At 37.3% G+C, this 72,089-nt stretch overlaps 1 protein-coding gene and 2 long non-coding RNA genes across 3 annotated transcripts in view; 1 reads left to right on the top strand and 2 right to left on the bottom strand.

Annotated features, from left to right (window-relative positions):
• Window positions 1–33,028: 33,028 nt before the first annotated feature.
• On the bottom strand, window positions 33,029–34,195 carry LOC113335264. The gene is made up of 3 exons (XR_003353239.1): window positions 34,119–34,195; window positions 33,942–33,994; window positions 33,029–33,075 (listed from the first exon to the last, which is right to left on the bottom strand). It is a non-coding gene; the product is annotated as an uncharacterized LOC113335264 (long non-coding RNA).
• Window positions 34,196–58,916: 24,721 nt separating this feature from the next.
• On the top strand, window positions 58,917–60,472 carry LOC113335323. The gene is made up of 2 exons (XR_003353270.1): window positions 58,917–60,032; window positions 60,127–60,472. It is a non-coding gene; the product is annotated as an uncharacterized LOC113335323 (long non-coding RNA).
• A 4,398-nt stretch (window positions 60,473–64,870) lies between these two features.
• LOC113335328 (cadmium/zinc-transporting ATPase HMA3-like) overlaps window positions 64,871–72,089 on the bottom strand; it is a 7,471-nt gene continuing 252 nt past the window's right edge. Inside the window, exons 2-10 of the mRNA XM_026581419.1 lie at window positions 71,503–71,719; window positions 70,751–71,008; window positions 68,850–68,947; window positions 68,515–68,770; window positions 67,968–68,105; window positions 67,511–67,838; window positions 67,163–67,365; window positions 66,869–67,062; window positions 64,871–66,746 (exon numbers count right to left, since the gene is read on the bottom strand). Coding sequence (XP_026437204.1) covers window positions 65,163–66,746; window positions 66,869–67,062; window positions 67,163–67,365; window positions 67,511–67,838; window positions 67,968–68,105; window positions 68,515–68,770; window positions 68,850–68,947; window positions 70,751–71,008; window positions 71,503–71,701 — 3,258 coding nt within the window. The 5' untranslated portion in view covers window positions 71,702–71,719 and the 3' untranslated portion in view covers window positions 64,871–65,162. The remainder of the gene's footprint in view (window positions 66,747–66,868; window positions 67,063–67,162; window positions 67,366–67,510; window positions 67,839–67,967; window positions 68,106–68,514; window positions 68,771–68,849; window positions 68,948–70,750; window positions 71,009–71,502; window positions 71,720–72,089) is intronic.

The following is a 72,089-nucleotide window of genomic DNA, read 5'->3' as shown; positions in this document are numbered from 1 at the left end:
TAGTTCTTCTTCTTGTATGATGAATCGCCATGAAGTCCTTGAGCTCAACTACACCTTCTAGCCTAGTCCGAGACTTAGCTATAATAGACTAGAAATCAAGACTTATAGTTTTGATCGCTAACATTGACAAACATGCTTGAGATAGAAACGCATGCGAGGTTGACCGAGCTATGCTCTAACAATCTCCCCCTTTGTCAATTTTAGTGACAAAACTATCAATACATATGGAATACAAAAAAGATAATGAAACTTAAACAACTCCTATTCCATAAGTCCAATTCTTCAACGTTCCTTGAAATGTTCGTTCTTTCCAAGTACTCCAATGATCCCAAAGGTTGTAAGTTTAGTATCACCGTTATCACAATGAGAGAACTCGAAATTCTCGATCAATGTTATACAGTGACATAGTACTATTATATTACATCAAAGTCCAATTGCATCACGACTTCAACAATAATACTATGGTGATATGTATCACTCCCCCTTAGTCAATACTCCATCTCGATCATGGAAACCACTCCCCCTTACACAATGATCCGAGAACCATATGTATTTGTAGTGTGACCTACAATATTTCTCCCCCTTTTTGTCAATAAAATTGGCAAAGGTACAAGAACGGGTTCATAATGAAATTTCCACGAGAAATATTTCATGACTAAAATAAAGACACATATCAACTTAATTTAGATGCAATCATATAGCCGAAGCTAATAGCATTCATCAAGGAGTTTAAAGATACAAGATAACCCCTAAAAAATTCCACAGCCGCACTCCCCACAAAGATATGACCATTAAGCACAAGTTCAAAAGAGCTCTCTCCCATTTGATGTCATTCCCAAAAAGGAACAACAAGAGCGACCTTAATTTCGAAAGAAACAAAGGATTTGAATGAATACCAAAAACCATGATTAGTGATTATGATATCCAAAACTCAACTAAATTAATCACAAGTATACCCATGATTAATTCAATTGAAAAGTGCTCAACATAAGTGAACTTATGGAGCTACGACTAAATTGGTCATATGGAGGTGACAACTTCACCGTTCAAATACTCGAATAAGGAAGACTTTATGGAATATTAGTATACTCAACATAAGGAAAACCTTACGGAATATTAGGATACTCGACATAAGGAAAACCTTACGGAATATATGACTACATTAACCAGTAGAACATGATAGTATAGCCGTTCATATACTCAACACAAGAACTTGTGGAATATATGAAAACTCAACTAGATTAATTACAAGAAAACCTATAATTAATCTAATTGGATTACGAATAACCAAACTAATCACCAAAGTAATCAATTTAATTATATTCGGGCTCAACATAAGAAGTTATGGAACCCTGATTAAGATTATCATAGAATATGACATCCTTAACCGTACATGTACTCAACATAAGTGATAAAGCTTACGGAGTAAAAACTAAATAACCAAACAAGTTGATTAATTTAGTTTCTAATGCTAGACAAATAACATCTTATGGAACAACCAACCATGCCAATAAAAATCGACTTAGTCGTATCATGCTCAACATAAGATACACAATGGAGCCTTCACGGTAATACAATAAATTGGATCAATTAAGGATCAATACCGTGGATAACATACAAGGATCTATTCTATCTTTTTATCATAACAATGACATAATAGACTTTATCCTTGTTCACGAAAGATTTTAACCTATCTTCCATCAAAGAATTGACATTATAGGCTTAACTTTTGTGTTTTTCAAAAGTATATTCATCCTTTAAACCGATATGTGAATATCGATCATGAACGACTTTACTTTTGACAAAATATGGGACCTTCAAGTTCACGGACGCAAACAATACATATCCCATAAAAATATTGCAATACATTAAACCATTAACAATATTGCAAACCATCATCCTCCAAATATTTTTAGAATTTAATACCAATAAATCTAAAAATAACAAAACAAGATGAAAACAAAGATAGCTATGTGTAGTCACAATCTTGGCTATCAACACTAGTTATTCTTCCATCTAAACCAAAAAGGAAGACTTCCTAGATATCTAACACAAATCTCAGTTTTCCTTGACGATTTCATACCTCTGAAATGGTCCATCAAAGTAGGAATCACGGATTTCCTGATTTAGATTCAAGCTAATATCTCTCAACCGTTAGATCGAAATCTTTAGCTTGTCATACACAATACCATACACGTTTACTGGGTTTGTGAAAACCATGCCCAAACAAGTACGCATATGTTGGTCCAATATAGTAACCAAAGGTTAACCATATGAGTGTTTCATACCAACCATTTTCTCCTTCACCATAACTAGTTCAAATGGCTCACATGAACTAGTTAAAGAGTCGTTCAATTTCTATGAGATCTTATGTAACTACACAAGACACAATTGAAACAAAGATGATTCGATTCGATTGAATCGGTTCATGAACATTGTAGCCATGGTTTGCATAAAGCATTCCTTGATAATTTAATATCTATGTTCAGAATTCATCTTTAGATTATAACCACTTAAGCTCACAAACAAGTTCGCGGACTTAAGTACAATCGGTTGAGTTTTCCAAACTCAGCAGAAATTCTCGGTCGAGAACTTCCGCCAGTTTGCTGACTGGGTTCGCGGACTGAGTTCGCGGACTTATCAGCAAACGAGTTATATTGGAAATCCCAGCAGAAATTCTCGGGATGAGAACTTCCGTCAGTTCGCGGACTGAGTTCACGAACCGGGTTCGCGGACTTGGCAAGCCAATTCCACAATCCTACCAATTTCTATTAATCAACAAAGTTGGACAACTTCGGTTCAAGGAATCCATGGTTATGTAATCTAAATTCTTATTCCAATCATTGAAACATTCTTAGAGGACCTTATATAGTTGTTACACTATTTCTCGTCAAAGCAATTTTCAAAGTGATTGAAATATTCATGACTTTCGTCACTAGGTAAAGAAAACTATTGTCGAAGCGAAACGCTTTACCAACACACATTTCGAGATATAGATAAGCGAGATATACTCAGCTAGAAATATCTAATGTGTATGATCATAGTCTATATATATATAGCATACGACTTTCGTCTCAAGAAGTAGGAGATAGAATAGATAGACTTTGGAGTGACAGATGAGTTCAAGTCTTCAGATACCTTTTTGTCGAGAAGTTCCACCGGTTTCTTGAGTAGTTCTTCTTCTTGTCTAATGAATCTCCATGAAGTCCTTGAGCTCAACTACACCTTCTAACCTAGTCCGAGACTTAGCTATAATAGACTAGAAATCAAGACTTATAGTTTTGATCACTAACATTGACAAACATGCTTAAGATAGCAACGCATGCGAGGTTGACCGAGCTATGCTCTAACAGGTAGATTACCTGCATCATTCTTTATAGGGAATGGAAGGTGTGGCTAGCACCGTGCCATAGATGTTTATGGTTTTTTTTTTTGTTTGTATGCAAAATGATATGAATAATGGAGATGCAATTGTTTTAATCGTAGAAAAAACGAGAACAATAAAGAAATAAAATAAATAAAAAGGAAGATAATAACGATAAACGATAAAAAGTAGTGTTGTAACAAAAGAGACCATTTTATTATGTTCAAAAAGAAGGTTTGATAAACCTTTTAGTACATTGAGCTGAGGTTCGGTGACCTGTTCAAGGAGTAGGGATCATGCCCTTTTGCAGGATTTTTGGACAATCCCATTAAGCATTGTAAGCTTTTAGGTATTTGATATTCCATGGGCGTTCGAGATCTTCGCCATTGGCTTTGAGCAATCTGTATGCTCCATCTCCTGCCTTGGCTAGGACTGTTAATGGGCCTTCCCATATGGGTGCAAATTTTCCTGACTCGCGCTGGTAGGGAGGAATTTCTCGCCAGACTTGATCGCCTTGGCTGAATTGTCTTCGGTGAACATGTTTGTTGTATTCCCGAGCTATCTTTTGGAGAGCGATCTCTCTATTCTCCTCTAGATCATCTAGTTTGGATAGTATCATGTCCGAGGTTAAGTTGTTCTCCCAAGCCTCCGTCTTGGTTGTTGGGATCATTGGTTATGTAGGTATGATTGCTTCTGTGTCGTATGTGAAGGCGAAGGGAGTCATCCCCGTTGCTTCTCTCGTTGTGGTCCTATAGGCCCACAAGACGTTATGTAGTTTCTCACACCAACTTGCACCATACCCGTCGAGTTTCTTTTTGAACATATTGTCTATGGTTTTGTTTGTTGCTTCCGCCTGGCCGTTGCTCTCGGGGTAGATGGGAGTGGATTTGTTTTTTCTAATTTTGAAACAACTAAAGAGAAGGTCGATGGTCTTCCCTTGGAGTTGGGACCCATTGTCTGATACAATGGCGACTGGGATACCAAAACGACATATGATATGTTCGAATAGGAATTTGAAGACGTCATGTGTCTGATATGTCACAGAGCCGAGGCTTCTACACATTTAGTGAAGTAATCTGTGTCTACGATTAGGTATTTCCCCTGCCCAGTACTGGCCCTTAGAGGTCCGACGATGTCGACCCCCCATTTGTCAAATGGCCAAGGACTTAATACAGATTTTAGATCCATTGAAGGTGCATGCCTTCTCTTGACAAACTTTTGGCATTCGATGCATTTTCTCGCCATTTGCTTTGAATCATCGTTCGATGCGAGGCCAAAAGTATCCTTGTAATCTGGCTTTGTGAGCAAGGGATCGCCCTCCACTATGGTTACCTGCGTAACCGTAGTGTATTTCTTTTAATATGATTTGACCTTCTTCAAATGAGAGGCATCGGAGGAGAGGTCCTAGGTAAGACTGTTTGTACATGATCCCTTCTCGAAGCTGGTAATTCCCAGATCTAGATATTATTTTGTATGCGATTAGTTGATCGCTTGGGAGGTGCCCATTGGCTAGATATCTGATGATTGGTGTTCTCCAATCATCCTCAGGTAAGATTTCCTCATAGGGTACTGATTCCACGGCGAGGATGTCCATGTTTCCTTCTATTGGAATAGAAGGGAGTACAACCCTTTGGATCCTGACAGTAGCAGCTTCAGGTTCCGACGTTATGGAAGCTATGAATGCTAAGGCATCAACATATCTGTTGTTGATTCTATTTAAATGTCGGAACGTGATGTTCGATATTTGCTCAATATAATGCTGGGTGAGTTGTAGGTATCGCTGCAGACATGGATCAGAGGCTTGATACATTCCCCCTATTTGTCGGATAATGAGTTGTGAATCACTTGTGAGTCTCACATTAGTGAAACCTAACTCTATTATTACACGTAGGGCGTGTACGACTGCTTCATACTCAGTTATATTATTTGTGGCGGGGAACTCATGTCTTAGGTTGTAGACAATTCGTCGGCCGGTCGGGGTTGTAAAAACCATTCTGATCCATGATCCCTCCGAGTTGCATGACCTGTCGACGAAAACTTCCCATCATGTTGGATGTTCTGAGCGAAGTATGTCGGGGAGATCTTCCAACTCATCTTCCATGCCAGGGATATCTTCCACTTCGTCGATGATATCTAACGGGAAGTCGGCTAAGAAGTCCGCGATCACCTGGGTTTTAATAGCCGTTTGGGCTTGGTATTTCACCCCAAATTGTTTAATTTGGGCTCCCCATTTAGAGATGCGGCCTTCTCTGTCTGCATGGTCGAGTACAGACTCTATTGGAGCTTTTGTGATTACTATCACAGTATGTGCATGGAAATAAGTACGTAACTTCTGTGTTGCGTAAACCAGAGATAGTACTAGTTTTTCTATTTTGGTATAGTTCTTCTCTGCAGATGTCAGAGTTTTGCTTATGAAATAGATCGACTGTTCTATTTATTTGTCTATGCGGGTGAACACTGCACTGATTGAGGTGTTGGTCGCCGATAAGTAGATATAGAGGTTTTCCCCTGGATCGGGCTTCTGGAGTATTGGCAAGGTTGCCAAATGTTGTTTTATTTTTTGGAAAGCTTCTTCGCATTCATCGCTCCAAGAAAAAAATTCACCTTTTTTTAAGGTATTGATGAAATCCCTGCGTTTGTCGGACGATCTAGCAATGAACCTTCCTAAGGCTGCTAGTCGACCACTTAGTCTTTGTACATCTTTGATCGTTGTCGGGGAGGGCATTTCTAATATGGCTCGCACTTTTTACGGGTCCACCTCAATGCCACGTTTGGTGACTAGGTAGCCCAAAATTTTTCCTGATGTCACCCCGAAGGTGCATTTTGTAGGATTTATTTTCATGTGGAATTTCCTCATCTGTTTGAAGATTTCCCTGAGATCACCTGCGTGGTCTCGTGGGAGCTTGATTTTGACTAGCATGTCGTCTACATAAACTTCCAAAGTTTTATGTATCGATCCGTCGAACATTTTCTCCACCATTCTTTGGTAAGTGGCTCCTGCATTTTTGAGCCCAAAAGGCATTTTGGTATAGGAGTATAAGTCTCGAGGGGTGAAGAAAACAGTGTGCTCTTGATCTTCCTCGGCGAGGGGATTTTTATTGTAGCCCGAGTATCCGTCCATAAGGGATAGCAATCCATGGCCGAAGGTTGCCTCTACGAGATGATCGATGTTAGGGAGTGGGAAGTTGTCTTTAGGACAGGCTTTGCTAAGATCGCTGAAATCGATGCAAATTCTCACTCCCCCATTTTTCTTAGGTATTGTTACCATGTTGGATATCCAGATAGGATACTGCATTTCTCGGATTACTCCTGACGCCTCCATTTTTTTTTAATTCTCTTTAGATATCTTCGTGGTATTATGGTGCCACTTTGCGCATCTTTTGTCGCACAGGCTTGTGTGTTGGATTGATTGTTAGGTGGTGGCAGCATACCTCTTTGTCAATTCCTGGCATGTCTTCCATGCGCCATGTAAAGATATCGGAGTATTCTTTCAGAACTTGTATTAATTGTTCTTCTTCTTCCTTATTAAGGGGCGTCCCAATTTTTATCATACCCGGGTTTTCGGGTGTTATGATATTGACTTCTTTAGTTGGATCTGCGGCCGAGAAGTTAGATTTGAGTTCCTCCATATCAGAAAGATTTTCTATGGGTTCCATGAGTGAGTCCACCGTGGCGTTCTCCTCGTCACCTAGTTTATCAGTTGAGCATCGGGCCTCATTTGTCCTTGCTATGTAACCGTCAATTTCCGCTTGGTTTTTGGCTTTCTTGGCCCTTTTCTTCTTTTCTCTGGTGAAGTTAATTTTATTTTCACCAGTTTGGACCTCCATTTTAAAGCAGCGTTTGGCTTCTCACAAGTCTCATTGGATCTCGGCGATCCCTCTAGGTGTAGGAAACCTTAGTTTTTGATGGTAAGTCGAGCCAACTCCTTTGATCCCATGGACCCAAGATCGCCCAATGATGGCTGTGTATGGTGAGATGACGTCTACTACACAGAGCGTGATTGTCGTGAGGATTTTTCCTACGAGAATTTCCAGAGTTATTTATCCTTTTGGGTGGGTAAACCCAAATATATTATATGTAGAAGGTATGAGGCAATCATCCCTAAGGCCCATCTTATTGAATGTTTCATAAAACAAGATTTCAACAGAGCTTCCTCTGTCGATCAAGATTTTGGGCATTGCCCATGGCAGTATTCTAGATCTTCCTTTCTCTTCCTCGTGTTCGGGAAGAGTAATGGCCATCGTGACCACCAAAGGGTCGTTGTGGCTTCGTCCTCCACCGGGTGCTTCTGAGGCAGAAAAGCTGATGGGCTGTTTCATCAACTCCTCTATCGGAGGTTCTCTTTCCATACTAAAAATTTCTTCTCCTTTGAAGTTTCTTTTGTGAATTCGTCCTGTTATGTTTCCTTCCGGCACGGGGACAGTGTGTGTGGAATGTGATATTGTGTTGCACCCTAAGTATTGTGCCTCACGAGGGATATCCACACGATTTATGGGTGCTCCTGTGGTGAATGGCATTGCTGGTTGGGAAATGTACTCTTTGAGTTTTCCCTCGTTGATCAGGTTTTGTACCATTTTCTTCAGTTCTCTACACGAGTCTGTCGTGTGGCTACGGAACTGGTGAAATTCACAGAAGTCCGTTTTGTTTTTGGTTTGTTCAGGTTGTTGTCCTCTGTTCCATGGGTAAATTATTTTATGCTTTCCATCGATCTTTTTGAGGATCTTGGATATGGAGGTGTTTAGCTTCGTGTATACTGGATCTACAAACTTCTCCTTCTTATGTTGTTCGGCTTGATCTCGCCCTTTCCATCCTCCAGTCCGATGTTTATCGAATTGGATCGATCCGCTGTGGGATCGCCCTGCCCCTTGGGTTGATGTCTGGGCATTCTGTGGTTCTACCACGTTTTCTCCTCTGCTAGCCCCTTTCGCCATTTTCTCATAGGTGTCGTCCTGGAGCTCCTCCAGAGCTACGTAATACTCTTGGATTTCTCTTAATTTTTCCCAAGTTCTTTGGCATGGTTTCATACATGCGGACAAAAATGGGATCAGTCTTTCTAAGACTGTTTTTGAACCCCAAGATCGCGTAGTCCTATGGGACTTTTCCGATCTCGGCGCATAATTTTCTCCACCCTGTCACCAAGGAACGGAGTGACTCATTAGGGACTCGAGACATATGGAAGAGTACGTCAATTTCCGGCCGAATTCAGCTATTATGAATGTATGTTTCTAAAAATAGCTCAGATAGGTGAGCAAATGATTTAACTGTGCCATTGGATAAGTTGTTGAACCACATCAGGGCTTCGTCTCTTAGACTGGCAGGAAAGAATTTACACAACACCACATCATAGTGGTCCCATGGGGTTAGCGTCATGCGTTAAGTCCTTAAGTGCTCGACTGCGTCTCCCGTTCCGGTAAACAGGTTACTAAATGTCGGCAAAATGCATTTCTTTGGAAATGGTAATCTCAACATATTTTCAGACAAGGGGGATTGTCCCGCTTCTTGCATGACTTCTTCCAATTTCTTACTTTCATGCTTGCCTGTGGATTCTCTGTACATGGCTTCGAGACGGTTAAGTCGAGCCTGTAAATGGTCATCATTTCGTCTAGTTTCAGCCTTATTTTTTTTCCCAGAGCTCTTTCGGGAGAGAGAGATGGTTCGTGTTGGCGATACCTTGATCGTCCTGAATCCTCGTCCGGTTGTTCTGCATAGGATACAATCTTGGAACGAATAGACTTCGAGTTTTCCCCTCGCTTGGGGCTCGAAGGAGTGAGGTTTGTGGCTTCGTGATTGATTTTTGCTTCGGCACGATTCTTGCCTCGTCTATGTCTGGGATCGACATCGGACGATCCTTCGGATGGTTCATCCTCAGGGTCAAGGATCCCCTTGCTTCCCTTGGGGAAGGGATCCTCTGTTGCCTCGTTAGAGGTGTCAGGGATATCTACTTGTTCGTCGTCTTGTAGATGCTCGAAGGGGTTTTCCTCATCCGGGATTTCTTCGATAGTGGGGAGTGACACCTTTTTATTTGCCTTGTGTTTTAGTCTACGGTTTCTCCGTGCTAGCCTTCGATTATGCCTTCTAGTTTCTTCATTTTCTCATCCCGAGCCTTTTGGGATTTCAAGATGGCTGCTATGGTGGCATCGCCGAGGTCAGAAGTGTTGCCTTTCTTGGCCTCTTCATTTAGTGCTTTCCTTGGCAAGTGATTCAACCCTCCTGGTTGAGTTAGATGGACATTATCATGCCTCTCGAAGGGGTTTCCCTCGCCTTTGGAGCTAGAATTGTCAGTTATCCCTTCCCGAAACTGTTCATCAGGTTGTCCCTCTCCTGGGATTCCACCGTTTAATATGGCCTCATCTGGCTCTATATCGTCGAGTCCTTCCATTCGGGCTCCACCATTTTCTCCTTGGATCACACGAGCGGATCGCCGTGTCACCGTTATCTTCCCTGCAATATGTGCAATAATACTAAATTTGTCTTTTCGTTAGAAAAGTGGGACCCTAACCTTGCAGGCCATGTGCAGCTATTAAGTCATAATTCAGACTGGACAATTTAGTATAGGAAGACTTTTGCAGTAAATTTTGGAAACATGCGAAAATGTCAAAACATTCCCTCTTTGCACGAGAAGCAATGATGAAGGAAAGATGTTTTATCAGTTCTCTTGTTTCAAGAAAAATACCTCCTTCAACACTCCATATCTCTTATTGGGAAAAAAACCAAATTAAAACGATTGAGCATATCTTCCATTCTAGGAAATATCACTCATCATCTTTTAACTTTGGATTTGAGACAAACTTTGAGTTTGATACATGATCATATACTCATCAATCCTTCCCCTTGACTTAGATTTAGATACTTAAGAAGGAGATCTTGGACAATCTTGAGTTTGATGATGAATCATCATGAAGATTTGTCATTTCAACTCTCATAAGGTGATATTTCTCTTATGTAGTTTACTGACTAGCTGCTCTTCCCAGCTCTTTCATGGAGGAGATCGTTTGAGCACCAAAGCGTTTTAAACTCCATTTTTACTCTGATCTGCAACTCTCCTGAGCTCTTTGAGGAAGGAATAAAAACTTCTAAAATAACAAAGGATCTTAAAAAGATATGTGAAAGAACGCAGATCTGTTGGTTTTGAGGTTCTTCTAGACTTCTCAGATCGTTAAAGATCATGTTTTAGTCCGAGCTCTACTCATTCAACTCAACAAAACTCTACTTGATTACTATGAAAAGACATCTCTCTCATGGATATTATGAAAACAATATAGATCTGTTGTTAGTGAGGTAGAATATATCTTCATACCTCCCTGTTTCTAGCGCCAAAATGTAGTTGCATCTTTTCTGATGACTACATCCAAGTGAAACTAAAGACTAAAAAGCTATCCAGATATGCAAGATTCATATAACAACAATATGTAAAGAACATAATATGTAAAGATTGACACAAGCATATAACATGGTTCGGCCTTATAGACCTACGTCCATGGATAAGAAGATGTTTTCTTATTGATCATAAGGTCTTACCCTTGAAAGTGTTACAGATCTCTTCTAGATTCCTCACTTTCTCTTTATCTAAATCTCTATCAGGATTCTCTGTAGATAGACCATCTAATCTTACATAACATGTTCATTCCCTTCTACATGGACTGGTATTTATAGACGAAATAAGCTCGTGGTGGTTTGTTCGTCCAAGCTTGGTGAGCTGTCATCCATCGCTCTCGTCACTTCGGATTGGCTCTATACTCTCCCTCGTGATGGCTTATTTGGTTCTCCCCCGAGTCGTCTCGCTCCTCTTCTCGCTCGTGCTGCTCTCCTGGGGGAAACCTCGTTCTTTATCACCTCTGTAGGATCAGAATCTCGCAGCAATAATGCCTCAGCGAAATTATTAACAACACAACACAGCAGCGTCGCAGAATAACTTCAGAAACGAAATAATAAACGACGTCAGCTAAATCATGAGAAAAATGTGATGGTCCTGCGAAAATTAGAGAGTTTGCGAGATTAACATTTATAAGGTTGCGAGAATGTCGCAAGCCATATCCGAAAATAAAGGACAGATTAGCTGTCATCCACTATGTATTTCCCTATAAATAGTCATTCAGTTGTAAAGGAAAATGGAGAGATCTTTTCTGATTGAGAAGCAAGTAAATAGGAGAGAGAAAATCTAGAGCAGTGGTTATTCTTGATTCCTTTATCTTTTCTTGTAAGATTGTTTAAAGATTCATCAATAAAATTAAGATTGTTAATCTAAAATGAGTTGAATGTTAATGAAATCTTGTGAGGGGTGTAGTGTAGGATTTCCTACAACTACATAATGGCGCTAGAAACAGAGAGGGATTGAAGATTGAAGATTATTCTAGAAGAAATTGAAGATTAATATTGAGATTTATGAAGATTCGGAGTGATTTATTAAAATTTTTACATAATCTCTTGCAATTCATTAATATTGAAGAAATGGATAGAAGAAGAAATACATCAGAACAACCAACTACTGTTAGAAGAAGCAAGAGAATTGCTGGAAGGGAAAGAAGTGAAATGGGAGAATCAACTAGAATGAGAAATAATGGAGAAAATCGAATTCAACCACCAGTTCAACAAACACTAATACAAGGAAGGAATACATATTATGTTAGGGTGAGTATACACACTTGGCAATCAAATTCAGCAGAAGAAGTAGAAGAAGAGCAGCAAACCAGAAACCATAGACAGGTAGAGAGAAATCAAGAAGCAGATGAAGGAATAATTCATGGAGATGAGGAAATTGGAGCGTTAAAAACGTTGAGACGAAGAATACATGAAGAAAGAAGAGCTGAGGAAAAAGAACATGCGAATCTAACAAGGCAAAATCACGAATTGAGGATGGAAAATATAAGACTACAGAGTAGAAGATCGAGAAGTATTACAAAATCATATTCAAGATAGACTAGAAGAGAGATGAGGCGAAACTCACCCACAATTAATGCCGGTAATAATATTCAAGAAGAAATATCAAATCCTAATGAAGAACATCGCGAAAATAGAGAAAGGACTGATGATCGTTACGTTCCACAAAATGAAACTTTTGATGATAGGCAATTTGATAGAAATCAATAGAATGGACAATGTTAGGGACAAAATAATCAGGATGGCGAAGGGAATCAAGAGGAAGGAATGAGAATTTTACATGAGAGAGAAACTCAAAGAAATCGACAAACGATTGAAGAAGAAATTGAAAGACATTATGCTGAACAAGCACGTTTAATTTGCGAACATGAAAGATTGAGAGAGGAAATGGAAGAACAAGAGCTTTAGGAAACAATTCGCCAGAACAATCACGACAATCGAGAAAGAAGACGAACACAAAACTGGAATAACGGTAATATCAATGAAGAGTATGATAGAGTACAGAGGATGGATGAAAGACGGCGAATGGAATTAATGAGAAATGAACAAAATCATGGAGGGGGAAATGAGAGAAGTCATAATATGCGAATTCAAGATAGAAATGAGGAAGAGAATCGCAGAAGAAGACGAGATGAAGATGATGAAGAAGAAATGCAAAATTTCGCGAGAGAAGGAAGATATGAACACAGAAGAAGGGAGGCGAAATTAAAAAGACCAATGGATCAAAATTCAGGTGTAAATAAACAAATCTTAAAAGAATTAGAAGAAATGAGAGGAATGCTAAATAATAGAGGAGAAGTAGGCAGAAGACAACTGGATGAAGCTATAGAAGAAGCTGCGAAAACTCCATTTACAAGGGAAGTATAACTAGAAGGAATATCACCGAAATGCAATTTTCCCACATTAACCAGCATCTTTGATGGAACAATTTGTGCAATTCAACACATTAAAGCCTACGTGAGGTGCATGTTTCAATGGGAAAATCGTGATGATCTATTATGCAAGTATTTCGCATCCAGCTTAACTGGGGAGGCGTTAAAATGGTTCGAAGGTATACCAAAGAATACAATAACATCCTTCAATCATTTGCATACTACATTCCTGGGGGCATATATAAGTAATAATTCTTCGCAACCTGGTATTGAAGACGTATTTGGATTAAAACAAAGGATTGGAGAAAGTTTGAAGCACCTAACTAAAAGATGGAGGACTATGTGTAGCAAAATGGCTGGCCGTGTAGATGAGAGATATCTTATCTTATCATTTATCAATTATATGTTTGAAACCAACCTATTGTATATCCAAATTTTCAGAGTCAAGAATACAATCACAATGACTGAATTGCGAGAACTTCAGGAAGAATATATTGCTCTAGAGGAAAGGCAAAATAAAATGGAATCATATCCGGTTGCGAACACCAATTCACAAACATCAAATGCAAGCTTATTACCCAAACTAATAAACACAATGGCGAGCACTTCGCAAGTACAACAAGAAAAGGTGACGGGCAACAATCAACAGAAACTGGTGTCTATGGGAAGCCGAGATCAAGAGGAGTATGAAAGAGAAAGAATTATCTACAATCGTGGTGGAAATAACAAAATTCAAAGACTCGATCATCCGCAAGAAACTTATGGAGGTCAAAGACCAAACTATAATAGAGGACAAGGAGGTAACAAGGTGGTACGGGAAGAAATCAAGATGCCACCTCTAAATGCAAGTGTGGAGAAAATATGGGAAGCTATAATTTTGATGGAGAATATACCAACACCATGGAACATGGGAACAGAACCACCTCCAAACCATAGAAGTCATGAGTTTTGTTCTTATCATCATTTTCATGGACATACTGCAAATGGTTGCATAAATGTAAAAAGAATTATTCTGAGAATGATAGATCAAGGAAAACTAAACCACTTTTTGGTAGGGCACCCACAATCTCAACCATTGCCACCACCACCAGAGCATCACAAAGTAAACATGATGAAAAAGAAGGAAACATTCTTCATAGAAGTTGGTGCAAAAGCAAAGAATCTATTTTGTCACTCTATCATACATTCATACAAGACAATTGAAGATTTTCATGACAATGTTTTGAGTAGAGTGTTCAAAAGAGATAATGATGGAAGAGAAATTATGAATATTGCGAAAATATCGCCACTAGAGGAATGGCAGAAACAGATTATTTCTTTTACCGCAGAAGAAATCCCCGAAGGTGAAGAGGTACATGATAATCCATTAGTAGTAAAATTAGAAATTAATCCAAAACCAAAAGAAGATGAGGATGATGAAGATGAAGATTCATGGGCAATTAATAGGATTCTAATCGATACTGGTAACTCTGTGAACATCTTATTTTATCATACTTATAAAACTATGGGAGGAAGAGATGATGATCTTATACCATCAACATATAAGATATATGGTTTTAATGGTACTGCCAACAAGCCTAAAGGGGAGGTTACTATGAGAATTCCATTGAAGGGAATATCTTCTGAAATCCTATTCTGTGTCGTTGATGTAGAATCACCATACAATGCATTAATTGGTCGACCTTGGCTACATGGTATTTGATAGGATCCGGAGATACCTATTTATATAGTAACCGCAATTGCAAGGTGTCTAACTAGTAGAACAATGGCAAGTACAGGTCGTTCCCACGAGGAGCGGTGGAAATACGTAATCAATATCTCTAATGGACTAACAAATAAAGATGTTTTTGGATTTTTTTGAAAGAATAAAGACAATGAGAAGAATAAACTCAAGTAACAAAACGAATCAAATGGGAGAGTTGGTAACCAGGGTTTAATGTATCCACCACTATTTCTATTCAAATACTGAAATGAAACATAATTCATGAATTATTTATTGTTCGTTCTATTGACATCACCTATTATATATATTAGAGTCGCAAATATCACTGGGACACCCTAAGCATGGCACATCAAAAGACTAAACCAAAGCATGCACCACCGAATTGCATTAGCGAGAAATTTATACGAAACTAAATACAGGTTCTCAAATAATACCTGGCTATTCTAAGCATACCCCGTCAAAGGATTTAACCCAAGCATGAAATATAAAATAAGTAGACAAATATATTTTCGATCCTAACAATTATGCACAAAGGTTATACGAAACCGGTGAAACAACAACTCATATTATCATTAAATCAATATATAAAATCATGGAATTATTTATTCAATTCAAAATGATCTATTGCTATATAATCCAATTAATCAAAAATGGCCTAATACCCATGTAGTTTCAACCATAAAAACCCTAGTTACAAAATAATTAGCCAGACATGGATTTCTCAAAAGCCATAAACAAATCTCAAATAATCTCTAGCTAATTGAAACAAAGAAGGAAGAAAAACTTCAAACCCTAATATCTCTGTTCGGCTTGTAGCGGCAGCTTCTTCTTGTTCTTCTCTTCTCTGCGGCTTGGTCGCCGACCTCCTCCAACCGGTCTCCCCCCTTTTCTTTCTGTTCGTTTATGTTCATATAGGTGCTGCTTCGAATCTCATAAGGCCTAGCCACCTTTGCAAGGCCCATCCCATCCACCGATACCCAACTCAAATCCGACCACAGCACCAACCTTTCTTTCTCGGACCATCTGAGCACCTACCTTCACCGGCAGTCGTAACTCTAGCTAGTTAGCAAGTATCTCCGTCTCTACTCGATTAAACATCACAGAATACAACCCATCTCGCCAACTTCTTCCTCAAAACTCTTGCCTTAGAAACCCGTCACTACTGCCTGCACTGGTTGGTACCGTTACTCCCTGCAATAACTCTTCGCTGCTGCAATTTATCTCCGAGTAGCAACGACAGCCAGTAATGCTCTCAATACTGCCACCAGTTGCAATCATCTCATTTCTATACTTCCGCCACAACCAACTCAATTTCAATCTGTGTAGCAGCTTCTTTCATTCGATCAATTATCCATAGAAATCACCTCATAGACTCGAGTACACCATTGCCACTGCCAGATACTGTCTGTCCACGAAACCCCATCGAACTCTAATTCCATCTGCTGTTGTTGCATAACCAAATCCCGAAACTCCGTTGTTGTTCTCAACGTTGCTTCCCTGACTGCAAAACAAACTGGTTAACTCCAACCTAGTTCTTTTACTTGAGCCAGAACCCTCTCCAGTCACAGCTCCTCCATTTATTTGCTCCATCGACTGCACATCACCAATTGTTGCACAAGCTCAACTTCAACCAACTCCTCATGCAATTTGTTTGCTGCCATCTTCCATTCACGGCTACAATTTTATATACACGACTGTCGATCCCACGGAAAACCAGCACAGACATCAGCCAGCTGGATCCATTTCGATCAAGTTCAGCCTTCTCCATTCTGTTCGGCTAAGTCTCGGCCACAGCTCCTTAAACTCGAGTTTCTCCCTGTCTAACCAAACTCAAACTCCATATATCTCAACGAATGCAACCGACAATACAGCTCCATACATCGTTTATACCAGATATGGTCCTTGTTTTTCTTTATACTGGCACACCCACTTCCATTTTCTGGCACTATAAGTTCAGCCCCTTCCCAGACTGACTACAAGCTGCAATTTCGATTCTTACCATCTTCTGTTTTCTGTCTCATTATCACGACTCAAAACTGCCCCACGTTACCAGCGTAACCAACCAACACACATCTCCATTCACTACCATTTACTACCAGGCTACAACACCGGATCATATTCGATTCATTTACCATCGTTGTTGCTGTTGTAAAATGACGAGATTCTAACTGATTTCTCGACTAGAAAAGTAAATCCAACACCACCAACAGCTTTCATGGAGTACCAGCTTCCATCGTCACTGACTGCCACCAGTTCAATCCACCATTCTCTGTTCCTTGCTGCAAAACCAACTCAACCACCAGCACCATTTTCACGCCAAACCCATTCAGCCAACAATCATAAATCCCAGACAATTTCCATTTAATAAACGTCTTGGATTCGACCAATTCCAACCTAGTTTCGCTGCTGTTTCATCATTTATACAAAATGCCATCGAGTTAGCCGATTGCAACCTGTTTTAGAACCTAGCTTTTCCACTGCCAGCTTCTTCTTCTCAAGAAATGAGATAAAAGACGCAGTATGCTTTCGACCCACCACCATCTATGGATAGAATAGAACCCATTTTTACCAGTCGAACAGTCTCCGACAATTACGTCTTCGCTTCCTTGTTCACGACCATAGTAGGAACAACTATCACTTCAATAAACTGCAGTATGTATACATTTCAGACCATGCCAGTCCTCATCTCTCACAACCAAATCCAGAGAGACCAATGAATAATAGAAAACGAACAGCTGCTTCAGTAACTTCAAGGCTGGAGACTGGAGACTTAATTAAGCCACGACTATTGGGCCTGGCTTGTTTGAAACATCGCAAGGCAATTTCAGAGTATGTGTGAGATGTCTTGAGTGGTAAAGCTTGAGTGATGCTGATATACAAAGATACCAGGCCATCACATTCAAGGCTCTTGCCGTGGATAACAGCATGAGTAACTATGATGGCAAATGCCATTTAAACTACAATTTAGGTCTTTATCCTTGGGATGATCGAATTTACGTGTACTTTCTACAAAAGCACCAAAATAGTATTGTTAGCCAAAATAACAAGTCCTAGCTCACATAAGTATGGGTACAAAATGTAGCACTTACGTGCTTATCAGGATTCTAGGTGTAGCTTCAACTTTCCACCAGTGCATCAAATTCCCTCACCCCAGCGGTGTAGGAATCATAAACGAAAATTGGGTTGAAGGAAAGAGGTGTTACGAAACTGACGTAGAATCCTGCGAAGGAAGAGCAAACAAAAAGGAAAATTGGCGACACAAAATCAAATAGACACAAATAAGTGAGAGGTTGATGGTGGATGCAATCGAAAGAAAAGAAGAAGAGATGTTGCGAAACTAATGCTAGATCAAAATAAAAAATGGTGAACATACCACTACCAAGGAAGCAGTAGCAGAAAATAACAAAGAAGCAGAGGATAGCAAAGGTAATGTATGAATGATTGATTTGTTGCGACACTCTCGCAATAAATAAAATTCTCAAAAATACATTTTACTGAATGACAAAATTGAGATTGCGGAATGCAAATACAATATGATGATGTGCAAGAATCTCGCAGAGATAATGATTTCTACAAAAGACAATCAGAGAACAATGACAAAAGAGAAAGGGGCGAACCTTTATGGCGTACACCTTAGTTCGCGAATACAATTTCGCAAGAGGCAAATGTAAGACCTAAAGTACGTCATATAAGGGGGTACCTGTTGCATGGCTCAGGGAAAGGCTACACCGCCTCCGGAACCTGAGTCATGGAGATTTGGGGTCAATAAAGCCCATCCGGGAGAGGCACCTTGGATTCTCAACTTAAGCATATGACTTAGGTTGGGCGACTAAGGTAATAAGGACTCTCCCAAGGAGTGCAGAATCTGATCAAGGCGCCGAGGTACACGGTTGAGTCAAGAGTGCTAGGGGCGTCTGGAGTGTACCTTGCCATTCTTTACAAGTCTTGGCTTATACTGCACTCGGCCCGAAGAAAACCCCACTTAGGGTGCAGTCTCGTAACCATAAACCCTATAGGTAAAAGGAATAAGAGGCTGCGAAAACAACTGGTTGTTGTTAAGACTGGATGGTAAGAGCTAACCTTGTATGGTAGAAGTACTCCTCCTTGAAGGGGAAACCAGGGGGGAGATAAGGGCGACACCCTCCATTAGGGAGCTTATAAGTTTCTTAAGACGCAAATGTCATAAGACTTTTTACTCGCAAGGGTATTAAGGCTTTTCATATTTGTGCAACAATCCTGAAGAGGAAATAATACTAAAGAAAAAGATAGGACGAGATCAATGGGTTTTCGCATGAAAGTGCGAAGACGTCCTGCGATTTCGTCGCAAGACGACAATATAATGGGGCTTTATTTTCGCAAGAATATTTAGGCATGTTATATTTTCGCAACATTCCTGAAAAGGCCATAATACAGAAGAAAAAAGTTAAGGCAAGATCAATGGGTTTTTGCATGAAAGTGCAAGGACGTCCTGCGATTTTGTCGCAATGACAAGAGGTGGCATAATAAGACCTTTAACTAGGAAGGCAAAATAATACCATACAAGGATGAGATTTTGAAAAGAATCAAAATTCACTTTGTACATGATTGCAAAATTATACATAAACAACTGCGAAGTTGAGGCACAAAATAAGAAAAATCTGCAAAATCTCTCATTTGGATAACAATAACAGAGGCAAGTATGGGAATAAATGAAATTAGAAAATGTTAGTTGTCTCCACATGATAGATTTACGCAAAAATTAAGAAATTAATGATTATATTGATTAACCATATTGCAAGGAAGAATTGTTTTAATGAATGCAGGTCAAAATGAAAGAAATTCATATATTAAGGAATATGGAGAACCAAAAGAATTCACAAATATACAGAAAGAAGGAATAAATGTACAAGTATTACAGAAGATTAAAGAAAGAAACAAAGACTACTTCTTAGTTCATCCTTCATCATCTTCGTCAGACTTGTTCCCTTCTTCGTCTGCATCAGAACTTTTATCTCCATCAGAACCTTCATCACCATCAGATTCTTCATCATCAGCTTCGCTATCAGAAATAGTCAGACTAGGAATGTTCTTTGGGATCTCCTCTAAGAGACAAGGATAATCAGAATGAGGAATATTATGGTCATCACAAACCATTTGAATAGTTTGATTGCGAAAATGCAGAGCGTCGTTCTTAAAGTTCGCAACAATGATCTTGATTTGATTCTTTAATCTAGAATACTTATCGTTGCGAGAAGAAAGATTCTTTGCGAGTTCCTATTTTTCAGCTTCAAGTTCCTCAATTCTTTCGCGATATCTACTTTCAGAATCTGTGAGCAAAAGGTAATCAATTAATAACTTGATGAAAATTCATAAGAAACAAAAGATTAGTGAAGAAGAACAGTTAATAACCTTCTCTGTCAGAAATCATATCTCTAATCAAGGCTATATCATCAACTCGGAGACTAACATTTAAACCTAAATCTTTTCTGGCATCGTCTAAGATTTTCGCAGCCCAAGCGAATTCATCCTCATTATTTATAAGGAGACTAGAACGAATTTGGTTTTCTCTTTCGCAGAGCTCTGTATTCTTGCGGTTAGCTTCATCTCAATCAAGTTGAACTTCAAGAAGGGTCTCTTGGAATTTCTCCAAGGCCTTAGCACCTTGATCAGAGATGCGATCCTTATCATCTATGAGACCGCTAATTTTGGTTCTTAGCTCATTGATTTTCTCTTTAGAATTAAGAAAGATACGCTTAAATCGGTTGGCTAAACCTAAACTAGATCTATGGTCAATCTCTAAGAGGCGAAATTTGGATCTCAGTTCATTCAGAGAAAGAGATGAAATTTTATCATTTGAGAAACTATTGAAAGATTTATTAAGACGCTCAAGAAGGGTATTACTATCCAAGGCATTAGGAAAAGAACGAAGAATGGTAGCTTCATCAGAAAGACCATAAATGTCTGCAAAAAGGATTAATCAAATAAGATAAAACAACAGGATAAATGAATGAAGGGAAAGGAGAAAAATAAACATACAATAGAGTTGATTATTAGCTTGCTGAAGACTAGAGATTTTATTCTTGTACGAAGAAGAATCAATTTCTATTTGTTTGTTCTTCTCGCGAAGATCTTTGACTTCAATGTCCAATTCCTCATTCTTTGCACGAAATTGAAAATTTTTCTTTTCAAGAATTTCGCGTCTCCTCTCCAGATCTGAGGCAACAGCGAAAGAAGCTTTTTCAGCCTGCGAGAGAATGTAAAAAGTATTAAAATAGAAAGAGATTTTGAGTTACAGTAATGAAGAAGTAAAAAGACGAAAGCATACCAGACTATTAAAAGAATGCAGGAAGTTGGGAGTAACCGATCTAGAAACTCCGCGAAGAGAATTATCACCATCCATTAAAGGAACATCGCAAATCGTAGCGAGAGATTTGCAGGTATTATCGAATTGATTATCTCCCATTCCTTGCCAAGAATCAGAAAAGATGCCAGAGAGCTTAGCCATAGAAAATTCAGATGGAGAATCTTCGTTTGCAGCAAGGTCATCATTATCCTTATCATCCTCATCACTCTCGGAGTTTTCATGAGAAAGAATATTTGAAGGAGAGGAAGAACGGATTTTTATCTTCTTTGAAGGAGGAGCAGTTGGTTTTTCGCTGCGAAGAGGAGCACCTTTGCCTTTATCACCAGTCTTCGCAACATTGGAAGGCTCTTCTATTTCAACAATAATCTTCACACACAGATAGAAATAAGAAATAGAGGCAACAATATAATGTTTAAATCATAAGAGAATATTTCTTACCTCATCTGTGTATGAGCGAAGTGATAACAAGGTACTAGCCTTCCCAGTCCTGTGATAGCTATTTTTCAGTTTCTGGATCTGTAGAATATTGCAAGAATCAGCGAACAAAAAAATAAAGACCAATAAAGAAATATGAAATGGGTGAAACTGGAAGAGACATACCTCTTTCTCCTTATCGGGCCAAGATAATACCCAAGGTTGATAAGAAGCGAGATTCTCAGGAAGAACATTTGACCAGCAATGTAAGGTCCTTTCAGCATCAAGGGAAAAACACACAATTTTTCATCTTTGGATTGGCGAGGAGTTGTGTTCTTACCAGAGTGCCAACCAATGTCCTGCATGAGTATATTAGCTTCATAAATATTATCTTTCCTTTTCAAGCGAATACCCCAGCGAGTATTCTCTTTCTTCATGGAAATCAATTCATAATTTTCAAAGAAACTCGCTACTGTGTATTTTTCAGCAATTATCTCCAACTCTGCGAATTTAAGATCCCCAAGTTCTTTGGAGTAAAGAGATCCTATACCAGCACCACGGTTAGCGAACTCCAGCATCAGACGGATGCAATCCCCACTCAATTGGAAGATAGCTTGCGAAAATCCTGAGTGAGCGAGAATTTCATAGAACAGAGGAATATTTGGGTCATAAAGAGGAATGGGGAGACCTGCGAGAATTTGACCTAGCGAAATTATGATTGATTGATCATCACAATGTTGATCAGAGAAAAGTTTGATAGAAAGAATTGACTTGGCACTTTCACCAGGAATGGTAGAAAGTGTGAAACCTTTCTCAGCAAGATCTTTTTGGACGTCTTTTAAGTTTTTCTCATGTTTGTGGCCACTTGGAGGCATATCTGAATATAGAGTATGGGAATGGATAAAAACTAAGAAGATTGAAAAAGGAAGAATTACAGTAGCAGAATTTACGGAAGAACAATAGAGTTGTAGAGATGAGAGAATAAAAAGAGAAGAGAAAGTAAAAAGAAAATGGAAAGAAGAGTAAGAATAATATATAAAGAAGATTTTTTTTACTCGAAGAAATAAACACCATTAATGCGAAAAGACGTGAGCGGTTGAAAAGCAGCGGTTACAGAAGACGTGTCAAGAAATAGATGAAAGAAAGAATACCTGTGATAAACACAGAATATGAAGAGATGAACAACCGCGGCATTTCTCACATCATTCTCTACTTCGCATAGAATATATGAGAAGAGGCAAGATGTAGGATCAGAATCTCGCAGCAATAATGCCTCAGCAAAATTATTAACAACACAACACAACAGCGTCGCAGAATAACTTCAGAAACGAAATAATAAACGACGTCAGCTAAATCATGAGAAAAATGTGATGGTCCTGCGAAAATTAAAGAGTTTGCGAGATTAACATTTATAAGGTTGCGAGAATGTCGCAAGCCATATCCGAAAATAAAGGACAGATTAGCTGTCATCCACTATGTATTTCCCTATAAATAGTCATTCAGTTGTAAAGGAAAAGAGAGAGATCTTTTCTGATTGAGAAGCAAGTAAATAGGAGAGAGAAAATCTAGAGCAGTGGTTATTCTTGATTCCTTTATCTTTTCTTGTAAGATTGTTTAAAGATTTATCAATAAAATTAAGATTGTTAATCTAAAATGAGTTGAATGTTAATGAAATCTTGTGAGGGGTGTAGTGTAGGATTTCCTGCAAATACAACCTCTAGGTAGTAGTATAGATCGTCCGAGTCTTTCGTCACGATGTAGATCTGCTCATGTGTCGTCTTTATCCTTCATCAAATGCGGTCCTCCTTTTTAGACTTGACCGTTTGAGCGGATAAGATTGTTATCTACACGTGTCACTCATGTGGCGTTTGTAGCAGATGCCTCGACTGAGACAAACTCTCCTTTTTGGAGGATGATTCGATGCTCCTATCTCATCATCCCCCTGTGTATTCACCTCTTGAGATGTTGACAAGTGGCCATCGGGTATTTTACCCATACATATTTGGTGGCCCACCATTTTATCCCAATAGCAGAAACTTTAGAAATGAAATGTTTACTTTCCTTTCAACCTTCCACTTTCAAAGTTAATTAGTAGTCAGTTCAGTAGCTTGTGTTAATTAATTAGTAGTGTATACTATGAATACTATTCGTATCCTAACCTTACTATATCAATACTGTGAATTAGTACTGGAATAGTGAGCTTGTTTAGTAATATCATTTCATAAAAGGTGGAGGAATGAGAGTGGAATAGTCGAGAGATACAAGTAGGGGTGATGCGGGAGGAAATATCTTCTAGTTCAACCAATATTGGGTGGAAAAAATATTGCACACAACTGAATAGCACACGTGAAAATATCCCTGTTACGACCCTGGTGTTACCAAGCGTGTGACTGGCACGCGTATAAAAATTTCCTAACGACTTAGCCTTGTTACGAATTTTTCAAAAATTAGTAAAGGCCGCAACTTGTTACGAATTTTTCGTAAACGACCATTTGTAACGGGAATTTTATAACGGTTGCAAAGCCGTTACGAATTGCTGTTACTAATCCGGGAATTTGGTGTAGTGATTGTTTGTGAATCACCTGAAACTGAATTTCCAGTACCGGCAGAGAAATTAGGTTGAATACCATATTGGTATTCAGTCACGACATTGGTTTGAATTTATTCGATGACGCTGGCAGTAGGCTTCTAAGATATAGAAAACCCTAGTATTTTGTTATCGGTACCAGCATTGGTTTTAGGTTAACTTTTATGCCGGTACCTTGTTAGGGCATGTGTTTGAATTTTATCGTTTGTGTCGGCAATGATGTTTTGGTACCCAGAAACTTCTATTTTTAATACCGGCATGCTCGAAAATTACTCGGAAATGCCGGCATTGGTTCCCGTCATGGGAAAACTTTAATTTACTATGCCTTTTCTTGATCTCGGCATGGTCGATATTTTGTTAACTGATTTCGGTACTGATAATTCTATGCAAATGTAGCGTATCTATACCGGCATTAGAACTGAAAGTTAGTTGTCTTATATTTATTTCGTGTTTCTTTCAATATAGGGCTAAAGCAAAGGAAACTAACAAAGGAAAAACTAAATATGCTGGCATTAAGAAAAGAAGGAAGGACGGTCTTGATATTCCTCAGTCTCTGCCTCCTAAAGGAAGAGACCAAGGTCGCAAGAAGCGTTTAGGGGATGATACAAGAGGTAAAGTTTGGCAGAGTGGTGGTGACCGTAGTACACTCGTAATCCGTGAACCTACCGGAACAGTTGAGGAGGAAGATGAGCATGATGAAGAGGAAAGTAAGGAGGAAGATAATGAGGTTGATCCAAGTCAAATAGCAACCCAAAGCCAAGTTGTAGTAGAACAAGGTGGGAAAGTCAACAACCGACCCAAGGAAAGGGCACATGAAAAGTAAAAGTTAAAGGTTCGCACCTTCCTCATAAGGATGACATGATACCTGACCTTGATTGTAGTAGGATTTTGGGTGAAGCTTCGGATAAAGAAATGTTATTTGGCTACAAGGACACGTGGGATCGTACTATCTATCAAACCCATGTAAGAATTTTTTATCTTTTGCATATGTATTGTTGTGTATTTATGTAAAGTCTCTTAATTGTATTGTATCTTAATTGCAGGATCATATAAGAAGGCTGTGCGTGCTTGCCGAAACCAAGCCGCGTCTCATTGGGATTTGCGTAAGGAATGTGAAGAGATCCAAATCCCGAACTCTAATTCCATCTGCTGTTGTTGCATAACCAAATCCCGAAACTCCGTTGTTGTTCTCAATGTTGCTTCCCTGACTGCAAAATAAACTGGTTAACTCCAACCTAGTTCTTTTACTTGAGACAGAACCCTCTCCAGTCACAGCTCCTCTATTTATTTGCTTCATCGACTGCACATCACCATTTGTTGCACAAGCTCAACTTCAACCAACTCCTCATGCAATTTTTTTGCTGCCATCTTCTATTCACGGCTACAAATGTATAAACACGACTGTCGATCCCACGGAAAACCATCACAGACATCAACCTTTATCACCAGTCTTCGCAACATTGGCAGGCTCTTCTATTTCAAAAATAATCTTCACACACATATAGAAATAAGAAATAAAGGCAACAATATACTGTTTAAAATCATAAAAGAATATTTCTTACCTCATCTGTGTATGAGCGAAGTGCTAACAAGGTACTAGCCTTCCCAGTCCTGTGATAGCTATTTTTCAGTTTCTGGATCTGTAGAATATTGCAAGAATCAGCGAACAAAAAAATAAAGACCAATAAAGAAATATGAAATGGGTGAAACTGGAAGAGACATACCTATTTCTCCTTCTCGGGCCAAGAGAATACCCAAGGTTGATAAGAAGCGAGATTCTCAGGAAGAACATTTGACCAGCAATGTAAGGTCCTTTCAGCATCAAGGGAAAAACACACAATTTATCATCTTTGGATTGGTGAGGAGTTGTGTTCTTACCAGAGTTCCAATCAATGTCCTGCATGAGTATTTTAGCTTCATCAATATTATCTTTCCTTTTCAAGCGAATACCCCAGCGAGTATTCTCTTTCTTCATGGAAATCAGTTCATAATTTTCAAAGAAACTCGCTAATGTGTATTTTTCAGCAATTATCTCCAACTCTGCGAATTTAGGATCCCCAAGTTCTTTGGAGTAAAGAGATCCTTTACCAGCACCACGGTTAGCGAACTCCAGCATCAGACGGATGCAATCCCCACTCAATTGGAAGATAGCTCGCGAAAATCCTGAGTGAGCGAGAATTTCATAGAACAGAGGAATATTTGGGTCATAAAGAGGAATGGGGAGACCTGCGAGAATTTGACCTAGCGAAATTATGATTGATTGATCATCACAATGTTGATCAGAGAAAAGTTTGATAGAAAGAATTGACTTGGCACTTTCACCAGGAATGGTAGAAAGTGTGAAACCTTTCTCAGCAAGATCTTTTTGGACGTCTTTTAAGTTTTTCTCATGTTTGTGGCCACTTGGAGGCATATCTGAATATAGAGTATGGGAATGGATAAAAAGTAAGAAGATTGAAGAAGGAAGAATTACAGTAGAAGAATTTACGGAAGAACAATAAAGTTGTAGAGAATAAAAAGAGAAGAGAAAGTAAAAAGAAAATGGAAAGAAGAGTAAGAAGAATATATAAATAAGATTTTTTTTACTCGAAGAAATAAACACCATTAATGCGAAAAGACGTGAGCGGTTGAAAAGCAGCGGTTACAGAAGACGTGTCAAGAAATAGATGAAATAAAGAATACGTGTGATAAATGCAGAATATGAAGAGATGAACAGCCGCGGCATTTCTCACATCATTCTCTACTTCGCATAGAAGATATGAGAAGAGGCAAGATGTAGGATCAGAATCTCGCAGCAATAATGTCTCATCAAAATTATTAACAACACAACACAGCAGCGTCGCAGAATAACTTCAGAAACGAAATAATAAACGACGTCAGCTAAATCATGAGAAAAATGTGATGGTCCTGCAAAACTTAGAGAGTTTGCGAGATTAACATTTATAAGGTTGCGAGAATGTCGCAAGCCATATCCGAAAATAAAGGACAGATTAGCTGTCATCCATTATGTATTTCCCTATAAATAGTCATTCAGTTGTAAAGGAAAAGGGAGAGATATTTTCTGATTGAGAAGGAAGTAAATAGGAGAGAGAAAATCTAGAGCAGTGGTTATTCTTGATTCCTTTATCTTTTCTTGTAAGATTGTTTAAAGAGTCATCAATAAAATTAAGATTGTTAATCTAAAATGAGTTGAATGTTAATGAAATCTTGTGAGGGGTGTAGTGTAGGATTTCCTGCAACTACAACCTCTAGGTAGTAGTATAGATCGTCCGAGTCTTTCGTCACGATGTAGATCTGCTCATGTGTCGTCTTTATCCTTCATTAAATGCGGTCCTCCTTTTTAGACTTGACCGTTTGAGCGGATAAGATTGTTATCTACACGTGTCACTCATGTGGCGTTTGTAGCAGATGCCTCGACTGAGACAAACTCTCCTTTTTGGAGGATGATTCGATGCTCCTATCTCATCATCCCCTGTGTATTCACCTCTTAAGATGTTGACACGTGGCCATCGTGTATTTTACCCATACATATTTGGTGGCCCACCATTTTATCCCACTAGCAGAAACTTTAGAAATGAAATTCTTACTTTGCTTTCAACCTTCCACTTTCAAAGTTAATTAGTAGTTAGTTCAGTAGCTTGTGTTAATTCATTAGTAGTGTATACTACGAATACTATTCGTATCCTAACCTTACTATATCAATATTGTGAAATAGTACTGGAATAGTGAGCTTGTTTAGTAATATCATTTCATAAAAGGTGGAGGAATGAGAGTGGAATAGTCGAGAGATACAAGTAGGGGTGATGCGGGAGGAAATATCTTCTAGTTCAACCAATATTTGGTGGAAAAAATATTGCACACAACTGAATAGCACACGTGAAAATATCCCTGTTACTACCCTGGAGTTACCAAGCGTGTGACTGGCACGCGTAAAAAAGTTTCGTGACGACTTAGCCTTGATACGAATTTTTCAAAAATTAGTAACGGCTGCAACCTATTACGAATTTTTCGTAACGACCATTTGTAACGGGAATTTTATAACGGCTGCAAAGCCGTTACGAATTGCTGTTACTAATCCGGAAATTTGGTGTAGTGATTGTTTGTGAATCAACTGAAACTGAATGTCCAGTACCGGCATAGAAATTAGGTTGAATACCATCAGTCACGACATTGGTTTGAATTTATTCGATGTCGCCGGCAGTAGGCTTCTAAGATATAGAAAACCCTAGGATTTCGTTATCGGTACCAGCATTGGTTTTAGGTTAACTTTTATGCCGGTACCTTGTTAGGGCATGTGTTTGAATCTTATCGTTTGTGTCGGCAATGATGTTTTGGTACCCAGAAACTTCTATTTTTAATACCGGCATGCTTGAAAATTACTCGGAAATGCCGGCATTGGTTCCCGGCATGGGAAACCTTTAATTTACTATGTCTTTTCTTGATCTCGGCATGGTCGATAATTTGTTAACTGATGTCGGTACTGATGATTTTATGCAAATGTAGCGTATCTATGCCGGCATTAAAACTGAAATTTAGTTGTCTTATATTTATTTCGTGTTTCTTTCAATATAGGGCTAAAGCAAAGGAAACTAACAAAGGAAAAACTAAATATGTTGGCATTAAGAAAAGAAGGAAGGACGGTCTTGATATTCCTCAGTCTATGCCTCTCGCAAGAAGCGTTTGGGGGATGATACAAGAGGTAAAGTTTGGCAGAGTGGTGGTGACCGTAGTACACTCGTAATCCGTGAACTTATCGGAACAGTTGAGGAGGAAGATGAGCATGATGAAGAGGAAAGTAAGGAGGAAGATAATGAGGTTGATCCAAGTCAATTAGCAACCCAAAGCCAAGTTGTAGTGGAAGAAGGTGGGAAAGTCAACAACCGACCTAAGGAAAGGGAACATGAAAAGTAAAAGTTAAAGGTTCACACCTTCCTCATAAGGATGACATGATACCTGAACTTGATTGTAGTAGGATTTGGGTGAAGCGTCGGATAAAGAAATGTTATTTGGCTACACGGACACGTGGGATCGTACTATCTATCAAACCCATGTAAGAATTTTTTATCTTTTGCATATGTATTGTTGTGTATTTATGTAAAGTCTCTTAATTGTATTGTATCTTAATTGCAGGATCATATAATAAGGCTGTGCGTGTTTGCCGAAACCAAGCCGCGTCTTATTGGGATTTGCGTAAGGAATGTGAAGAGATCCAAAACATAGGAAAGGATACCGGTCTATATTCTTTGGTTGATAATCAATTGCTTCACATAATTAATTATGTGAAGCAGATATTGTGACAGTCAATTGCTTCGTCGAAAGGTACCATGGTGAAACAGATACCATGCACTCCCCTTTTGGCGAGATGACCTTGATCACTGATGATGCTTAGAACATTTTAGGCTTGAATGTTATCGACAAATCAATTGCAGAAGGAGATCATTGTCCGGAGATAGAATGGTCGAAGTTGCACGATCTTACTTACAAGATGTTTGGTTGGGACTACAAAACTTCTGTGGAAAACTTCTATGTATCTAAGCATAGTAGGACAAAGATAATCAAGCTGACGCTGCTTAAGAAGAAGTTTGAAAACACGCAAAAAAGAAGTTTGAAGGTGAAAAAGCGGGGGTCTAACAACACCACCCAATATCTCTCTTAACAATCTGTATGTACAATCTCCGAAACACTCTAATAGAGAATCAACTTGACAGTCAGACTCAATCTAGAATATAGTGTCTCAAGGAGTTATTATCTCAATCTCTCAATTTGATTTCTACTCAAACTTAAATCAATAGTGAGTCTTTATCAAAGAGAGATAACTTGGACGGTATCAAAAACCAATATCCAAGTGTTAATCAATGAAATCAACAATCACAAGATTGGATCTCCAATTGATTAAACTTCAACACACAACCTGTATTATTTCAATTATATAAAATATAATGCGGAAAAGAAATAACACAGACACTAGAGATTTTGTTAACGAGGAAACCGCAAATGCAGAAAACCCCCGGGACCTAGTCCAGATTGAAAACAAACTGTATTAAGTCGCTACAGACACTAACCTACTACAAACTAACTTCGGACTGGCCTATAGTGGAACCCCTATCAATCTCCCACTGATACAAGGTACAGTTATGATCCTACGCCTTTGATCCCAGCAGGATGCTGCGCACTTGATTCCCTTAGATGATCTCACCCACAACTAAGAGTCACTAGTACAAACCTTCACATAGGCCACATTTTTTGGTTTACAGCCTAGCCACGTTTTGGGTTATTTACGTGGCTACTGGTCATCAACATAACTATAGCCACGTTTTGTGTTACCTTGTAGCCATAATGCACCATTTGGTCACGGGTTTAATCATAAACCCATGAACTGTAGCCACAGGGAATTGTTTAGCCATACTTTTCAGTCTATCCCATCACATGTAGCCATAGATGCGAATATGGCCACATTTAGAAATTATGTATGTGTCAAATGTGTAGGATGGCAATAGACAGAATTATCAACCCGTGAAGAAAAGATATTTATTTAGCCACTTTTTGTTTATGTGTCCATAGTACATGGTTTTTTAAACATTTACATTTTAGAAACGGACACATTTTAAAAAAACATGACAAAAGATTAACATATTGCTACACCAGTTCTTTTTCTGGGAGGATTATTATATGGCCACAATGATTTTGTCTATGTGACCATAGCCTTCAGTTCATTTGGCAACTTGACAGCCACAATAAAATGTTTACCACCTGGTTGGGGAGAACCTCAATAAAATGTTTGCATGACCTCTGCATTCACTAAAATACGTAATTAACAAGCTTAAATTTGATGAAAAAATGAAGAAGAAAAAGACAAGCTTATTACAGCACAATGAACCACTCTGGAACATATACAATTAAATTTATAAAAAATCTCTTAATACAACATTTCATTATTCCAGATGCAGATTTATACAACTGCAGTACCTGCCAGAGGGTGTCACCTTGGCTTGCGTATAAGTAAACCACGGCAGTCAGTTCGGAAGTAATCATTTCGGGATTCTTTACCCAAGTCTTGCCGATCTACAGCCGGCAAGATATTATTATTCCGAGAAAAAATTACTGTACTGAATTCCTCATCGTTGCCATCATCATATGCATCTCTGTGATTTTTGGGAGGTACCACAAAAACAATAGACTTTTTCTTATCTTTCTGGTCTTTGACATAAAATACTTGCCTAGCTTGCGAGACTAAAATAAAAGGATCATTTTTGTGTCCCAACATAGTAAGCTCAACAATGTTGTAGCCTAGAATATCTCTTTTGACCCCACGGTTATTATCAACCCAATTGCACTTGAATAGATGAATTTTTCTTTCGCAGTAATCTAACTCCCATATCTCTTGGAAGACACCATAATAAGACGCTTTACCATATGTTACGCCATCATATCTAGATATGTGCATGTCATTTGCCGCGACGCTAACCCCGCTATTCTGGTGAATTTTACCATCACGAGATCTTGTGCGGAATAGATATCCATTGATGCGATATAAAGTGTATTTTGTTACCTCGTAGTGCGGGCCGTGTGATATCCATCTTAAGTTCTCTGAGATATTTTCTCCATAGACTTCCAACTCTTTCTCAACCTGAAAGGGGAGAATACAGAAATTCAATTTGCTTGCGACTCTTAGATAAGCCTTCCCTGCATACTTTGTCGGTAATAGTTTTCGTCGAGACCATTTTATGAGTGTCAACTAGTGCAGTTTTTGTGAGCTCCAAGCCCCTCTCCCTTTTATTTTGTTGCTCATAGAGAATATCATTGGCCTACCCTCCTGCGAACACAATCGACCAATTAAAGAAGTTAAGACCAGACAATGTCTGAAGAAAAGCCTCTGAATTGGCCCATCTCTTTCTTGATTCTTATGTTACCGGATTTTATGTGTTATCAAACATACTGTTACCGATACAACAGTTTTAACTTAAAACTCTTATGTTTTTTAACAAGGAAATTCTCATTCAAAATATTAGAACAGACTACGTAACATTTTTACTAGTCAGTCGAGAGCCAATAAACTAAAAACAAGTGGCAAACAGATGTAGATCAAAGTAAAGAAAGAACCTCGTAGAAGTGGCAAACCGATGTAGATCAAAGTAAAGCAAGAACCTCGTAGGAGAGGCAAAAATAAGGGTTGACATACGACCTTATGAAGTCACTGGGGACTCTCCGCACAGGACTCCATCGCAAGAGCCAATTAACAAATCATAAACTACTCTTGAAACCTTTCTATTTGATTAGTCATCATATTCAGGCTTATATACCACACTATTGTCCGTGTATTCTGACCAAGAATCCACGCTATGTAAATATCTATGTTAATCACTTACAAATGTCAGGTGAATTGAGAAAATAGGAAGGGCAACATTGTATAACATGAGATGGCGGCCAAATGTAAGAGCCAAACATGATAATTGGTTAAGTACATTTCCATGTACGGACCTTATAATGGACATATCGGTCACACAATCCTTCAACACAAAGAAGGAAATCAAAACACAAACAAAATTTGGAGTACTGACATGTAATCAAAAATTGTGCGAAAGATACAATTAAGACTTGGTATCACTAATACTAAATAAAGGGGATTTTTATTAGAAGCATGAGTTGGTTGGTTATCATATCAATTGGTCCGCCATCTAATCTATAGTATATACAAATGTTTCTGGTGGCTTACAAATTCTATGAAGAGCTTATCATACAATCTCATAATTCTCTGTGCATGCCACAACAAAATACAGTTAGCGTAACTTGTACCTGCAGAATGGACATGTGAACAATATTCTTTCACCAGTTGACTAAAAAACGATCCGTCCTTCTCCATCAACTTGATTGGTTCATCGTACTCCATTATTTTACCTGTAGGATAATAAATAACACTTAAACTCTCCATTTTTAAGCACTATGAAATTCATTTTTCAGGGTCTGATTTTAGTCTTAGGATAAAACGGAACAATATTTAGTCTAACCCATTCATCTGCAAGTCATTGATTACCAGATACATCTGAACTATTCCACATTTTCCACAGACTACCAGATCGACCTCCATTCAACCTTTAGGTTACTGTCAAACCTAAGACAACGAGATCTATAAAAATCCCAAAGGAACACCCCCAAAGAAGCTTTGTAACAAAAAGTACTATAACCCCGAATACCCAATCCACATATCAATCTGATTATTAGTTATTAAGCTAGTAAATTTCTCGTATAGTCCACAATTCACGAATTCTGCACATTGAATCCGTAAATTTTCTGGTGGAAAACCAAAAGTTAGGTTCAAATTATGAACCAAACAACTCTAGATATTGTGAGGCAGTAGGACCTCTCTTAGCAAGATAGGTTCCAAATCTCTTTAAGGTGAGTAGAATCATGGACATTCATAGATTTATAAATTTCAAAATTTATCAGAAGATGATTTCAAAACATACCAACTATATAAATAGTACAAAATGCAAACTGTGTATATTTTTTGCTCTCAATTCCTAGAAAAAGGTTCAACCACATACTAATTCTGAATGCAATCATCTACTCAACTATAAACAAAAATGCAAAAAATTGTAGAAAATTAACATCAATCCCATTAAACTATTAATCAAAAAAGAGTTTGATAAGTGAGTTAAAAGAGACTGTTCCAAGAAATAGGAAATGTAGCTGAGACAAATTAATATCGAGCTTTAAATAATTTCACTTTTGAACTGGATCGGAGATCAGATTTCTCTACTTACACGCAGATTTCTTAGTTCAAACCAGAGCCCCATCTTTTTCACCACGATAACTACTGTTGAGAAAGCAAACCATCACATTCACAAGTGAGACATTATCTCAAACAGTTAAGAGGTATCAAAATGATGACAAAGATTAGCTCAAACGAGAGGGGAAAAGAAAGACAATAAGAAAATTACCACAAACTGGTGATTATTTCAGACTTCCAGTTGCTGATGGATACCCAAACGTCCAAATCCTTCAAAAGAACAAAAACTCACGCCTGCACCAAAATAAAAACCCAATTAGCAAATCAATTTATTTTCTTTCGATGAATACAAGACTCAAATAGTAAGGAATCATACGAAATTAGAAAAACAAAGATGTAATCCCCACCAAAGCTTCAAAAGATTGAATCTATATAAAACGTATTTCAAGTAAATAGATGAACATATCAAGCTTACTTACCAGATTAATAGATTTGTGCAGTTACAATCCGATGAACTCTAATTTCCTTAATTAGATCGAAAAATTGTAATTTGTAAATGATTTGAATATGAACCGTTTTACGGGTTATACAGATTACCGCATACTGATCACTAATCTGAGGTTAAAGATTTGACTGGGAAATCAAAATTCAGTCACCAACATGCCCTAAAGCTTTGATGTGGATTCTATGTTTATGAGGGGAATCCTTTTGTGGGTTTTTAATGGGAAGAAACTCGTTGTTGTTGACGATGATTTCTTTTTCTCGAACAAAAATCATTCAAACGAAGATTCGAAGATGGGGTTTCGGTTTAGGGTAGAGTTTGGTGAGAGAAAATTATCTTTTGGTGGTGAATGGTATGAACTATGAAATTCCGTTTGTGGGTTTTGTTACAGCTTTGAGTCGAAATAACGCGAAGTAGAAAAATTATAGGCAAAGATGCAGCTAGGGTTCCAGTGGAGGGAAAAGAATTCTAGACAAAATTTGGTTGAAATTTCGCGGGATTTTGGGCGCCAAAACTTAGTTATTCCCGCCAACAAAGATTGCAATTGTGAAACACCTTGACCAGTGCATACGGATCGATGACTTGGCATAGTTTGTTGTCGTTAGATTTGAAAGAGATGGGACGAGATATAAAAAGATATGAAGGGATTAGTGAAAAAGTTTTTGATGGGAATTTAGAGCGCCAATTTTATGTGAATATGTAATGTAAAATGAATCAAATTTGCTCTACCCGCTCCGTTTTAATTCTGATATAGGCATCGTAATGTAAATGCGTATGCTTTTGAAATAAAAAGGTAAAAATATACACAGGTCAATTATATTTGTGATCCATATTTTGTTGGAAAATGGGTTCAAATAGAGGATGAAATAAACACAAAGAAATTGTTGTACTCTAGACTTTCAAGGCTCGAATAGATTTCTTTTAGACGATTATTTCTACCCTCCCAATATCAATTGGAGATTGCAACAGGTATGCGAAATAATGCCTTCGGGATACAATGAAAGACCTACAAAAGAGAAATTGGATTCAAGGTTTGCACCCCTTGACCCAACCAAGAACACACGAGAGAGGTTTCTGATGATGCTTTAGAAAAAGAGGAAAACAAGTTGAATTGATTGTTTATAAAAATGGGAGAATACCTTCACTACTTATAGGGATATTCATGCCTATTGGAGATGCCTCTTCACTTCCAAAAGACACATAAGGTGTCTATTGGGAATGGTTGTGTCTTTTATGAACCATCACACCTATTAAAGGTGTCTCTTCATCTCCAACTAACATCCATTGTGTTTATCCATCACATAACACTTCCCCGTCATAGCGGCGAACCAAAACAGAAAACCATTTTAGTTTCTAAGATATTGAAAATATCCAACATATTTATGGATTGGTCAAGATAATAAAGTGGGGTTGGTATGCTACCAAATAAAATTGACGGGATTAAGTGAAGACTGTTGATGGATAGCAAGATAAGTCTATTAATAGATAACAGGAAAAGTCGAAGAGATCCAAGTGAAATTGAGCAAAGTCGAGTGACGTTGGGTGATATTGATAAATAACCAAAGAAATCGATGAAATACAGGTGAAGTCGGTGAAATTGAGTAAAGTTAATGGACATTCAGTGAAATAGAGGGATAGTCGAGGAAATGGAAGGAATCCCAATGAAAACGAGTAAGGTCAAGTGATATTGTATAAGCTTGATGGATAACAGGCAACATGAGCGTGGTCGATGGACATCCGGTGAAATTGGTGCATCACCGGAGAAACAAATGAAATACGAGTGTAATTCAATGAGGCGTTTCAAGAATTCGTTGAAATATACCGACTCAAAAAAACGTTTAATCCCATTGGATATGCTTAGATATTTATATAAGCAGACTGCATGACAAGATTATACGACTCTATGATCTTTTCAATCTCACTGGATGCGCATAGAGATTTACATAAGTCGATATCGGGAAAGACTTTTGCAACTCTATAATTTTTTCAAGGCAAGTATATAGCTTCAAATTTGTTGATTAGTTCCTTAAGATGCCCCACTAAAAAATTAATTATCATATAATCCGAAAAGAAATGAGAAAACCTAAATAAATATATATTTTTTGTTTTTCTCTTATTCCCTCAACTCGACATTACTTTTTTCCCATTTAAAATCATCAAACCAACCACGAAACTTAGATCGGGAAGAAATACAAGAAAAGTGAATTCACTTTATGATTTAGACCATCAAAGTGCACATACATATATATCCTCTCGAGGAGTTTAGCGACCCTTGAAGTCTTCTTAAGGATATATCGAGGTACAACCGCATACAAGACTTTATTCAGGATCTGAAAGTCGTTAAACATATATGATTCAGGTTGTAATACTATTACAACTCAGATTCATTGGTGGATTAAGTCCATCTAACTCAATTAGGGTTGTCAGTAAGTGCCATATTACCCGAAACCGCGCTCACACCAATTGATCTGGGTCCTAAAATTGGGCCCTTGAATCTTGATACATGATCAATACACCCAAGCTAAACCCGAAATCTCAATGTCCTATTGGTTAATGACTTTTTTAGTAAAATTCAAAGCATTTTGTCTAGTTCGATTTTGATTTTTTCTCATTTCATATTTTTTTGTTATGTTTAATCTTTATTTAAAACACTAATAAAAAGTAATAAAAATAATGTTGATTAAAGACCAAAAGAGAAAGTTATTTACCATCGTTTATGAAAAATTTGATAGCCTTCTTATACCCAATGGGTACATAGAACTGATGGGCACCTGAGATTTGTTGTATCATATTTCGGTCCACTAAATTATGATAATGTAATAACTAAATTTTGCCGTGTCTCGATTCCAAAGGACGAAGTTCCATTTTCATCAGTTTTACTCGAACTCGTTTGGAATCGATCAATATTTCAGGTGAAGTGTCGAGTCTTGATTATGTAACTAAATTTTGATCATGTAATAACTAAATTATGATTATGTAATAACTAAATTATGATTATGTAATAACTAAATTTTTCCGTGTCTCAATTCCAAAGGACGAAGTTCCATTTTCATCAGTTTTACTTGAACTCGTTCCGAATCGATCAATATTTCAGGTGAAGTGTCGAGTCTTGATTATGTAACTAAATTTTGATCATGTAATAACTAAATTTTGATTATGTAATAACTAAATTTTTCCGTGTCTCGATTCCAAAGGACGAAGTTCCATTTTCATCAGTTTTACTCGAACTCGTTCCGAATCGATCAATATTTCAGGTGAAGTGTCGAGTCTTTATTATGTAACTAAATTTTGATCATGTAATAAATAAATTTTGATTATGTAATAACTAAATTATGATTATGTAATAACTAAATTTTTCCGTGTCTCGATTCCAAAGGACGAAGTTCCATTTTCATCAGTTTTACTCGAACTCGTTCCGAATCGATCAATATTTCAGGTGAAGTGTCGAGTCTTTATTATGTAACTAAATTTTGATCATGTAATAACTAAATTTTGATTATGTAATAACTAAATTATGATTATGTAATAACTAAATTTTTCCGTGTCTCGATTCCAAAGGACGAAGTTCCATTTTCATCAGTTTTACTCGAACTCGTTCCGAATCGATCAATATTTCAGGTGAAGTGTCGATTCTTGATTATGTAACTAAATTTTGATCATGTAATAACTAAATTTTGATTATGTAATAACTAAATTATGATTATGTAATAACTAAATTTTGTCGTGTCTCGATTCCAAAGGACGAAGTTCCGTTTTCATCAGTTTTACTCGAACTCGTTCCGAATCGATCAATATTTCAGGTGAAGTTTCGAGTCTTGATTATGTAACTAAATTTTGATCATGTAATAACTAAATTTTGATTATGTAATAACTAAATTATGATTATGTAATAACTAAATTTTTCCGTGTCTCGATTCCAAAGGACGAAGTTCCGTTTTCATCAGTTTTACTCGAACTCGTTCCGAATCGATCAATATTTCAGGTGAAGTGTCGAGTCTTGATTATGTAACTAAATTTTGATCATGTTATAACTAAATTTTGATTATGTAATAACTAAATTATGATTATGTAATAACTAAATTTTGTCGTGTCTCGATTCCAAAGGACGAAGTTCCGTTTTCATCAGTTTTACTCGAACTCGTTCCGAATCGATCAATATTTCAGGTGAAGTGTCGAGTCTTGATTATGTAAATAAATTTTGATCATGTAATAACTAAATTTTGATTATGTAATAACTAAATTTTTCCGTGTCTCGATTCCAAAGGACGAAGTTCCATTTTCATCAGTTTTACTCGAACTCGTTCCGAATCGATCAATATTTCAGGTGAAGTGTCGAGTCTTGATTATGTAACTAAATTTTGATCATGTTATAACTAAATTTTGATTATGTAATAACTAAATTATGATTATGTAATAACTAAATTTTGTCGTGTCTCGATTCCAAAGGACGAGGTTCCGTTTTCATCAGTTTTACTCGAACTCGTTCCGAATCGATCAATATTTCAGGTGAAGTGTCGAGTCTTGATTATGTAACTAAATTTTGATCATGTTATAACTAAATTTTGATTATTTAATAACTAAATTATGATTATGTAATAACTAAATTTTGTCGTGTCTCGATTCCAAAGGACGAAGTTCCGTTTTCATCAGTTTTACTCGAACTCGTTTCGAATCGATCAATATTTCAGGTGAAGTGTCGAGTCTTGATTATGTAACTAAATTTTGATCATGTAATAACTAAATTTTGATTATGTAATAACTAAATTTTTCCGTGTCTCGATTCCAAAGGACGAAGTTCCATTTTCATCAGTTTTACTCGAACTCGTTCCGAATCGATCAATATTTCAGGTGAAGTGTCGAGTCTTGTTTATGTAACTAAATTTTGATCATGTAATAACTAAATTTTGATTATGTAATAACTAAATTATGATTATGTAATAACTAAATTTTGTCGTGTCTCGATTCCAAAGGACGAAGTTCCGTTTTCATCAGTTTTACTCGAACTCGTTCCGAATCGATCAATATTTCAGGTGAAGTGTCGAGTCTTGATTATGTAATTAAATTTTGATCATGTAATAACTAAATTTTGATTATGTAATAACTAAATTTTTCCGTGTCTCGATTCCAAAGGACGAAGTTCCATTTTCATCAGTTTTACTCGAACTCGTTCCGAATCGATCAATATTTCAGGTGAAGTGTCGAGTCTTGATTATGTAACTAAATTTTTATTATGTAATAACTAAATTTTGATTATGTAATAACTAAATTTTTCCGTGTCTCGGTTCCAAAGGACGAAGTTCCGTTTTCATCAGTTTTACTCGAACTCGTTTCGAATCGATCAATATTTCAGGTGAAGTGTCGGGTCTTGATTATGTAACTAAATTTTGATCATGTAATAACTAAATTATGATTATGTAATAACTAAATTATGATTATGTAATAACTAAATTTTTCCGTGTCTCTATTCCAAAGGACGAAGTTCCATTTTCATCAGTTTTACTCGAACTCGTTCCGAATCGATCAATATTTCAGGTGAAGTGTCGAGTCTTGATTATGTAACTAAATTTTGATTATGTAATAACTAAATTTTGATTATGTAATAACTAAATTTTGATTATGTAATAACTAAATTTTGATTATGTAATAACTAAATTATGATTATGTAATAACTAAATTTTTCCGTGTCTCGATTGCAAAGGACGAAGTTCCATTTTCATCAGTTTTACTCGAACTCGTTCCGAATCGATCAATATTTCAGGTAAAGTGTCGAGTCTTGATTATGTAACTAAATTTTGATCATGTAATAACTAAATTTTGATTATGTAATAACTAAATTATGATTATGTAGTAACTAAATTTTTCCGTGTCTCGATTCCAAAGGACGAAGCTCCATTTTCATCAGTTTTACTCGAACTCGTTCCGAATCGATCAATATTTCAGGTGAAGTGTCGAGTCTTGATTATGTAACTAAATTTTGATCATGTAATAACTAAATTTTGATTATGAAATAACTAAATTATGATTATGTAATAACTAAATTTTGCCGTGTCTCGATTCCAAAGGACGAAGTTCCATTTTCATCAGTTTTACTCGAACTCGTTCCGAATCGATCAATATTTCAGGTGAAGTGTCCAGTCTTGATTATGTAACTAAATTTTGATTATGTAATAAAAAAAAGTAAAAATAAAAAAAAGGAAAAAAATGAAAAATAATGAAAATTTGTATGCCACATTTATGTCCAGCCCAGTCAATTACATGGTTTAAGCTAACACTCCAGCCCAGTCCATTACATGGTTTAAGCTAACACTCCATCCCAGTCCATTACGGTTTTACTTATGTTATTTCAAAATGCATCAAATAGGATGTCCATAGTAAATCTAACGGTGAATATATTTATCACAAGCCCAACCAATAGTTAGATTAATAGGGAAGAACCTCTTATCTTACGCTCTGTAACACCTCAAAATTCTGTTCGTTTTATCTTTCCTCCTAAACCAGAGTTACAGAGCGGAGAGAACTAGAAAAACCTAAGCAGAGTAAAAAGGGGATAAAGTTCTAGGCTTAAAATCAGGGAAAATTTGAGATTTGTTAGAGTAAAAAGGGAAATCGGATTTCTAAAGTTTGGAAATATTTTTAGGTCTACCGTAGGATCAAAATCAAATGGTATTTTCTTAGGAGATTTTTCCGAAAAAAGGAAATCATAGAACAAACTCAATCGATTTTTCAGTTCACCCTAAATAATTTTGAGCGGGATGAAAATGAAACGCAAAATCTTTTCGGCGGGATTATTCAATCTGTGCGACTTTATAAAGGGCCGTATGATGTTGAGGAATTGCATGGATAAATCTTATAAAGGTATATCCTGTTCTCAATCTTTCTTTCGTCTAAAAAGCTTAGTTATTCAAACCCTAATTGATTCAAACCTTAATTTTTGATTCAGACCCAATTGATTCAAAGGTTAAGTTTTGACTCAAACCCTAATTCTTAATTTTTGATTCATTGAAAGCAGGGTTTATGCACCTGTTTATTTCTTAATAAGAAGAACAATGGTGTGCATGCATGTTTAAGCTTTTCCTCTGTTATGCTTAGGATCTTTATGCAGATTGTATTCTAAGTTGCATAGTGGCTGGATAACAACTCAGTCTTCTATGGTTATGGAAATGCTATTCCTTTATGTTTTTTTCTTTCTTTTCCGATGAATATGATTAATTTTTTTCACACTGCAAACAATAGTTTAAGCTTCTGTGGTTCTCCCGGAAACCACTCGACATCACATTCTTATATCATTTAGCTGGCCACATTCTCTGTCGTGTATACTCCCGTGTCATTGACGTTTTGTATAATGGGATTATAATTATGTCAGAGCTAGGTCAATTGAATGTTATTCCTTGGTTTTTTTATGTGTCTATTCTGATGAATGTTTTTCACACTGCAAACCATAGTTTAAACTTCTATGGTTCTCCCTGAAACCACTAGAAATCACATTTTTATCTCATTTTCATCAACTTTAGCTGGTCAGTAAGCTTCCACCTGTCGTGTATCCTCCCGTGTCATTGACATTTCGTATAATGGGATTATAATTATGTCGGAGATCGGCATCCGTCGTTTGTTTTTAGGGAACTTGGTAGGTTTACATAATAGTGTATGTTTGAACTGGAGTCTTGCTTGAGTTCTTTCAATGCTCTAGTAAAAACCTCAGCGATTAATAATTTTTTAATTGTTATTTGTTTTAACAATTCTGAGACGGCATCCTGCTCTTGCATCTAATCATACTAATCAAGACCATGTTAGTACTGATATAATCAAGACCATGTTAATTGACTGTTATTTAATCCTTTGCTTGTGTCTAGCTTAATAACTTTTGACTTTTGATTGAAAAGAATTCAGACCTTATTTGATTGAATCATATACATGTATATGCAGTTTCTTATATGACTACACAAGAGAATTCGAGTTGGGAGCCAGAGTATGATGATGATGAGTATGCTGAATATGAGACTGCAGCCCTGGAGGCTCAAGCCTTGCAGAATTTAGGAGAGTCAGAGGATGAAGACGAAGATTCCGATGGTAGTCGCACCGGTTCCGATGGTGATAACTCCAGTTCTGATGAGGAATCGACTGAAAGTCCTGAACAGCCTGGTAATGTTATACTAGCTTGTCTTTTTTTGTTTGCTTTGGACTTAAAAAATATGAGTACACTTTTACACCATGTTTACTCTTATTTTGGGTTTTTGAACTATAAAAGACACAGGAGCTCCAAACAATACAGTAGAGTCTAAGGAGAATAATGTTTGAGGTTTAACAAGATTAAAGAAGCTAAAGAAAAATTTTGACGGCGAGAAGCACGTGATAGAATTTGATAATTTTGGTCGATTTAAGGGGAAATATAAAGCTGAAATTGCTAGTTACATGGGTGTATTGGTACGTCGAGACATTGGTCTAAGGCACTTGAAGTGGAAGGAAGTGAATTCAGTGATGAGGGATAAGTTATGGCACGAACTATTGGTATGTATATGCTGATCTATATTGATTTTTAATACTATATTTGTTATTAATTTGTTACCTGCCGTTAACACCTCCATATTTTGGCAGCGGTTTTATGAAATTGAGGAGACTATGAGAAGACAGATTATGAAATATTTTGGTGAACATTTGCGCAACTTCAGAAGAAAGTTGTATGTAAAGTTCATAGTGCCCAATTTGGGTAAACCTGCTAAACTAAATATTGTTCCTAAACAATATCATGTCATTGTGAACCAAGAACAATGGGACAAGTTCGTAAAGTGGAGGTTGTCTGATAAATGCAAGGTTGTATATTACACGTTTTAGTTTGGAAATATTGATATTAATTTCATTAATTAGTCTAACTTTTTTATGAATGAAATTCTTTAAATATGTATGCTCAGGAGTTGTCCATTAGGGGAGCTAAGGCGCGTGAGAACCACAAATATAACCACAGGACGGGAAGAGCAGGGTATGCAGGGCTGTTGGAAAAATTAGTAAGTCCAGTTTGTTATAAAAAATTAGTATTATTTCCAGTTTAAATTATAGTATTATCTATCTAATATTTGGCTTGTGTATTTTATAATTACTAGATTAATGAGAAAGAGATCCTTGAAGATGAAAATCTTTCACGGTCTTTACTATGGAGGAAGGCACATCAAAACAAAAATGGAGAATACGATGACGATGATGTTAGGGAAAAAGCAGCTCAGCTTGTAAGACGACTGAAACTATCTAGCTATTTGTTTTGTGCTTGAGTAAATGTGAAAATAATTTTGCTTTAATTGATTATCACTTCTAATCCCTTCATTCTTTTTTTGTGCAAGAGGATTTTGATAAGCAGCTAGAAGATGGAACTTTGACAAAACAACCAGGCAATGATTCTATCACCCTTGTGTTTGGGGAATAACATGATGGGCGTGTAAGATATATAGGCAAGGGAGTGACTCCAACAACGTACTGGCACCTGCCACGGAAAGGAGCATCAAAGGAGCACATTGAACTGAAGAAACAACTGGAAGATGAAAGACGCGCGAACCAAATGGAGAGAGATAGGAAGGATGCAGAAATGAAGGAAATGAAGGCAGCAATGAAGGCACAAGAAGAAATGATGAGAAGCTTAATGTCTCAGCTAAAATCTCAAGGCATATTGAAAAATAAAATCAAAAGCAAAAAGGCACGGGTATGTTTAACATCATCCAAGTAATTTTGATTAAGTATGTCTTTCCTAATAATTCTGCAGTATCTAATATGTCAACTGCACTATATAGAAATCTCCTATTATAGAGAAGTCTCTTATGCTTGAATCCCCTGTTACAATCATTTCTCCGACTGAAAGGAATGAATCTAATACAAATAGAAATGACCCTGAATCTGAACATGTATCTCAGTCTACGGGATCGAAAGATAGTTCTGAACTCCAAATGGTATGTTTCTTTTGCAGGTATTTAAAATATATAGTGCTTTGAGAGTTCCATTTTTTGTTGATGTTAATATAGCGTATCTTTTTGTAGTCTGGAAAATACAAACAAAAGTCTCCTGCATTTGAGCATCTACCCCTTAGTTCACCAGACAATTCTCAATCGAAAGACAAAACTGAACTTTCAACGGTATGTCCTTTTCACAGGTATTTAAGCATTTTGAGATTTGAATCTGTTGATGTCAATATAATATTTATGTTTTGCAGATTGGTAAATGCAAACTGGATCATGCTTCACTAAGAAATATCATTGCATGGGGTTCGGTTCTTCCAACAGTGCCAGGTCAGAAGGTTCATGGAGATCCACTCCGGGATGATTGTGTCAGAGTGACGGTTGAAAAATCTATATTAAAGAATCATTGTTTGCCAGTCCCATCTACTCATCTCAAAACAGTAGAGGATGCTGAAAAATCTATAGTAGCTTGGCCTAAAGAGTTTGTGATCTCTTGCTCTAGTGTAAGTTTCTTTATTATACATGTTTATTACCTTCTGCATCCTGACCATATAACTGTTAACATGGTTTTTTCCCTTAATTATACATCCACTGGCTTGGTGCAGAGCCATCCACTTTCAGACCCCGATGAACATGATTCTGACCCAAACGATGAATATGATTCTGACCCAAACACTAAGAAGACAAAGAAGAAGAAACCTTCATATATGAAGAGCGGGGAACTAAAGTCTCGGAGATCCAGCAAGAGACTCAAGACTGCAACCTAATTATTAATAGAAATAGTCGTGGACTATAGGATTTGGATGTTTAAACTTTTAAGTCTCTCTCTGAAAGTTTGTTTTCTCAAGGTTACTGCACAATTATCAGATTGAGATGTTTATTATATTGTGAAATGAAATTATTTTGGTACAATTCTAATTGTAGTCTTCATTAATTTTTTATGGATGGTTATTTAGGTGATTTTTGAATAGCTACATGGAAAACACTTGATGTGTCCAAAAGGTGAACAATAACTACATTGAAAACACTTGATGTGTCCAAAAGGTGAACAATGGATACATTCAAAAAACTTGATGTGTCCAAAAGGTGAACAATAGCTACATTCAAAACACTTGATGTGTCCAAAAGGTGAACAATAGCTACATTCAAAAAACTTGACGTGTCCAAAAGGTGAACAATAGCTACATTGAAAACACTTGATGTGTCCAAAAGGTGAACAATAGCTACATTCAAAAAACTTGATGTGTCCAAAAGGTGAACAATAGATACATTGAAAACACTTGATGTGTCCAAAAGGTGAACAATAGCTACATTGAAAAACTTGATGTGTCCAAAAGGTGAACAATAACTACATTCAAAAAACTTGATGTGTCCAAAAGGTGAACAATAGCTACATTGAAAACACTTGATGTTTCTAAAAGGTGAACAATAGATACATTCAAAACACTTTATGTGTCCAAAAGGTGAACAATAGCTACATTCAAAACACTTGATGTGTCTTTCGAAAAACTTTAGCCACGGTGCTACAAATGTTTAGTAGCCATAACTTATTAATTGGCCATGTAAAATGTTTATCATGTGTCCAAAATATATGGATGGCCATGGTACCATAGATTAAACGTGACTACAAATCATGTATTAGCCATGTTAAATTATTTTCCGTGTGTCCAAATGATAGAGATGGCCATGGTTGAGAAAAATTAGTGTGACCGCAACTCATGAATTGGCCATGATAAAATGAATTTTGCGTGTCCAATTGATGACAAAGGCTACGGCTATAATAAAATTTACGTGACTTTAAGGTAAACTTTAGCCACATATAATTAAATTGTTTGTCTATAAGGATCATATGGCCACGGTGATAGTGAAAATGATTAACTACCAAAAAAACATTGAGTACCATATAGACACGGTTTTAGAGTTATGGCCATGGTTAATCATATTTTATAGCCACTCCATAGGGATACCTTTTTGTCTCGGCACCTGATGCCACATTTTTGGAGGGAAAAAATCCATGACCAAAAGCCTATGGACACGGTGATTAAGTGTGGCCAATGTGAATATTTGTACTAGTGAGTTGCTACGAACATAATCGTAGGCTTAACAATAAATAAATTTGTCTCCCACAGAAAAGTCTATCAAAGAGGATAAATCTATCTCCCACAGATAAAGCCTAATTTTATTTCGGCTTTCCATTATAAAATCTAGGTGAATCAGAAACCAATTGATAATCCGGTCTTATATTCCCGAAGAACAGCCTTAATTAATCAATCATCTACTCAACAATCCTTCCTGAATACACAGGCGGTTCGTCGAGGAATCACAAACAGAGAGACGAAGATGTTTGTGATTACTTTATCTTGCCTATCGGAGAACTCTCACGATCTCAAGCCAATCAAAGATTGTACTCGTACGATAGAAGATGCAAGATCATATCACACAACTATGATAAAGTAGTATCGGTCTGGCTTCACAATCCCAATGAAGTCTCTAATTCGTTAACTCGAGTTTAGAGAAGAAAATCAAGAGTTAATGGAGATCGACTCTAGCGAGCGCACTAGTAGCACACAGACGTGTTAGGATTAGTTTTTCCCATTGTTAAATGTCCCTTATATATAGTCTTCAAATCAGGGTTTTGCCTTAGTTACTAAGCAATCCATATCCACCGTTAGATGAAAACCTAATTTAGATTCAAGCTAATATCTCTCAACCGTTAGATCGAAATATTTAGCTTGTCATACACAATACCATACACGTTTACTGGGTTTGTGAAAACCATGCCCAAACGAGTACGCGTATGTTGGTTCAATATAGTAACCAAAGGTTAACCAAATGAGTGTTTCATACCAACCATTTTCTTCCTCACCATAACTAGTTCAAATGGCTCACATGAACTAGTTAAAAAGTCGTTCAATTGCTATGATATCTTATGTAACTACACAAGACACAATTGAAACAAAGATGATTCGATTGAATCGGTTCATGAACATTGTAGCCACGGTTTGCATAAAGCATTCCTTGATAATTTAATATCTATGTTCAGAATTCATCTTTAGATTATAACCACTTAAGCTCACAAACAAGTTCGCGGACTTAAGTACAATCGGTTGAGTTTTCCAAACTCAGCAGAAATTCTCGGTCGAGAACTTCCGCCAGTTCGCGGACTTATCAGCAAACGAGTTATATTGGAAATCCCAGCAGAAATTCTCGGGATGAGAACTTCCGTCAGTTCGCGGACTGAGTTCACGAACCGGGTTGGCGGACTTGGCAAGCCAATTCCACAATCCTACCGATTTCTCTTGATCAACAAAGTTGGACAACTTCGGTTCAAGGAATCCATGGTTATGTAATATAAACTCTTATTCCAATCATTGAAACATTCTTAGAGGACGTTATATAGTTGTTACACTATTTTTCGTCAAAGTAATTTTCAAAGTGATTGAAACATTCATGACTTTCGTCACTAGGTAAAGAAAACTATGGTCGAAGCGAAACGCTTTACCAACACACGTTTCGAGATATAGATAAGAGAGATATACTCAGCTCGAAATATCTAATGTGTATGATCATAGTCTATATATATAGCATACGACTTTCGTCTCAAGAAGTAGGAGATAGAATAGATAGAATTTGGAGTGACAGATGAAGTCTGCACATACCTTTTTGTCGATAAGTTCCACCGGTTTCTTGAGTAGTTCTTCTTCTTGTCTGATGAATCGCCATGAAGTCCTTGAGCTCAACTACACCTTCTAACCTAGTCCTAGACTTAGCTATAATAGACTAGAAATCAAGACTTACAGTTTTGATTACTAACATTGACAAACACGATTGAGATATCAACGCATGCGAGGTTGATCGAGCTATGCTCTAACCGAAGGATGGATGGGACCCTGCACAGATTCGTTATATATCCGCTGCATACCTGTTATACATCTTGGGCACTGGGGTATTCCCTGACACTAGTGGCAACATGGTTAACGCAAAATACCTTCAATACTTGGATCCGTTGGAAGAGGTCTTCACCTATTATTGGGGCATTGTGGTAATGGCACATTTGATGACCAAGATGAGAAGGGCCTCTAAGGCGGTTACAAACCAATTTGTAGGTAATTTCACTATACTCCAGTTAATTTGTTTTTTAAACTTATGTTCTTATTTATATTGTTCACATGTACCCTTATCACGAACCTAGAAACAAAATTTACTGATTCTTATATGGACCATTTCACATTGGTATAGGTGTGGTCTTATGAGCATTTCTAAACATTGTTCAAGGACTGCTCCTTCTTGAAGAATATACAAATTGATGACCCCGAGGAGCCTAGAGGTAAGAGATACGAGTTCAACAGCACTCTGAAGCCTGGTAACAATCATCAAGTGATAGATATGAGATTAGATCTATACGCGATGAATACCAAAGATGTTTTGTTCGACCCTTATAGGGTTAGAGAAAACCGCCAATACAAGAGGTTTTATAACGTTGCATTTTACAATTGGCCTTTGTTCTACCCAAAGGGATATGTTATGGCTGATCCTCGACGTGTGATGCGACAACTTTGGTATAAGAAATTACCTAGATTCATGACATCCTCTACTAAAAGGTACATTCTTGACCTTTTTGAGTGCATAAAAAGTTCCAAGGTTAATGGTAAAGTATGATCCAATTACGGAACCAGCACATTGGAGGGATAGAAAACCATGTCGTTTGGTAGATGCTACGAATTTGGAGCTTGTGAACAACGGTGATGAAGCCGATCCCACCTACATTTATGATTACTTGGAATGGTCACATCCTTTTGTCGTGCGCCCGGACGACGTCCAAGTTCCACCATAGGAAAACCCTCTCGTTCCAACTCCTACATTGGAACCACCTACGATGGCCCAACTTAATAAGATCGTTGGATTTCTATTAAGTATTGTTAATTGCTTAGTCATTTAATGTACACATAATTTTATATTAGCATATAAATACTAATTATGTATTGGATGTATGAAACTAGTGGCGTCGGCTTGGCAAGTTGAAGAAGATGTTTGGTTGCAGGCACGAGGAAGGAGAGATGCTATCCCTTGAATATATAAAAGAAGTCGCGGAAAAGCTTGATAAAATTGAAGACCCAAGTGCAAAATCTTTATTCGGGAAACAAGGAAGGCGTCTGTTGCCAAGAAGGAAAAGATCAAATGATGAACTATATAGTTGTGTTTCTTTATTTGGATGGTGGTTGTTATGTTTTGAACAATTTCTAACTTGTTTTTGGTTGAACTCTTTAGCTGTTTTGTTTACTTTTGGTTTATGATACCTTGAAGAAGAACATTTAAGGACAATTCAGTTGTTTGGTTTATGTTGAACATGTTTAGATTTCTAGTAAAATGTTTTCTTTGTAAGTTTTCTATAAAAACATGCCGGGCACAATGGATGAAAATAACCATGTTCCTGTATAAAATATGCATTGAAATGTTTAAGTTCTACAACATCGATACTGATTCCGGCAATAAAATTAATTATAATTCTATGCCGCCATTAGTACCGACACTGAATACTTTTTACATAACCATGCCGGGAAAAATTGAAGAAAATAACCAAGTTTCGGTATAGAATATGCTTAGTGTCGGAATTACAAATAGTTATAAAACCAATTACGGATTATAATTTTCTTACTCTTGCATAGTTTTCCAGAATTCCGGCATTGGTTTAGATAAATATATTGTGCCGGTATTGATTATAGATCTGTTATGAATGCTCTTTTATTTCCTTAATAAGTAATCCATTACATTAGATTTGAAACTTTAAATTAAAACATGGTAATGGAGTAGTTTTGTTTAACATACTTTCATATTTAGTAGTAACCCATCCTTTTTCAACAATTGTGGAACCTTTGAGCCTCTCTCGAATATCTTCGAAGACATCGCCTGGAATCTCGGTGTCATGGACCATATTCATTGGTTCATGTTCTCTTTAAACATAATCCTTTCCCTTCATATAACACACATCATACCCATCAATAGGCTTGCATTGTACCTTGTGACTTTTCCTTGCCTCTGATAGTTCGACAGATTTGTAAAACCACTGGAAATCATCGCATTTTGGGTGATTCAAACGCCTTAGAAACATTCTTCCATTTTCGGCATCATTAGTGTTTGAAATCCAAAACCGGCGTGTCCCATCACATTTCCTACACTTTGAATAAATAAAAGGACATTCCATGGATAAATGACAAGGTGACTTGCAAATTTGACAACAACAATGATGACTCTGTAAGAGAAGATTATATTAGTGATACGTCATAGTAGAGAATATTTTAGTAATGTTGAATCTACTTACTTTGCAGTTAGAGCTTGATAGTGGTTTGCAATTAGAGTTTGTTGATGAATCTCCCATTGCTTGTAGATATTGAACCATGCTTGATTGATCTATTTTTTTAGGCTTGCTTTCTTGAAGAAGGATTTTTGGTATTAGGTGGGTTCTTTGTGTAAATTTTTTCAAAAGAATAGGGGAATTATATAGAATGAAGCTCCAACGGTCTTATTTTTCAAAAAAATAGCCGTCTTTTTTTTTTTGAAATTAACCCAAAACGGAATAGTCGTACAAAAATATTCATTGCCCGAAACAAGTACCAGCGATTAAAGTTGTTGTTCAAACTATGACGGTATAAAATTCCCATTCTCTGTGAACAAATTCACAGGTACCGGCATTGCTTATATTATAAATGTGAATGCCGGAACTCCGTACCGTTATGGTAGAACTTCTTCCATTAAACGCCGGGGTTGAACATTCAATGCCCAATGGCTATTATTTTAAACCATAAACCAGTAAAGAGCATTTCCGGCGTGGTATCTAAGTTACTGATAATGCCGGAATGGTAAAGTGAAAAAAGAGACGTTTTGTCCTCATCTATTTAAAGGAATAAAAAAAGGTGAGCTCAACACATATCTCTGATGGAAAATCCACCACCGACTACAGATTTCATCATTGCAATGGAAAAAGAAAAACTTAAGAAGAACAAATTATCCACTCCGATAGGAAATCAATCTTCATCCACCACCAACTCTATTGCCCTTATACAAGAAAATCTTAGAAGGAAGGAAGAAACCACCAAGTCAATTTCTGCAATGGAAGAAGAGATACTCAAAAGGAAAAGAGATGAAGAAGAGGCGGAAATAGAATCTAAACATCGCAAAGAAACTAAAGAGATATACGAACGTGTAAAACAAGCGAAGATATAAGAGGACGTTGAGGAAGAAACATAATGGATTAAAAATTACTATATAGTATCGGATCTCCCGAAAGATCACCGCCCTTCAAACCGTTTTTGGGGTCTTATTGCAGATGGTACTTATATGACGAAGTTGGTGGAGGGTAAGTGTAAGAAACGCAAAATGGACTACGGGCATGAGTTTGTGGCGAATCGAACAATATCCCTTATCAAATTATGTTGCAAATACAACTAGTTTCTCAAAAGGTACAGATGGAATAGATTTAAATCTCAGGAAGCCTATACCGAGTGGAGAACAGAGCCTTTTATGCATTTCAAAGCTGCTTTGTTGATTGAATCTCGTTCCAATAAATTATATTAGTTACAATTAGCTTAAGATCTTTCATTTCATGTGGAACTTTGTTAATGTTGTTAATGTTTTATGACTATTTTCCTTAAGATTAATATGAAGTTCAGTTTGGCTAAGTTTGCTTGTTTAAACCTTTGGTACCTATTATTTCTGATGGTGCATAAGACAACATTGAAAAATAACCACATACTAAACCGGTACAAGGGCCGTCTTAGAATGGTGACCACATTTCAATGCCGGTACCATGACTCAGTTTAATCTTGGTGTTAGAATGCCAGCGTTTTATTGTCCCAATTTTCTATGCCGGAATTATGACGGTTGCAAAATCCTTTAAGTAGTGTGGCGGTTTCAAAGTCATTTATACCACTTATGTGACGGTTACAAACTATGTGGAGGTTGCAAACTCGTTAATTCTATTTAAGTGACGGTTATAGAAAGGAAAATATTTCATCTTTCCATCTCTCTGTTTTTACTTCTCTTATATTCCAAAAGAAATTCCAAAACCAAACCCATGTTTCCATCTCTGTTTTCGGAAACTCTAAGGGGAATGGGTCGTCACAAACCTTCTGAAAAATCCAAACCCAATCCTGAAAAATATATTGATGATGGTGGTAAATCGAAATCAAAAGAGAAACAAGTGCCTGAGGAGTCTGCTGGTGAGGAGGAAATAACATATTTGATGCGTTAAGTGATGTCTATGTTGAATATAATTATTTTTAGAGTTTATCCATACAAGAAAACACAAATTGAAACTTGGTTGTTTAGTCTTTCAACACAAATTGAAATTGCAATACAGTCAATTGAAATTCAGTTACATATTTGTTTCACCGTAGAATTTAATTTGAAAACCAAAACCATGTCGTATTATATGTCTTGTATCTCCCTTTTATTGTATGAACCTACCGGCATATATATTGAATTGCTTATAGTGTTGGTACACTGTACCGGATCTGTATATTTTTGTAAATTCCATGCCGGTTTTGATTTCCTATTTTCATTCAATCTTTGTACATATTTCTCAAAGTACCGACATGGTTTGTTTGTGATTCGCAACGCCGGCGCCAGTAACGACAGTGTTGGTTTGTTTCATATCCATGCTGGTGTTAATTTCACATCTGCCGGTAATGATTTTATGTTTACCATCCATGCCCGGATTCATGAAAATAACTCATTTAACATATTGGGACGTAGGTCTAGAGCAGAACAAATCAAGAAAGGAAAGGGAAAAGTTGTTGAAGAAGCCAAACCAAAGTCTTCCCGTCCTCGATGTAGTCATTATGATCCTGATCGTGCTAAGGTTATCATTCAGGAGCTTACGGGGGACAGAACCAGCAGTGATGATGATGATGATGATGAGTGGGAAAAATATCCTCAACCGGCGCGAGCAGATGGCTCATCCTCACAAGCAGATGTCTTAGGATAACCTGATGTCAGAGATAAAGACCCCAAGAAAAAGGAAAAAGGAACCCCTAGCCCACCTTCCTAAAAGATATGACATGATTCCAGAACGTCAAGATAAGAAACATTGGGGTCAACCAATAAACCCGCAACTCTTATTTGACTATAAACACTCTTGGGACCGTTGGATATATCAAACTTATGTAAGACGTTTGCATCTTGTTATTATATTATTTATCTGTGATCAAGTGAATTTAATTTAGTTTGGTTTGTTTTTATATGACCACAACAAAGCCTTCCGTGTTAGCCGCCATCAATCAAGTGATACATGGCCTTTGGAGCTTGAGTGTGCCGAAGTTTAAGAAATAGTCAGAGCATCTGGGTTTTATCCCGCGCGCGGTAGAAAATTATGTGGCCAATGATTAAGTCACGGCGAACTGATTTTTGGAGAGGTTTTTTGGTGAAACTGATAGCATGCATTTTTCTTTTGGCGAGATGACCATTATCCCTGAAGCTGTCCAAAAAATACTAGGTCTACAGGTTCTTGGGAAATCCGTTAAGGAAGGAGATGGGTGTAAGGACCTAGGATGTGACAAGATCTGTGAGCTGACTAAAAAGTTGTTTGGGTGGGACAAGGAAACAACTATGGCAAATATTTACAGGACTATCCATACCTGGACAAAGACTATCGAATTCGTCGATCTGATTAGATTGTTTGGGAATACGAAAGAAAAAAAATTGAATCCCGAACAAATTCAGCAAATTGCCGCTGCTTATCTATTGTACACCTTGGGCTCCATTATATTCCCTGACGCTAATGGTAACAGGGTGCATTTGAACAATCTACAATACTTGGATCCCTTGGATAGGGGTTCATAAGTATTGATAGGGCACTGCTTTCTTGGAAGAAATGCGTAGATCTTCTAAGCAGAACGCCTGCCAATTTAATGGTTCTTTCACTTTAATTCGGGTAGAGCTTCAGTTTTTGTCATCATAGTTTAATTTCCAATTAGTTTTTTTTTCTTATACGTTTCATTTTAACGATCTTTTATTGGCGTAGGTGTGATATTATGTACACTTCCCAAAATTGTTCATAGGATATAAAGGATTGAAGAGTATACGTTAATATCAACGTAATGAGTGTCTAGCTCAGAAATACTTCTTCAACAATAACCCGAAACCCAATAACAGGAAACAGTAATTCGCAATGAGATTGGCTTTGGACTCCATGACTGACCAAGATGTTGTGTTTGACCCATATAAAAATGCCAGAGGAGTTCACTTTGCAAGGCATGAAAATGTTTAATTTTATAACAGACCGGTATTTCATCCAAAAGGATTTGTTATGCACAACCCTCTCCGTGTAATGCGCTAACTTGGGCACAAGCTGAAAAATCTTACAGATACATCTTATCGAAAATTCTCTCATGAATTTCCTCGACGCCAAGCATATGAGAACCATACTCTGGTAGTGTATAACCCAAATCCAATTCTTGCATATTGGGGGGAAGGAAAGAACGGGGACTTGTATTGGATATGATTGGTTGGGAATTGGCGAAAAATGGTTATGAGTCAGAACCTACCTTTCTCTGAGGTCATTGGAAGTACTCGCATCCTTATATTGTACGCCAGGCTATTGTAAAAGTTCCTCCACAACCATATCCCCCCTCCAAAACTCCGGCTGAAACTACTGTACCCGTACTACAAAAGATCCTTACGTTGTTGGTACATACTTCTTGTTAATTTCCTATTCTTTTAATCTTTATATATGAACTAATTTAAGCATACATACTAAGTATATGTTTAAAAATATGAAAACAACGTCAGCGGATAGGAAATTTGTCAAAGTTCTTTAAGAAAAAGAACATGAAAGGACAGGTGTTGACCCGGTAAGAAATGAAGCAAGTCGAGAAAAAGATAGACAAAATTGAAGATACGGAGGCAAAATACTTGTGGGGAGAAAGGAAGAAGAGGGTACACAAGAAGCCAAGGACAGAGTGATCGTGTGTTTCTTATATACTACTAGTTAGGTCTTGAACAATTTAGTGTTGGTTTATATTTGTTTATGAGTCTTAAACAATGTGTTTGTGTGTGTTTGCTAAACTCTTAGCTTGTTTTGGTTTATGGTTGATTTATTTTCGGTTTGGAACATCTAAACTTTGGAGATGATTTCAATAAACAATCTTGTGTTATTGTTTCTATGTCAAATTACCTATTTGCCGGCATAGTATTGAAATGCCGGAATTGTTTTTCAACAAGGACCTGCATGGTCGAAACTCGTACATTAAATGACTGTACTTTGAATATTCAATACTACAGAAATTTTAGAGTTTCGACATTGAAATATTTTGATATACCATGCCGGTAGTATGCATTTTCCAGATGCAAAATTCTTTTTCAGATTGTACCGGCATGGATTTTAATTTTCTTTCAACGCCGGCAATTTTACTAATTTATCTGTGGAATGCGACATCCGTTCCGGCACTTGGGATTTTTTTTTATTTCCAAGCCGGGACCATCTCCCGACAGTGTAAAGTTTGAGTTTAATCATGCCGGCATCTCCATAGAAATGTCAACATATTGTTTAATGATTACAATTCAAACTTCCAAAAAAACAAAAGGTTGCGTAGCAGTGAACCACACATTTCCAAATTACTCTTCATCACTTTCTAATTTTTGAATAGGAATTTCTCCCTTCTCTGCGTTAACTGATAGCTTCAACGCATCCCACAATTGGTGGTTATCCTCGTACAGTTTCATCCATCCCTCCAAGTGATTGGGGATTATATCCTTGTTTTTATTCAACGGACAAACCAGTGGTAATAGACAATTTTTCTTGAGTTTCAGAATAATGAAATGACTTCCGTTCACGAACGCCAAGACAATTATTCTCTTCTTAAGATATCCTTCACACTTTTTCCACTTTGGTGTATAAGTTTCATTTTCGTTGGGGATAACATAATGAACAACATAGTTAAATATATCCTCCATAACATGACATAAACCGACATTTTCATCCAATATTCAGTAGGAAGGAACTTCATCTCGTGCTCTGGTCCTAACACCCGAGCATACAAACTATCAAACCTTTCGTCATCATCTACCAATTGTTTATAACAACTCTTCTTTTTAACAATTTGATCGTCCATCCTCCTTCTCGCATATCGGCATGGTGTCATCCCTTTACTAACCGCCGTCTCAAAGATTCCTAATTGTTCGGTCACGACATGATAGCCACAATTTCCATATCCATCAACATCATCCGTATATACAATATACTCGCGAATAAACTCGGGAAGTTGCTCTACATAACACTCTATTTTGGTATAGCAATATCTATAAGTCTTACTTGCTTTGGAATCCTTATACATCTTCATATTACTAATTTTTAGCTTAACTATATCCAATCCATCCTATGCAATCTCTGCACTTCCATTGTCTTCGGTATGTGTTGGGAGTCCGTACTTCCTTGGCCTACCACTTCGTTTTTTAAAAGAGACTACATCACCATTGTATTGTTGATGACTAGGCATCGGTTGCTTACCTTTGCTATCACCTGTCTTTGGCGTGACTTCAAAATTTTCAGCTTGATGTACTTGACTCGATGTATGTTCCTTATTCGGCCTTTTATTTTTGATATGCAAAGCCGCCCCATCAACTATGGGTGTGACTAGGGAATGCTCAACTTGTTCAATCATTGTTGGTACCTTCCTAGGCCTACCCCTTTTATTTTTAACCTCCGCTACATTGACTCTAAGTGTGGCATCTGCTTCCTCGGTTTGTTGTACTTTTTCAATCGACGCGGGTACCTTCGTCGTCCTACCCCTTGACTTAGGAACCGACACTTCATTGGCTTGTGGTGTTGATACAGAATACTTCATTTGTTCTTGAATTGATAGCGGTAACTTCTTCAGCCTACCCAGTTTCTTTGTAACCTCCACTACATCGACTCTAGGTATGGCATCCGCTTCCTCGGCTTGTTGTTCTTCTTCAATCGATGCGGGTACCTTATTCGGCCTACCCATTTTCTTTGGAACCGGCACTTCATCGAATTATGGTGTGGATAAGGAAGTCCCCGTTTGTTGTTGACTTGATGGCGGTTCCTTCCTTGATCCACCCTTTTTTTTTGGAACCGGCGCTTCCGTGAAACTTTCTTCTGAAAGCTCACATCCGATTGGGTCTAGTTTCTTAGTTGCCTCGTCTTCACATTCGCGTTGACTCATTTCTTTCAATTCTTTCCTTGTTTCCTCCTTGTCGTTTTAGTTTGTGGTCTACCGGGCGGACCACAAACTAATGAAGACAAGGAGAAAATAATGAAGACATGTTGGGAAAAATACACACATCACCTGGTTTGCCGTAGTTTATCTCCTTTTCTTTAATCATATGTTTTATTTCCCAATGCGAGACGTTGAATTCTATTCCTTGAAGAAAATTACCATATCGAAAATGTGAAGTCATCATTTCCATTGAGCTTTTTTCAAAAGCCTTCTTGATCCTATCGATATCATCCTTAAAGTATTGCTTCATTGCCTCGGTGACCGTAACCACGTTTCCTTGGACGGACTAGATGCGATCTTTAAATCTCCCATGAGCGGACTCCGCTATACTAGTTGCTTCATTCACGTAGTATCTATACCGATTTTTCCATGCATGCAAAAAAATTTCCTTGAACTTATCCAACATTTTATCCCGACAATATGAAATGACACTTGGATACACTTCTTTCTATTTGGAAATAAACATGTTCAATCTCTTTTCATATATATCCTTGGTAAGAGACCAATAAACTTTCTCCCAATCCTTTAGAAATTCCAACCACTTTTTATGATTTTCATCGTGTTCTTTGTCCATCCGCTCTTTAATCTTTCCTCTTTTATCTTCTTCTTCTTCGGGTGATAGTTTCTTCTTGCAAACATCTTCCTCTAGTTGAGCAATCATTATCTTCTTAACATCCTCCTTAGAGGGGTTCAAACAAAGCATGACAATGTTTTGTCACATTTTGACCTATATGATACGTACATAGGAAATTTTGTGTATCCGGAAATACGTCGGATATTGCATTCATTAGTGCGTCATCTTGATCGGTTATGATGACCCTCGGAAATTGATTTTCCGAGAACAATAATTTCAATTTTCGTTATTCACAATGATAATTGTAATTCCTCTCGTTTTCCGTTAAACACTAAGTGATAGGTGTAGAATACACCGTATTTACTATCTAGAGTTCATGCTTTCTTTGCTATTTTTTCTTGTAAATTATGTATTTTACGCGTGTTTTTGAGTTATTAGGTACTCTGGAGTCGCACGGAGGAAAAGTGAAGAAATCACCCAGTTTGAACAAAAAGATCAAAATTGTCATTTCATGCAGAACACTGTCTGGAGCCCAGTCATGGTTAAGGGGCAACTCTTTTGGAGGAGCATTAAAGACAGCTCAGCTAAGGATAAGGGGAAACCCATTCAAGTGTTAAAGGCATCCAGTTAGACACTTAAGGCACCTATGTAAGCTAGCTTGAGATGTAATTGGCCGGCCCAATAACAGTACCCAGATCCACCCCAAAAGACAACCCTAAATCGAGAGATGATTTTCTCTCATTCATCTCATTTCCACCTCGCTGAATTTGAGACGAGAAAAGCAGTCGTTGCTGCTGCGAGATCGAGATGAAGCTACTACTGAAATTGCAGACATGAACTCAGATCGAGACTGAAGAAAGAACATAGGTTTTTGATTTGAATAAGAGATTAAATCTGTGATGAGATGGGATTTTTCCCTGTGAGCTTTCGGAATAGAGAGGAATGGGTTTGAGCTCGTGGTGAAGAAATCAAAGAAGGAATTGAAGATGGGCATAGTTTCTGCTGCTGTTAATTGAACGTAGTGATACGAAGATGATTCTGGTGCTGTATGTTTAAAGGCTTGAGAAGAGCAACTCTGAAATTGAATCTAAGGGTTTCGATTGTATCTGTAACTGATGAACAGAGTTGGGTTTGCGGTGGTAATCAAATAGGTGATGTTCAATGATGAATTGAGTAGGGTTCGATCTAGAGTTGTGAATGAGAGATGGGTTTGCTGATGAATTCAAGATCGAGAGGAAGAAGAAGCTCACACAGGGTTTCGATTCGTCACTGTTATGGGTTAGAGTTGCTGTGAAGAAGAAATTGGGTTTTGATGAATGATGCTTCTGCTCAATTGTAGCTGTTGTACATTGGGTGATTTTCATGAGAAGAAGCAGAAATTGAGTACAAGAAGCATCAGAGATGGGGTTTAGATCGAGAAGAGCAGATGGGTTTTGAATGGACCTTGAGATTGAAGATGAGTTGGTGGTGCTTCCTGGGTTCGAATGAGAAACAGATGCTGCAGCTGTGACAGATTCAGAAGAGTTGAGCTGTTGCTGTGATGGGTTGTGTATGAAATTGATGAATGAGTTACTTGAATAGATGTATGTTAGGTTCTTAACAGGTTAAGAAAGAAAGGCCTGAAATTGGCATGGGAAATGCTCTGTAAACAGTCGAGTCTCGGCCGGCACTCTGCTCAGACAAGTCAACTCGTTGCCGCCGATGAACGATCCAACTCATGAGTAAGACCAGTGAGACAGACTCAGATCAACTAACTTAGTGGCTGACTCTAAGACCTTGACCCAGTCGACTGTTAGAGACCGTTAGTATTGACTGTTAACTGTGACGGAATATGCTGTCGACGGAGAAGAATATTCAGTGATCTGAAGAGAACTTTCAGGTAATTTTCCGGCCTACTTCCGGTTATGCCGATGACTTATTCCGGCGATCCAAAATTACTTATTCTTGTGTAATTTTCTCTCATGGGTATGAAGACTTGGACTTGAAAATTGATGAAGAATTTGGTCTGAATTTGGAAAAAGAGGATGGAAGATTTGAGAAACACTTGGATTTGGAAGTGCAGCTATAAAGGGAAAGGGATTCTATTCCTAAGAGGATTGTTAGGAAATTGAAGCCTATAAATAGAGAAGTTCTCTACTTTTCTCTAGATACTTAACAATATATACACCTTATACACTTCTACACCTCCACACACAACACTTTTCTTTTCTTTATTTTTTGTGTGCATGAGTAGCTAATTTTATTGATTGGGGATAAATTCCTAATTCTTGACATGTTTTGAGTTTTTATTTTAAATCTACTTTGAAGTTTTTCACATGATTATCGTTTGTTTTTACTAATAGGAATGTTTATACATTCATGGTTGATTGATAGATTGTTTAGAGTGCACGCTAAAGTGATTTGTTAATTTGATATAAAGATAGTGAAAGTTAGGGGATAAGAAATCGTTTCTTTACTCTTTACACAAGTAGCAAACACGAGACCTTGCGGAGGGATTCTGTGGAGCGATTGTGTGTGAAAACAACGCTAGAAAGTGGACCAAGCGAACCGAGTTTAACTACTAGTACTAAACATAAATTCATAAATCTTAATGCGTTCGGGGAATTACATCTTGTAAGCGAACCTCAAGGTGGTTCTTTTGAATAGAATCTGATAACTAAGCGGACTTGTTACTCAGTGAAACAATGAATTTTGGGGTTAGCTAAGCGAACCTGCTATCCTATGGTTGGTGATAATCCGTGACTAATAAAAAGTGGATGAAAAACATAACTTAACTCATTGTTTTGCAACGAAGAAGAATTCCTTGATCTTGTCTCTCTTATTGATTTTCTTTATCTTGTAATTGCTTTGTTTATTTTCTTTTGCTTTATAAAATCTTAAACCAAAACCCCCCCTTTTTGTGTCATTATAAGAAAACTAAAACCTCTTGCTCCTCGTGGCAACGAACTTGACTACACTATATTACTTGTTAATTAGGTAGTAAAATAAAAATTAATGACACGCATCACTAAGCTAATGTGAATGATACCTTGTCCGATATTTTCCCCATGATGTTAAACAACAACATGTTGTATTTGTTTGTATTGTAGGTGCAATCCATCATAAGAACACCACAACATGTATGAGCCAATTGTGAAAGCAAATGATGCGGAATGAATATTTGAAGGGGTTTGTTGTCCGGTCATCTTTTAATGATACACGTGTAGTTGTGATCCCAAACTATCTTCTCAGATTCTTGCATAATGATCATACCTGCCCATTCCACCCTTGTAATGGTTGCTTGTGCGCTATAAATTGTACTTAGAGAAGAAAAGTTGGTATCATCCTTTTCCTTGAAGCCTCTGAGAATCACTCTTGGTTTGATATATGCTTTGGTCATTATCTTTACATCATCGAATTCATGAGGTTTTATCTTCGCAACTAGGGAGTGACCAACAAAATCTTTCCGATTCCGGTGGTTATGACGGCCGAACCATACCGTACAATGTCATTCCTTGTATTTGTCTCTTACATGGAATACAAGCTTAAAGGGGCAATTATCCTTCCTCATACGAGTCTTGTATACCCTATTAGTCTTTTTTGGATATATTTAACCCTTTATCTTATGGCTATTTTTCTTCTTGTATTGCCCACTTCTCTCGCAAACCATCTCAAAACGATTATCTGAATGTTTGGCTATTCGTCACCAACACACATGTTCTTATTCCCTAAACAATTGCTTTCTCTAGAGATTTTATTCCCTACATAAGGACAACAATGAGAGATTATAAAGGTTCATTACAAGAAATCCCCACATTAAGTTCTAAAAACTAGGTGAAAAGTAATGTTTGGTAACATACCAGAGGCATTTTATAATATCCGGACGTATCCAGACCAAACGGTATGGAATTTGTTGAATAAATGTATGTCACAATCTAAGGAATATGAATGAAAAGGAAATTGCATTAGTTCCAAATAAAATTAAATTATTATGCCGGGTACTAGTTCCGACATGCTCGATGATAGTTCCGGCATTATAATCTCGAAACAACCGAAGCCGGTAACCAGTGCCGGCATTCTCGAATAATGTTCCGGCATTCCGAAACCGCACTTGAAAAAGAGGACCTAATTTTAAACAATACCGGCATTGTATTTTCTTAAACATAAATGGCGGAATCGGCATGGTATTTACACAAGGTTCGACGCCAGAACACAAAGCCGGCATGGTCGGTAATTTAAAAATCACGTCGCTATATTACTACGAAAGTCACTAACTTCTGGATGTTTTTCTTGTGGTACCGACATGCTCGTTTTATAAGGTTCTAAGCCGGAATTCAGTAGCAACGTGGTCGAAAATTTATAAACCACGCTGGTATTTAACTTCAAATTTCTTGAACTTCTGGATGTTTTTATTGTGGTACCGGCATGGTAAAGTTAGCAGTGAACCATGCCGGTCGAATATTCCATACAGTATTCGGTGGTAGGTAAAAAGTTAATTGCGTGCCGGCATGGAATTTTTGGTCGAATACAATGCTGGCAACATTTTCAAAATGGAGGATATTGTTTGCCGGCATGGAAATAGTATGAATACCATGCCGGTACTGGTGGTGCCAGAATGGTATATTCATACTACTTCTATACCGGCACCGAGCTTTTTCAGAGAAAAATGGCGGATTCAAAAATAAAAATAAAAATAAAATCAAAATTTCGACCTCTTAGCAGCATTACCTGTGTATTGGGGATGCTTGTGTGTTGAACTAGTTTAGTTTCTTGGGTTGATTCTTCAAAAAACACTTCATGCTCACAAAAATGATGATCCAATGGTGTTGGTTCTTCGTATTATTCCAATTGTGAGTTGTTATCATTAACCGAAGATTGAAGGTATGCTTCTTGTTATAGTTGAGCTAAAGATTCTGCAGCTGCAATTCTCTCCTCACAATGATCTTCCATTTTCACAAAAAAAGTTCCCTCTCAAAAAAACAATTCCCTCCTTATACTCTCACCTCACTCACACAAGTTTAAAAAAAAATACACACTAATCATTTATCAAAAAATCTTAAGATTTTACTAATTATTATTAACCACTAAACCTGATTAGTGAGGGGTGGATTAGGAATTAAAAAAATAATTAGATAAGGGGCGACCCTGATTTGATATTTGAATCCTGTTTTTGTCCTTTTCCTCTATCCCGATTAGTTTTGATATCCCCAATCGCGCGTTCTTTTTTTTTTTTTTAAATTTGTTTTTCAAATGTTTTCTTTTTTATTCAAATTTTCAAATATTTGTTTTTGTGTTTTTTTGTTTGTAGTTCGGCTAGGGGAAAACAATAAAACTAGTCGAACTTCAAGTTCGACTAATAGAAAATATATAAAAGTTTTTCCAAATAGGAGTTCGGTTGAGTAAAAAATTTCTAAAATTTTTACGAATGTACGAAACTGAAAGTTCGGTTTGCAAAGATTTTCATGAATATAACCGAGCCATGTTCCGTGTCTCTTCAGATAGGAGTTCGGTTAAGTAGGAATTTCTAAAAAAAATGGCGAACTCAAAGTTCGGTTAGGTACAAAATTTCTAAAATTTTTGCGAACGCTCCGACCTATGAGTTCGGTTTGCAGTGAATTTCTTCGTTCTAGCCGACATGTTCTTGGTGTTCTATGTTTCAAGGAGTTCGATTAAACATTAGGGATTTTCTAAACTACTATTAACCGAACAATAATTTGTAACTAACATTTCAACGCGAGTTGATGATTTCTAATCGATTTTTTCATCAAAAACAAATTAGCAATAGGTTTGTGGGAAAATGCCTCCGAAGTTCATATTGCTAAAGAATTTGCTAGAAAAATAATTGGAAATTTGTACTTGTCGAACCAATGCGAATTAAACAAAAAATTTAATTTTAAAATTTTGGAGAAAAAAATATTGAAACTATTTTTTTCTTTAAAAATTAAATTTAAAATTTTGGAGGAAAAAATACTGAAAAGAAAAAAATTTAAAATTTTATTTTATTTTATTTTCTTTTAGAATTTAACTTTTTATTTTTAAAATAAAATGAAATAAAAATAATACATGAACATTTTGGTCATAAAAATATGTGATAAGAGGTGACTTCACTTTATTTCCAAGTGAAACCATGGTCCACACTCAAAGAAACCATGGTCCAAAAAAATGAGTATCCGGCCAGTCAGGAAAACCAGGCATTTCTCTCCCATCATTATCCGGTCAAACAGGCTGCATTTCTCATCCTCCGACAACTTGTGTAAATTTTATCATACACCTCAGTCAACACACTACCTCCGACCAACATTCCTAACACCATTTTTTCATCGATGACTCGCTGTACATCTTGATAGGATCTGGTTTTCTATTTAAAAAAAAAACTCGTAACGTGTTTGATTAAATGTCTCGCAGAAGATAATTGTTAGTCACATACAAAACCGGATTCTATCACTCAGTTCGGGTCTGACGGTATTCAATAGATGGTTTGGATATGTATGCACGATGTGGTAATCCAGAGGAGTATCAGCTGAAGGAGGCTAGAACGCCGCTAAAAAACAAGGTAAAGATATCCATAGCTGCACGCTAAAATTCCAGTTTGATTTGTAAGTTCGCATTGATTAGATTGTACTTAATCCAGAAAGGGATATGTAAATAACTATAGTTAAGAATGATAAACAAGCTGCAGATTGATGTAAACTTAAGAAACTAAACTGAATACTCTATGACTGAAATTATACAGTATAATATGATAATATACCCTTGCATTTCATTTGATTTAATAGAGTCTAACTGTGTAAGATTGTCACACGATAAACCATTACATTATGACTTGATCCTCATTTTCTGCTTTCTTATTTGGGTTTTTTGGCTTGTGAGCTTTAATATTACATTTACAGCAAAATTTTGTAAGCCTAGCTAGATAGCTTCTTAGAGCAAAAACACTAATACCAATAGATACATAGGGATGCAACAAATCATCGCTTTTGATTCTTTTCCGTTGAAACCTTAGTTAGAGCTAGCATCTGGATATCTCTTTCTACTCTGTAATGATCTCTGATAGGCTTCCCATACCAACTCCCAAGCACCCATGTTGCTGCTGGTGATGGTGACCGCATTCCTTTCTGTAACTCTTGCAGCATGCGTCCATCTCCCTCTTTTCAAAACTGTTACACCAATGCTCCACAGCTGTTGATGTGTTGTTGCAGCTCGTTTCCATTAAACAAACTACCATCGGATCATTAGATTTCGTCCCAACAGTTATAGCAGGATCTTTGCACTTTAAAAGCCCATGCCCATGTCCATTGTGAAAACAATCCTCTTTATCATGAAAATGTTTGATTTCATTACCTTTCTTGCTTGACTCGGGTACTCCATTCTGAAGATTGATGTTGCAAGCAATTGCATGCGAATGGTCATGACAGTGATCTGCATTACTATCAGTCGAAACTGCACCTAACAATTGTGAATCATGGTGAGTGTGGTCAGTTCCACAAGAGTGATGATCATCAACTGCTACTTTTGACCCTTTACAAGCATTAATCTTCGAGCCTTCAACATGTTCATGATGATCGTTGTGACCGTGGTGAGTGTGGCCAGATCCACAAGAGTGATGATCATCAACTGCTACTTTTTTAATCTTTGATTTCTCAACATGTTCATGATGATCGTTGTGACCGTGGTGAGTGTGGTCAGATCCACAAGAGTGATGATCATCAACTGCTACTTTTTTAATCTTCGACTGCTCAACATGTTCATGATGATTGTGGGGGTGCTCACACTTCACTGTTTCCTCATTGCTTATGTCTATTATATGTGATGAAGCCTTAAGTGGAGTAGAGATGTTTGACTTGCAACCTTTGTGATCATGGTGATGCTTGGAAATACTCCTACTGGTACTATCTTTCTTCTCATATGAACTGTCAGGAAAAGAATGCTCGTGGTGATGGTGCTCATGAATAGTTTTTGAAGGGCATGTTTGATCGTCATCCATCCTAACCTGATCTGAACGGGTATCTTGTGTGCCATGTGAACAGCAATTCTCTTTAACATGATTTGAGTTGCAGTTACCAGTTCCAGTTAGGCTTTTCTCATGATTTTTTGAGCCACATGAACCCTTCTTGTCATGGCAATGACCATGTCCGTGATGTTCATGACTACCTTTTGTGTCAGATGAATGGGAATGATGTGGATGGATGACTGGCGTTCCCCGCAAAAGAAGCATGCTATTGAATATCACAAGCAAACAGGTTCCGACATCGGCGAGAACTGCAGCCCATAAAAGAGGATGACCAGCCACTGCTAATGCAAGAATAGTGCCCTTGGTAACAATCGACAAACTCACATTTTCAATTATTTTTCGTCTAGTCTTTCTAGCTAGTCGAATGGCTTGAGGGATCTTTCCAATGTCGTTTGACATTAAGGTTATGTGACTCGTCTCTGTAGCTAATGCCGAACCTGCAATACCCATTGAAATACCAATATCAGCACTTGCTAATGCAGGTGCATCGTTTACCCCATCGCCAACCATCGCTGTTGGCCCTTGTTTCTTAAGTTCTTCTATGAATTTGACCTTATCTTGTGGAAGAAGATCTGCATGGACGAAATTTAATGCTTTCCCTAGCTGATCAACAGAAACAGACCATTTCAGTCCCTAAGAAAACACTTTAGAATTCACATCTGCAAGGCAGTTTTCTAGTATATCTTTTGACAAGCTAAAAAGCTCTGAAATACTCATGAAAATACCTGATCTTGGACCCTAACTGCGGCAGAATGACTGTCTCCTGTAAGCATTGCAGTTTTAAGTCCCAAACCCTTCAACTGCTTGATAGCTTCTGCGACTCCAGTCCGACATGTATCAGCAACACTGAACGTCCCTATCTGCATGTCATCTAAGAATACGTATCCAATTGTTTGTCCCTCTTTTTTAAGATCTGAAACTGTTAAACAAATTCCAAATAGACTTATTAGAATCTCAACATTTTTCTCATATACAAAGACACCGATAGAGATTTATGCCCAAAGGGATGATTAGTCTACCTATTTCACGTCTAGCTCTTATTGCCATTTTCTTGTTTCCAACATAAATCTTTCTCCCATCAATTTCTCCAGAAATCCCTTCCCCCGGGAAATTTTGATATTCAGTCACATTCTCTGGTTGAGGTTTGATTGAGTTTGAAGACCCGTAATCCACTAGTGCAGCAGCCATTGGATGACTCGACTTGCTCTCAATGCTTGCAACCCTACCAGAACACCAAAGAGAAATTCCTGTTAGAATGAGATTCATTTTGAAGTCAAAATTACTGCGACTACTTTTGAAGGCATTTAAGTAGTAAGCCAGTGGATATTGAGGTTCCACAAGCAATACTTTGTTAAACTGTAACTTACCAGTAGATTAAGTTGTCCAGGCTAATACCCTGAGACACTGATCGGAAGTCTGTCACGGAGAATTCTCCTCTTGTTATTGTTCCTGTTTTATCAAAGGCCACAACCTTGATTTTTGCTAAAATCTCCAGATAGTCACCACCCTTAATTAGAAGGCCATTTGTTGCTGCCTTAGTCAGGGCACAGAAAGTGGCAACTGGCGTAGAGAGGATTAAAGCACATGGGCATGCGCTGACAAGCACAACCAAAGCAAGATGGAACCAATGTTTTAAGTTATGAACTTTTAAGACTGCTGGAATCGCAGCTAGAAGCACTGACAGCAGTACCACCGCTGCAATAAAAACACAGTACTTATCACGGTAAGAAAACTTTTACACAAAGTTCACCATAATTGCTCGGGTAGAAACAAACGCAAGTCTCTTGGATATCAGAAATTGTCTAACTGCAGTGAACTAATTACCTGGGGTGTAGTACTTGGCGCAATTGTCGATCAAACGTTGTGTTTTCGATCGAGTGTTTTGGGCCTCTTCTACAAGTTTGGCCATTTTGGCCACTGCACAATCATCAGCTAATGCTGTTGTTTTTACACTGATATAGCCTGCAACAAAAATTGAATCTCAGCTAACACTATGTTTGTTTACTCATGACTCATCTGAGTCGTCTGGATCTGAGTGAAATCACCTGACTCATCTGGATCTGACTCAATATGTTTGTTTTGAGTCAGATCTGACTCAAAAAACGTGAGTCAGTGGTTTGGTCCCGTAGTCAGGGGTATTTTGTTACCTGACTCAAATGGGTCCGAGTCAGGGGTTATGTCTGATTCATAGGTCGAGTCAGATCTGACTCAAAATGCAAAACAAACGGTCTGACTGCTGACTCGGCCCGAGTCAGAAGTAGACTCAGATCCAGACGCCGAGTCAGCTGCAAACAAACAAGATGTAAGTATTTGTCAGAATATGATGATGGAAAGCATCATAATGACGAAGCAATTGGGATTAAGTGATTACCATTCAGGTTAATTGTCCCGGCTAATACTTTTGATTCCATTTGTTTAGTTACTGGAAATGGTTCTCCTGTCAAAGATTTTTCATCCACTTCACAATTTCCTTCAACAACTATTCCATCAATTGGAATAACTTCTCCAGCTTTTACAGCAAGAATTGTGTTAAGCTTAACATCTTTGGCATCCACAATGTCTCCATTCTCGGCTAAAACTGCTTTCTGCGGAGCCATGCTCATTAAGGAGGACATCACCGCAGTTGCCTACATATATTGCAATTGAAAGGAGAATAAGTGCATAATTTACTTGATAAGTGAATAGAAAGACAATTAGATAGTGTACCTTGTAACTGGCTCTAGATTCAAGCCACTCAGCAATGGTGAATAGAAAGACAATGGAAGCAGCTTCAATGTAGTCTTGCATTGCCACTGTTCCTCCAACTGCCAAAAAGAAACACAACCAAAAACCAAAAACTTAAAATTACTACATTTATCTTGCACTACTTGAAGTAAATAACATAACTAACACCTGTACACATTTAAAATGGATGTCAAACATTCTTTCTAATTTGTTACTTTTTAAGAATTATAATTGTATCTCCAACAGAGGAATAGACACATCCATCAGAAAATCAAAAAGGAAAATTTCATCTCCAATATTATTGAAAAAAAATGAAATTGTAAAGTTATTGTACTGTATTTCTTAATCTTAATATAATTTCGTGTTTCGTCGACAAAAAGAAAAATAATTATAATTGTATCATAAATAAACGTTGTCATACAAAAAATAAGAGCAGAGATAAAAATATATTTTTAAAAAACTAAAAATATTAAAGAAATTGTGAAGGAGCAAAACGATTCTAAAACCACCCTTGAAAAACAATTTGTCTAGGTATAAGCGAGAAATGGGGAGTCCAACAAGAATACAACCCACTATCAAAAAAAATTTTACGAAAATTTGGTTTCGAGTTATTTATTTGGACGTTTGTCAAGAATTGTAGTTAAGAAATTTTGTTAAGAGTTTTAAAGTCACTTTTTCCACAAAAAGAAAAGATAGCTACGTATGATATCATCATTCTTCACTATTTTCATGACCTAACAAACAAAAATGACATTACAAAATTTGATAACTTTGTTGTATCTCTAAAATACTAGGCTTTTTAAAAAGGGGATTACGTTTCAGACTCAACTGTTAGACCCACCATTAATATATATGGCTTCCAACAAAGAGAGCACTCAAGGCCAATGGGAAAGAATAGGGGTGCACATACCCTATCCATACACGTCAACCCTACCCGCCAGTTTTTTAACCGTATCCTACCCTATCCCCTGTTTGGCGGGTAGGGTGGCGGGTAAAGATTTTCTTAACCGCCAGTAAACGGGTAGGGTGGCGGATATAGGTCATATCCTACCCACCCTACCTAGGGGTGCACATATCCTACTCATACCCGCCAACTCTACCCTACCCTACCCGCCAGTCTTTTAACCGTATCCTACCCTATTCATTATTTGGCGGGTAGGGTGCCGGATAAAGATTTTCTTAACCGCTAGTAAACGGGTAGGGTAGCGGGTATATGCCATATCCTATCGACCCTACCCGTTATACAGCCCTGGGGAAGAAAAGCAAGAAAAAAAAAAACTTAATCCTTTAATTAAAATTTAGTTAGTTTCCAAGTTCACCTACCAACAAAATACATTTTGTAGACCACTTTGTCAAGAAAGTTAAAGAAAAATCAAAGACTTACTATCACTTCACTACTTCGTTTTCAAACACCAACTTTTCTTACACTTGATTTACACTCTGAGGGAACGGTCGTTGTTTTTGCCGGAGACGATTCTGACGTGTGACCATGACTTATGGTACAGTAAGATTTGAGCTACTTTTAGAACATGGTCTATGAAACAAATAATTCTACTTATGACAAATTTAAAGATTGCTTCTCTTGGGAATCTTTCTAATAACAAATTTAGCCAGACCAGACGTATTAATGTCCATGTGAAATTTTGTTTAGGCAAGATTTTAATTCTACGTTTGTCACACTGAGGTAGTGTTCTTTCCTTGCCTCATCACTTGTCACTAAGAAGTCCCTTTTCTAATGTTAAGTAATGTTAAAGATTGCTTTCACGAAAGCAAGATTTGTTTAAGTCATTCCGTAGACAAACATACAACAGATTGCTTAACGAAATGGTGTACGTATAAAAAGAAATTAATTATCTTTGGTTTTGGGTTTGTGCATGAATTACCTGCAATTAATACAAGGATGTTGATGTCTACGGTAAAATTTCTTGCAGAACCGTAACATCTGGATAGAATTGGTGGCAACCCAAAGATTGCAGCCGCGAGAGATAGCCATTTAAGTGGGTGATAAAGATACTGAAAGAGCGACACCACAAGTAATAAACCGCAACCGATTGTGTACCAGCTAGGCCATCTTTTCCCCTTCTTTTCTTCGCCATACACCCGAATGTTAGCGTCTAGCCGTGCTTGATTCAGCGCCTTGACTGCAAACCAAGAGCATTGTGAGTGAGCAGGAGGGATAAAAACAGGTGAAGTGGAAGATTAAAAATACTTCTCATATAGAGATAAAGAAAACGGTGGAACCCAATTTAATGGCATAAACCATGTTGCGGCTTTCACTCTTTTTCAATAGTTTCAGGTCATAATATCCGTGGACTAATGGACCCACATCATCTCATTTTGTGGGTTAGCTTTTGTACAATAAACTGGTAAAATACCAGAAAAAACTCAAAAAAGGTTATCAACCCTTGCGAAATATCAACCCTTCCCCGTAAATTTGGATTGTCGTAGGCGGTGAAAGACGAATTCTATTGAAATATGATTTTCAAAGCCGATCTAAAAGTTTTTTTTTCGATAAAATAATTAATTTAAAGCAACGTCCCAAAATGTTAAAAAAGAAAATCACCGTGGAAAAGAAAAATTACATAAAAAGTAAAATAATAATAGTGATAATGAAAATAATTGTAACAGCTTTTACCTATTTGGAGTTGGGTAGTGAGGAGCTCATCATGAAAAACAATTACAGTTTTTGTTGTCACATTGACTAGAACTTTTTCTACCCCATTCATGGGGTTTAATATCCTTTCCACCAAAGGCACTTCAGATGTGCAGCAAATTCCTAGCACGTCAAAGTAGCTTTTCCTCACACTGTTACTTGAATTTTTGGTTGTTGTCATTGTTCTTGGAACCTGACACTGTGAGAAGAAATTAAGACTGGTTGTTAGCTCAAGTCATGGAAGGAAATGTAACTGAAATACTGAATGCCAGCTTTGACGTTTCTTATTACGTAAAAACGTGTTTTATGTTTGCTATATACGTAGGCAATGGGAGTGCAAAACAGAACTACTTTTGTTTGCAACACCATGAATGATAACAGAATAGTAAAGAAGAAACTGAGCAAGATTACGGTAAGAAAATGTCATTCAGTTACCGGAAAATCGCTGATCATCAGTTGAAATGATTATGAAACTAGAGAAACTATTGCAGTTTATGATGATGATATGATCAAAACTAGTGAGGAGAAAGTAGATTAAGGAAAAGAAAACAGCTCAAATCATTTACAAA

The sequence above is a fragment of the Papaver somniferum genome, unplaced genomic scaffold (assembly GCF_003573695.1).
Source record: "Papaver somniferum cultivar HN1 unplaced genomic scaffold, ASM357369v1 unplaced-scaffold_139, whole genome shotgun sequence".
NCBI lineage: Eukaryota > Viridiplantae > Streptophyta > Magnoliopsida > Ranunculales > Papaveraceae > Papaver > Papaver somniferum.
The sequence above is the reverse complement of the archived record's forward strand: the minus strand, read 5'-3'. Positions and strand labels throughout refer to the sequence as shown.